Source organism: Rhinoraja longicauda, unplaced genomic scaffold, assembly GCF_053455715.1.
Source record: "Rhinoraja longicauda isolate Sanriku21f unplaced genomic scaffold, sRhiLon1.1 Scf000398, whole genome shotgun sequence".
In the NCBI taxonomy this organism is placed as follows: Eukaryota; Metazoa; Chordata; class Chondrichthyes; order Rajiformes; family Arhynchobatidae; genus Rhinoraja; species Rhinoraja longicauda.
This window is the reverse complement of record NW_027601615.1, coordinates 1-72,089: the sequence shown is the minus strand read 5'-3', so window position 1 is coordinate 72,089 and position 72,089 is coordinate 1. Positions and strand designations below refer to the sequence as shown.

General features: G+C 46.1%; 1 protein-coding gene across 1 annotated transcript; it reads left to right on the top strand.

Moving 5' to 3' along the window:
• Window positions 1-50,712: 50,712 nt before the first annotated feature.
• On the top strand, window positions 50,713-70,679 carry LOC144590911 (uncharacterized). Its single transcript, XM_078395275.1, has 3 exons — window positions 50,713-51,196; window positions 62,166-62,390; window positions 70,642-70,679. The coding sequence occupies exons 1-3, from the start codon at window positions 50,965-50,967 to the stop codon at window positions 70,677-70,679; spliced, it is 495 nt and encodes a 164-aa protein (XP_078251401.1). The 5' UTR covers window positions 50,713-50,964.
• Window positions 70,680-72,089: the final 1,410 nt, after the last annotated feature.

Here is a 72,089-nt window from a genome sequence, read left to right as displayed (position 1 = left end):
GGCACAAGTCACAGAAAATGTTAATGGTGGTCACGGGAGGAATGTGTCACAATACACAGTGCATCACACCCTGCTGCGTATGGGGCTGCACACAGAGGACCAACCGCATATTAGGCAGGTGGTCATAATGTTTTGGCTCATCGGGTCATAATGTTTTGGCTGATCGGTGTAAATGTGCAGGTTGACTGAATTCTCAATGATTTGCCGAGTCTAGTCATGGCATTTTAAAACTTTTTATTTGTGCCCAGCAGTTAAACGACATCAATGAAAGACACAAAATGCTGGAGTAACTCAGCGGGACAGGTAGGAACTATGGAGAGAAGGAATGGGTGACGTTTCGGGTCGAGACCCTTCTTCAGGCAGACTGAAGACTGAACATGACGAGAGACAAAAGACACTCAACTAACACGTACAAAACTGATGCTGCTGTTAAACAAGCTTCCTTATCTGATGCCCTTTAAATAGGATGAGAGAGCCCCAGGGGTTAAATAGCTGTGCAGCCAGCTAACACCTGATTGTTCTCAGCTACCACAGAAATGTACTTTGGACTAGACTTCACTGACTTCACTGAGGCACAGCATTCACAGCAACCTCTCCAAGACTCCAATCATAGTCAACTTCAATCCATCCTCTGCAAGACCCTAATTCCTTCAATAATGTGCAAGCTCGCACAGAACGCATAGTTACAGTCATACAGCATGAAAACTGGTCCGTGTCGACCAAGATGCCCCATCTACACTTGTCCCACCTGCGTTTGGCCCAGATGCCTCTAAAGCTTTTCTATCCATGCACCTGTCCAAATGTATTTTAAATGTTGTTACACTCCCTGCCTCAACTCCCTCCTCAAGCAGCTTGTGCAGGAAAATAACTGCAGATGCTGGTACAAATCGAAGGTATCACAGAATGCTGGAGTAACTCAGCAGGTCAGGCAGCATCTCTGGAGAGAAGGGTCTGAGGAAGGGTCTCGACCCGAAACATCATCCATTCCTTCTCTCCAAAGATGCTGCCTGACCTGCTGAGTTACTCCAGCACTTTGTAATACCGACAATGATAGTGCAATAATAACACTAATACTGTAGTCTATGTAATTCAGAGCTTATTGGAGGTTGTAGTGTTCATCACCGATCCCTGTGGTACGCCATGTTTACTTCCATGAAGGCAATTTTCTATCCAGTCGGCTAGCTCTCCCTCTCCCTTTTTGGACAGCTACATGGACAGGACAGGTTTGGAGGGTTATGGACCAAACGCAGGCAAGTGGGAATAGGGGAGTTCGGACATTGTTGGCCGGTGTGGGGGAGTTGGGCCGAAGGGCCTGTTTCCACACTGTATCACTCTATGACTCTATGAAGGGCCTGTTTCCACACTGTATCACTCTCTGACTCTATGAAGGGCCTGTTTCCACACTGTATCACTCTATGACTCTTATGACTATGTCATAGACAACAGAGATTTATTGTGAATGCTTGTTTGTTGGGCAGGCAGATGCTGCCAAATGTTGGCATTCACCAGAAATATTCATTACTGCCATTTTTTTCTCCGATATTACTTACCTCAGCTGGGAAGTGCAATTTCCTAATTTGTCTCAACTTGGAGGTACAATTTCCACATTTGCAGATGATACTAAACCTGACAGAGGATATAAAAGCAGGGCAGCCTTGTTGAAAGCTGATAAATCAACTTCACTTGAGGGAATGTGTTCAGTTCTGGTGTCATCATCATTGTGAGAGATGTGGAGGGTCCCGAGAGATGCACAATTTGCACATTACTTTGCATAGTTATTTTTGGCTCTTTAATCAATAGATCGTATCCTGCAAGAATCAGGTTGAGATCTGGCCAAAAGAGTTCCTTCCATAAATGTATTGTTGGCCTTATTGTATGCTTTTCACTTAACCATATACTGAATAAGTGGCGGCAACAGAATTAACAGAACTCTCCCCGACTCTCAGTCTGAAGAAGGGTCTCAACCTGAAACATCACTCATTCCTTCTGCCCAGAGATGCTGCCTGTCCCACTGAGTTACTCCAGCATTTTGTGTCTATCTGTTTAGTTTATTGTCACGTGTACCGAGGTACAGTGAACCATTCTTTATTAGCCAAGTATGTTTTGTAACATACGAAGAATTTGATTTGCCGTACAGTCATACCAATAAAAAGCAACTGGACACACAAAATACATTTTAACATGAACATCCACCACAGTGACTCCTCCACATTCCTCACTGTGATGGAAGGCGACAAAAAGTTCAATCTCTTCCCTTCTTTGTTCTCCCGCGGTCGGGGGCCTCGAGCCTTCCGTTGACGGGACGATCTTAGCTCCGTAGCCGGCGGTCGGGACTTCCGCATCGGGGCGATCAAGCTCCTGTATCGGGGGTGAATCTCAGCTCCCCCACGACCGGGCGATCTACTCCGGGTCAGGGCTGGTCGAACCTTCTGCGATTTGGAGCTTCCCAACATCGGTCTCTACCTGAGATTGCGAGCTCCTCAATGATGAAATCCGCAGGCGCAGTTGGAGTGTCGATCCCAGGCAAGGGATCCTATGCTCAGATGGTAAGTCGACAGCCCCGCGGTGGGTCTCAAAGTCTGTCCCAGGCAAGGCCGCCAGCTCCACGATGTTAGGCCGCAGAGCGACCGGAGATACGATCCGCAAAACAATCGCACCTCCAGCAAGGTAAGAGATTGAAATAAAGTTCCCCCCGACCGCCTCCCCCACTCCCCACATAAAATAAACCAGAGAACATTTATATAGACTTTTAAAACACACAAAAAATAACAAAAAGACAAAAAGACAAACAGACTGTTGGCGAGGCTGCCATCGCTGGCGGCTGCCTGTCCCACCGAGTTACTCCAGCATTTTGTGTCTATTTGTATCAGAGGATGCTTCCCAATTGCAATCACTGGAGAGGGAACATCTGTCTTTTTACCACTTTCCTCCCATCATTCAGAGAACCGAACTGATTATCCAGAGAAATAACCAATCTAGAATATTGCATTAAATATTCACAATGTGTCTCCTTTGCACAAGAGAAACCAGTAGCAGATTGGGTGCTGTTTTACAGAGCACTGACATTTAGTCTGGAGGGGTGACCCTGAGATTCCAGTTGCCTGCCAATACAAACAAGGAATTCAGTCAGTCAATAAACTCAACTGGGCGGTCACGGTGGCGCGGCGGTAGAGTTGCTGCCTTACAGCGAATGCAGCGCCGGAGAACCGGGTTCAATCCTGACTACGGGTGCTGTCTGTACGGAGTTTGTACGTTCTCCCCGTGACCTGCTTCGGCTTCCTCCCACACTCCAAAGACGTGCAGGTTTGTAGGTTAATTGGCTTGGTAAATGTAAAAATTGTCCCTAGTGTGTGTAGGATAGTGTTAATGTGCGGGGATCGCTGGTCGGCGCGGACCCGGTGGGCCGAAGGGCCTGTTTCCGCGCTGTATCTCTAAACTAAACTAAACTGACTGTCTGAGTTCCTTGTTTGTAACAGGATTGGCCAGTTCTAGTTTAAGTTGTAAATTCTAGTTGAGGTTGTAATATTAGGTCAGTTTATTCATTCTCCCCTCACTAGGCCTGCCTGCTTGACCTTTTTTGCAGCTCCGCATTTCACAGCCTTTAATTCCATTGTGATATCTCTCCCTCTCACTGATATCCCGAATTAAAAATCAACCGGATAATTGCACGAACCTTATCCCCATGGCAACCCTGCCCTTTAACTGTCAGAAGTATTCCTTTTGTTCCCATTCCCACACTGACCTCTCTGTCCTGGGCCTCCTCCACTGTCAGAGTGAAGCTCAGCGCAAAGTGGAGGAACAGCACCTCATATTTCTCTTGGGCACCTTACACCCCAGCGTTATGAACATTGACTTCTCTAACTTCAAGTAACCTTTGTATCCCCACTTTCCTCATCCCTCCCTCACCCCATTTTCCGACCAGTTTCACTGTCCTCCTGATTAATTTCACTGATTGTATGCCTCATTGCCACCATCCCCATAGCTAACAATGATCCTTGATCTACTTTTCCTTTATCATCACCTGCTATGATCAGTCATTTTCACACCTTACGCTTCCATGTCTCTAGGCTCCCTCTCCCCTGACTCTCAGTCTGAAGAAGGGTCTCAGCCTGAAACGTCACCCATTCCTTCTCTCCAGAGATGCTGCCCGTCCCGCTGAGTTACTCCAGCGTTTTATGTCTATCTTACGTTGTTTCCTATCCTTCCCTTTCCAGCCTGTCTGCAACTTCAAACTAACTTTCTTTCCCCGTTCTAACAATGTGGTCTTTGACCTGGAACAGTAAATCTGTTTGTCTTTCCATAGATTCTACATGACCTGCTTAGTGTTCCCATTATTTTCTGCTTTCATTTCTAAATTTCAGCACCAAAGTGTTATTTATTTATTTGTTTGTTTATTTGCTTCATTGTCCCAGGAATTCCTTGTTGCTTGTGTACAAAGTGGAATGAATAGAATTGTAAAACTGTGAGTTTGGCTACGTGTCCGGACTAAGGCATTAACAGTTTTATGTTTATCAGATGTTATCTATATACTAAAACTCTCGTTTGTTTGTTTGTTCCTGAACTACAGCCAAAACGGTACACAATAGCATGACAATTTTAGGCCCACCTTACTGACCGTCGCACTTTTTGTGCTAATGGAGGAAGTTTCATTGAAATCGGTGTTATATTTTTAAAGTTATTCACATTTTAAAGTTTAAATCTTTCTCCTCGGGAGGGAGGGTGGTGGAGGGAGTGGGGGGGAGGGAGGGGGAGAAGGGAGGATGAGGGGTGTTGAGGGGGATGGAGTGGGGGAGGAGAAGGGGGGAGGGGGAGGGGGGGAGAGGCGAGGCGGGGAGGAGAGGGTGCTGCTCCAATGCAGGAGAGGTTTGGGCCCAACTTGGACTCCACTTGGTCTATAAATAATTAAATCTCTGAAATATGATATAATTAGCACAGGTGTTGATTTCAGTCTTGATATCAGTACTTAGCTTTAAACCGAAGAGCATTCTATATTGAAGTAATCAAAATGCAAAAATTCAGAATAAGAACTTGAAAATATTATACATTCTCATTACATGTAGAGAGAAGGAGAATTCATTTTCAGATTAATAGCCTTCATCAGAACGAGTAACGAGGGAAAATTAGAAATTGAACCGGTGTAGGAAGGAACTGCAGATGCGGGTTTACACCAAAGGTAGACACAAAATGCTGGAGTAACTCAGTGGGTCAGACAGCATCTCCGGAGAGAAGGAATGGGTGACGTTTTGGGTCGAGACCCTTCATCAGAATTTGTTTCAGGTTTCAGAGCTGGAATACTGATGCACTCCATTACTAAAAGGTATATTCTGCACTCTGTGCTCAACCCATTATATTTGAGTTTGGCTTGATTGTATTTATGTCATAGAGTGCCACAGCATGGCAACAGGCCCTTCCAACCAACCCGTCCATGCAACCAAGATCCCCAGCCAACCTACGCTCATTTGTAGTCTGAAGAAGGGTCTCGACCCGAAACGTCACCCATTCCTTCTCTCCAGAGATGCTGCTTGACCCGCTGAGTTACTCCAGCATTTTTGTGTTGATCTTCCCTCTAAACCTTTCCTATGTACCTATCCAAGTGTCTTTTAAATGCTGATATCTACTTCCAATACCAACTTATAGCAGCTCATTCCAAATACCCACCACCATCTGAGTGAAAACGTTGCCCCTAAGGTTCGTATTAAATCTTGTCTCTCTCATCTTAAACTTACATTCTCTTGTTTTTGATGCCCCTACCCTGGGTAAAAGACTCAGCGCATTCATCCTATCCATTACCCGCATGATTTAATACACCTCTACAAGATCATCCTTCACCCTAGTGCACTGCAGGAATAAAGTCCTAATCTGCCCAAACCTTTCCCTTTAGCTCAGCCTCTCAAGTCTTGGCAACATCCTCATAAGATTTCTCTGCACACTTTCCAGCTTGATGGCATCCTTCCTATAGCAGGGTGGCCAGAACAGAACACATTACTCCAGTGTAGTATAAGAAAATAACTGCAGATGCTGGTACAAATCAAAGGTATTTATTCACAAAATGCTGGAGTAACTCAGCAGGTCAGGCAGCATCTCTGGAGAGAAGGAATGGGTGACGTTTCGGGTCGAGACCCTTCTTCAGACTGATGTCAGGGGGGCGGGACAAAGGAAGGATATAGGTGGAGACAGGAAGATAGAGGGAGAACTGGGAAGGGGGAGGGGAAGAGAGGGACAGAGGAACTATCTAAAGTTGGAGAAGTCAATGTTCATACCGCTGGGCTGCAAGCTGCCCAAGCGAAATATCAGGTGCTGTTCCTCCAATTTCCGGTGGGCCTCACTATGGCACTGGAGGAGGCCCATGACAGAAAGGTCAGACTGGGAATGGGAGGGGGAGTTGAAGTGCTAACTAATATATCAAGAAATATTTTGCCTTTTGTAAATAGAGACACACCGTTATCCCCGGACACTCTTCTGCACCTCACCTGTGTCTATCAATAAGACAAATATCTCTACTAGGGATCCTGCAATGTTTGCCCTCTATAGGCTGTTCTAGTGCACCAATGCTTTGGGCTGTTTAGTTTAGTTTAGAGATACAGCGTGGAAACAGGCCCTTTCGGCCCACCGGGTCCGCGCCGACCAGCGATCCCCGCACATTAACACTATCCTCTACCCACTAGGGACAATTTTTACATTTACCAAGACAATTAACCTACAAACCTGTATGTCTTTGGAGTGTAGGAGGAAACCGAAGATCTTGGAGAAAACCCACGCAGGTCACGGGGAGAACGTACAAACTCCGTACAGACAGCACCCATAGTCGGGATGGAACCCGGGTCTCCGGCGCTGCATTCGCTGTAAGGCGGCAACTCTACCGCTGCACCCGATTTGAATTGAAGTTTGTGGTGGCAAGCCCTTGTCAAAATTTATTTTTAGTGTATAGGTACATCAAACCTATTGGTTCAGTGTATTAATGATAAAGAATTTTAAAGTTTATTTTGAAGAGAGACACAAAATGCTGGAGCAACCCAGCGGGTCAGGCAGCATTTCTGGTGAGAAGGAATGGGTGACGTTTTGGGTCGACACCCTTCTTCAGACTTATTTTGTTTATTTTGTTATTGTGAATTATAATGATCATAGCTGCTAATTTCTTTGATTAGAAAAATGTGTAGTTTTAAGTTAAAATAAAGCCATTAACTCATTGTATTCCAAGGGTCTTGGCATATTTCTGTGAACTTGCTTAAAGACCAAAATGTTTATATTTATTTGCTTTTTATAGAAAATTATATTAATAGAGACATCAAAAACGTCATTATTCTCAGGCAGACAAAAAATGCTGGAGTAACTCAGCAGGTCAGGCAGCATCTCAGGAGAGAAGGAATGGGTGACGTTTCGGGTCGAGACCCTTCTTCAGACTGATGTCAGGGGAGGGGGCTGGACGAAGATAGAATGTAGTCGGAGACAGGAAGACTAGTGGGAGAACTGGGAAGGGGGAGGGGATAGAGAGGGAAAGCAGGGACTATCTGAAGTTAGAGAAGTCAATGTTCATATCGCTGGGGTGTAAACTGCCCAAGCGAAATATGAGGTGCTGTTCCTCCAATTTGCGCTGGGCCTCACTCTGACAATGGAGGAGGCCCAGGACAGAAAGGTCAGATTGGAAATGGGAGGGGTAGTTGAAGTGCTGAGCCACCGGGAGATCAGGTTGGTTAAGGCGGACTGAGCGGAGGAGTTCAGCGAAACGATCGCCGAGCCTGCGCTTGGTCTCGCCGATGTAGAGAAGTTGACACCTGGAACAGCGGATGCAATAGATAAGGTTGGAAGAGGTGCAGGTGAACCTCTGTCTCATCTGGAAAGACTGTTTGGGTCCTTGGATGGAGTCGAGGTGGGAGGTAAAGGGACAGGTGTTGCATCTCCTGCGGTTGCAGGGGAAAGTGCCCGGGGAGGGGGTGGTTTGGGTGGGAACGGACGAGTGGACCAGGGAGTTGCGGAGGGAACAGTCTCTGTGAAAAGCAGAAAGGGGAGGAGATGGGAAGATGTGGCCAGTGGTGGGGTCCCGTGGAGGTGGTGGAAATGTTGGAGGATTATATGTTGTATTCTCATTATTCTCAGTTCAGAGTCAGCAACATCGGTGGTACTGTAATAACATACAATAGTATTATGACTGGTACCAGTTGATTGTTTTGCAACAATTTGACAGTTTTGTGGATTTACTAACAATTTTTTTTGTAATTTCATGTTTTAAGAAGCGAGTTATTTTTGCATATGGCTGACACAGTGTTTTGTGATTGGTTGCAGCATAGTTTGTAATTAGGTGCCAACTATCTCACTCCCAAATACGGGACAAGGTGACGTCACCGCCCCGCGCCCCACGTGACCTCACCCAGCCAGCGGCCACGTGCTCCCACTCCACCAATGGTGGCCGCCCGGGCCGGGAGGCGGGTTGCTAGGCAACCTCTGTTAGGCGGCGCCCGGGCCTCCGGACTACACTGTCCGGGCCTACAGCGCCCCCCGGGCCTACAGCACCCTCCGGGCCTACAGCACCCCCCCCCCCCCGGGCCTACAGCACCCTCCGGGCCTACAGCACCCTCCGGGCCTACAGCACCCCCCCCCCCCCCCGGGCCTACAGCACCCTCCGGGCCTACAGCACCCTCCGGGCGTAATGTGGGTCGAGGGCAGTCCCGTACGGGACATACTAATTTATTCCAAGATACAGGATGTCCCGGCTAATGTGGAACAGTTGGCAACCCTATTTGTAATATAATTGGAAACCCTCACATCGCTGTACTGTTGAATTGCCCTGGCTGCTCCATGCACAATCCCGATTGACCCGACCCACTACCTCACTCTTCCACATTGCCCCAAACGTGAACTACCCCTCCCAGTCCCACATTGACCTTTATGTCCAGGGCCTCCTCCACTGTCAGATTGAGGCCCAACACAAATTGGAAGAACAACACCTGATATTTCGCTTGGGCAGCTTACAACACAATGGTATGCATTTTGATTTCTCTAACTTCAAGTAACTCTTGCTTTCTCTCTCTCTCCGTCCCTCCCCCACCCGAGATCTCCGACTAGTTTCTCTGTCCTCCTGATTAATTTCACTGTTTGTGTGTCATTGTCACCTTGGTCTCAGCCAACAATGAACCATTCTACATTTCCTTATCATCGTCTGCTTTGATCTGTCGTTTCATAGACAAATTGATAGATACATAGAAAATAGGTGCAGGAGGAGGCCATTCGGCCCTTTGAGCCAGCACCACCATTCATTGTGATCATGGCTGATCATCCACAATCAGTAACCCGTGCCTGCCTTCTCCCCATATCCCTTGATTCCACTAGCCCCTAGAGCTCTATCTAATTCTCTTTTGAATTCATCCAGTGAATCGGTCTCCACTGCCTTCTGTGGCAGAGAATTCCAAAAATTCACAATTCTGTATAAAAAATCTTTTCCTCATCTCAATTCTAAATGGCCTATCCCTTATTTTTAAATTGTGGCCCCTGGTTCTGGACTCCCCCAACATCCAGAACATGTTTCCTGCATCTAGCGTGTCCAATCCCTTAATAATTTTGTGTTTCTGTAAGATTCCCTCTCATCCTTCTAAATTCCAGTGAATACAAGCCCAGTCGCTCCATTCTTTCATCATATGACAGTCCCGCCATCCCGGGGATTAACCTCGTGAACCTACGTTGCACTGCCTCAATAGCAAGAATATCCTTCCTCAAATTTGGAGACCAAAACTGCACACAGTACTCCAGGTGTGGTCTCACTAGGGCCCTGTACAACTGCAGAAGGACCTCTTTGCTCCTATACTCAACTCCTCTCGTTATGAAGGCCAACATGCCATTAGATTTCTTCACTGCCTGCTGCACCTGCATGTTTACTTTCAGTGACTGATGTACAAGGACACCCAGGTCTCGTTGTACTTCCCTTTTTCTTAACCTGACACCATTCAGATAATAATCTGCCTTCCTGTTCTTGCCACCAAAGTGGATAACCTCACATTTATCCACATTTATCCACTGCACCTGCCATGCATCTGCCCACTCACACAACCTGTCCAAGTCACCCTGCATCCTCATAGCATCCTCCTCACAGTTCACACTACCACCCAGCTTTGTGTCATCTGCAAGTATGCTAATGGTACTTTTAATCCCTTCATCTAAATCATTAATGTATATTGTAAATAGCTGCGGTCCCAGCACCGAGCCTTGCGGTACCCCACTAGTCACTGCCTGCCATTCTGAAAGGGACCCATTAATCCCTACTCTTTGTTTCCTGTCTGCCAACCAATTTTCTATCCATGTCAATACCCTACCCCCTATACCATGTGCTCTAATCTTGCCAATTAATCTCCTGTGTGAGACCTTATCAAAGGCTTTCTGAAAGTCTAGGTACACCACATCCACTGGTCTTTCCCTTCCACATCTCCAGTTTGCCTCTCTCCTGACTCTCAGTCTGAAGAAGGGTCTTGAACAGGAACATCACCCCTTCCTTCTCTCCAGAGATGCCACCTGTCCCACTGAGATACTCCAGCATTTTGTGTCCGTATGTTGGATTGGGAATAGTAGAGATATTTTTATTATTGACAGTAACAGGTGAGTGTTGTGCCTCTATTTATAATCATAAAATCAGACCAAGTTTATCAGTCTAAATAGATTTGAAAATCAGAATGGCAATACTCTGACTTATTTTAGACATGAACACTACAATACCTGAATAAAATATATCTTTGAAATTAAAAAAGAGATGAAAGCTAGACTTTACACTAGAGTAGCTCAAAATAGTAACTGAAATAGATTATATTAACATTAGAGGAAAGAGGAACACAAGGTTAGAGATAACTGAAAACTTTGGAACAGATGTATCAGCTAAATGTTTCACCATTTTAATTTTTCAAATACTGAAGCTGGCATTCTTGGATGTGTTTGAAACGGCCTTATTCTGGAGAAGAATGTAACATACCAAATATAGTTGAAGTCTTTCAAGTGTGGTATCTGACACAAGGCTGCCAAGTAAAGGCAAAAATTTGAGATTGTTGAGACATTGAGCATCATCAAATTCGGGTTACTGTTTTTGCATAAATACTGGCCTAGTGACAGATCTATTGATCTTAATGACCAAGTCATTGGTGTTGACCTCTGTATTTATAGGCTTGGTTTAATAACACCAGGGTAATAAACTGTACTTCATTTCTAAAGCAGTGCAAAAGTTTATTATTTTGCTAAAGCACAATAAAATGACCAAATTGAACACAGGCCAGAGTAAGCAAGATGATTCATAGTTCTAAAGGGGTATAAAATGGGGACACAATGCCAATATTTATCTGCACATTGATCATTGTCTTTTTCTGCAATATAACTTAGGGTGGTCACGGTGGCGCAGCGGTAGAGTTACTGCCTTACAGCGAATGCAGCGCCGGAGACCTGGGTTCCATCCCGACTACAGGTGCTGTCTGTACGGAGTTTGTACGTTCTCCCCGTGACCTGCGTGGGTTTTCTCCGAGATCTTCGATTTCCTCCCACACTCCAAAGACCTACAGGTCTGTAGGTTAATTGGCTTGGTAAATGTAAAAATTGTCCCTAGTGGGTGTAGGATAGTGTTAATGAGCGGGGATCACTGGTGGGCCGAAAGGGCCTGTTTCCGCGCTATATCTCTAAACTAAATTAAACTAAACTAAACTAAACTTCATCCTTTAAATCAGTTCATGGAATAAATCTTCTAAGTTTGTGCAAAGCTGGATTGAAAGATCCAGCATGGAAGCCGGCCCTCTGGCCCACCATGCCCACACCCATTTTTATCATTTTTCCATTCCACTATTTTTGGCTATCAGCTGGCTAAAAAAATTACAGTATCTGGAAAGATATTTTCATCTAATTTTGCCACCCAACGCTTCCAGTATTGCAAGTGCAGAGTAACACAAGAACAGTGTCGACAGGAACTGCAGATGCTGGTTTAAACCAAAGATAGACACGAAAACCTGGAGTAACTCAGCGGGACAGGCAGCATCTGTGGAGAAAAGGAATAGGTGACGTTTGGGGTTGAGACCCTTCTTCAGACTGAGTGAGAGTCAGGGGAAAGGGAAATAAGAGATATAGACGGTGATGTAGAGAGATAGAGAGAGAACAAATGAATGAAAGATACGCAAAAATGTGATGCAATGAAGAATGAACAAAAACAGTATTGTCAGCAACCGACAGTGAACACAACAATGAACTGTTCTGTAATTTGCTCTTCAAGTATTTACAAGAAGTCTCCATTTACCATCCAGTGCTGAGTCAGAGATAAAGTTGCCAACTGTCCCGTATCAGCCGGGACATCCCGTATATTGGGCTAAAGTGGCTTGTCCCGTACGGGACCGCCCTTGTCCTGGGGGCCCGGACACTGTAGGCCCGGACACTGTAGGCCCTTGGGCCGCTGTAGGCCCAGACAGTGAAGGCTAGCGGAGTGTGTTCGGGGAGCGGGACCGAGTGTGTTCACCTAACGGAGGTTGGATAGCAACCCGCCTTCCGGCCCGGGCGGCCGCCATTGGTGGAGCGGGAGCACGTGGTCGCTGGCTGGGTGAGGTCACGTGGGGCGCGGGGCAGTGACGTCACCTTGTCCCGTATTTGCGAGTGAGAAAGTTGGCACCCCTAGTCAGAGACGTCACAGAATCTCTCAATTCAAAGACCTAACCATGCTTTATTTTCACAGGCAGGGGGCATGCAGGAAGAGTGAGCATCTGACTTTACTAGAATTGCAAATGTCTCCAAATTCAAAGCAAGTTTGCATGATGTCTACTGTGGAACTAAAATGGATTCCATTTCTTCAACTTCTGGCTGCTGTCCACACCTAGGCAGCAAGCCAAGCAAGTGTGCTAGAAGCAACTATAATGCCTCCCATTTTGCAGCAATCTGCTTTGCTAAAGGCTGGCTGTTTGGCAACAGACAACACATGCTACTGACATGGCTGGCATGACAACACATGCTGCTGACATGGCTGGCATGACAACACATGCTACCGACATGGCTGGCATGACAACACATGCTGCTGACATGGCTGGCATGACAACACACTGGTGCTGAGATGGCTGGCATGACAACACATGGTGCTGACATGGCTGATGTACAAACCACCCATGCAGGCGGCACGGTGGCGCAGCGGTAGAGTTGCTGCCTTACAGTGTCAGGGACCCGGGTTCCATCCCGACTACAGGTGCTGTCTGTACAGAGTTTGTACGTTCTCCCCGTGACCTGCGTGGGTTTTCTCCTGGAGCTCTGGTTTCTCCCCACACTCCAAAGACGTACAGGTTTGTCAGTTAATCGGCTTGGTATACATGTAAATAGTCCCTAGTGTGTGTAGGACAGTGTTAGCGCGCGGGGATCGCTGGTCAATGCGGAATCGGTGGGCCGAAGGGCCTGTTTCCGCGCTGTATCTCCAAACTAAACAACTAAACACAAGTGCAGCTCACATACAATGAGGCTTAGTGCTGGATGAAAAAGTAGATTATTAGTGTCAAAACCAAACGACTGTCTAAATGTTCTAAAGCAGCACTGATACAGTATACTTGGCAGAGTAGGTGTCAAAATGTGTGGTGGTTTGTTACATGTTGTATATCCTTGCCACCAGCAACATGACAGACAGCAGCATGAAAGGGGGCAAGGAGGTAAGAGATGGGAGGCAGCTTAAATATCCCATCCCTTTGGAAGAGGAAGGATGAGAACCCACAATCCTGTCTATATCAAGGATGGTGGAGAGAGTCAAATACTTCACATGCCTGGGCGTGCATATTTCCGAAGATCTTCCCTGGACCCAGCACACTGATGCAATTATTAATAAAGCACATCAACGCCTCTACTTCCTGAGAGGATTACGGAGATTCAGTATGTCAGAGAGGATTCTCTTGAATGTCTACAGGTGTACAGTAGAGAGCATATTGACTGGTTGCATCACGGCCTGGTTCAGCAACTTGAACGTCCAGGAGCGGAAAAGACTGCAATAAGTGGTGATCACTGCCCAGTCCATCACCGGCTCTGACCTCCCCACCATCGAAGGGATTTACCAGAGTCACTGCCTCAAAAAGGCAGCCAGCATCATCAGAGACCCACACCACCCTGGCCACACTCTCATTACACCCCTGCCATCGGGGAGAAGGTACAGGAGCCTGAAAACTGTAACGTCCAGGTTCAGGAACAGCTTCTTCCCCACAGCCATCAGGCTATTAAACACCACAACCTCAAATAAGCTCTGAACCACATGGATTATTATTATTATTATTATTATTATTATTATTATTATTATTATTATTATTATTATTATTATTATTATTATTATTATTATTATTATTATTATTATTATTATTATTATTATTATTATTATTATTATTATTATTATTATTATTATTATTATTATTATTATTATTATTATTATACTTTTGTTTGTTTTTTGAGTATGTGCGTATGTATATGTACGTATAAAACAATGCAGAAAATATGATATTTCTTCACTGAGTTGGTAGTGGGTGTTGCATTTGTCCGTACACATTTAGTGCTTTGGTGCAGACAAAAGACAAACACTGTGTTGCAAACTAAATACCAGAGGTGATGGACTGGGCAGTGATACCAGAACCAATTGCGTGGAAACCAAAAAAACAATCCCATCTATCTATATACTAAAACTCATGTTTGTTTGTTTGTTTGTTCCTGAACTACAGCCAAAACGGTACATGATAGCGCGACAATTTTAGGCCCACCTTAATTATCGTCGTCCCTTTGGTGCTAATGGAAGAAGTTTCATTGAAATCGGTTATATTTTTAAAGTTATTCACATTTTAAAGCTGAAATCTATCTCCTAGGGAAGGAGGGGGAGGGGGAGGAGGGAGAATAAGGGGGTTGAGGGGGATGGAGTGGGGGGGGAGAGGGAGGAGGGAGGGGAGGGGAAGGGGGGTGAGAAGGGAGGGAGGGGAGGGGGAGGGGGTGGAGGGAGGGGGAGGGGGAAGCAACGGGGAGGGAAGGTAGGGGAGGGGGAGGGGAGGGTGGGGAGGAGGGGAGTGAGGGGGGGAGAGGGGAGGTGGAGTGGGGGAGGAGGGGGTGCTGCACCAATGCAGGAGAGCTTTGGGCCCAACGGGTCCACTTGGTCTAGTATATAATTAAAACTCTCATCTTGTATGTATGTATGCATGTATGCGTGTTCCCGGAGTACAGCCAAAATGGTAGACGATAGCGCAACAATTTTAGGCCCACCTTACTCACCATTCGCCTGTGGTATGCATTGATCAAGTTTTGTTACATTTTAAAAGTAATTAACTTAATAAACTTTAATAAATGTGCTCCCCCCCCCCGCGCAGCAGAGCCGGGAGGACCGGGCCCATCCCAGCGTGCCCCGCGCCTGGCCTTCCTCCCATGGTGCAGCGCGGTGCAGAGGGTCAAAGAAGATGGCCGCCGGCAGGACGAACATGTGGCAGCGCCTTGTTGCCGCTATCCTGCTGCTGGCCGCCGCGATGGCCGCCCGGGGTCTGGGTGAGTGGCTCCCTCTCCCCGTTCCTCTCCCCCTCGCCCACCCCCGGCCCCGGGGGAGACTCTCCGGCCAGCAACGGGTCCATGGGTGGTCAGTTGGGGGTGGGTTGCCGGGCCCTGTATCCGCAAGTTGCTGGATGTCATATTGCACACATAACTAATGGCCACTGAAATTAGTAGGTAGGAACTGCAGATGCTGGTTTAAATTGAAGATAGACACAAGAAGCTGGAGTAACTCAGCGGGTCAGGCAGCATCTCTGGAGAGAAGGAATGGGTGACGTTTCAGGTCGAGACCCTTCTTCAGACTGAGAAGACGGGAGTCTAAAGAAGGGTCTTGTCCTGAAATGTCAACTTTCCACCTATTCCTTCTCTCCAGAGATGCTGTCTGACCTGCTGAGTTACTCCAGCTTTTTGCGTCTGTCCTCCGCAATTATGCGGAGTAGCTGAATCACAATATCCTTTGGTTCCTGTCTACCATTTCCTGCCGACGTTGTACTTCCTCAGTTGGGGAAGTGGTGGGGGCTGGATAGACCTGCCACTGACAACCTGTAATTCTGGCACATTATCACTTTTACCGTTAGAGACAATTGCCAGGTTTGCAACTTGAACCATCAACTCTATTTCTCTTTAAACGATTGCTGCTTAACCTGCTGAGTATTTTCTTTCTTATTCCATTTGCAGTTTTCTTGCTGTTCAAATACTAAGTATTAAAAGTCTCTGTTGGTAATCCACATGGTACAAAACTTGAGTTCCTAATTTATGTTGTTTCCTTTGGGGCTGACTAATTTAAACTGATCCGGTCTCGACCTGAAACGTCACCTATTCCTTTTCTCCAGAGATCTTGGTTGACCCACTGAGTTAAAGGTAGACACAAAATGCTGGAGTCTGAAGAAGGGTCTCGACCCGAAACGTCACCCATTCCTTCTCTCCAGAGATGCTGCCTGACCCGCTGAGTTACTCCAGCATTTTGTGTCTACCTTCGATTTAAACCAGCATCTGCAGTTTTTTTCCTACACCTTTTGATCCGCTGAGTTACTCTTTTTGTGTCTGTCTTCACAATTAGAAGGTTCAACTCAAAATCTGAAACCATTGTAATGCTTGGTTGCAAAATGGCAGACACTTGTAGCAGACTCTTTACACATCCCTTGGGAGATGAAAAGTGAATGTCGCATCGGACAAATGTTGCAAAGAATAGGTAGTTATTAATAAATGAGGGTACATTATACCTTTAAAATTAAATATTCTCCAAAACTGTTTAATTGGCATATATGCGCTATTTTCATCATAGTTTCATGCAAAATGGTATGGTATGGTATGGTATGGTATGGTATGGTATGGTATGGTATGGTATGGTATGGTATGGTACGTTATTTGTCACAGTGGACATTCATTTTTGTTTAAGGTAGACACAAAATGCTGGAGTAACTCAGTGGGACAGGCAGCATCGCGGGAGAGAAGGAATGGGTGACGTTTTGGGTCCAGACCCTTCAGGATGTAGTGATTTGGCTACTCCACATAATTTCAGAGAACAGACACAAAAAGCTGGAATAACTCAGCGGGCCAGACAGCATTTCTGGAGAAAAGGAATAGGTGGAAAGTTGACGTTTCAAGTCTGAAGAAGGGTCTCGACCCGAAACATCACCCATTCCTTCTCTCCAGAGATGCTGCCTGACCCACTGAGTTACTCCTGCATTTTGTGTCTACCTTCGATTTAAACCAGCATCTGCAGTTTTTTTTCTATTCATTTTTGTTTAGTTCAGTACAAGGATCACTGCACATCAGCATTTAGATACGTTTTAGATAAGCATCTCAGACATGGTACGTGTCTAGCAGCTGTACACTGCTATGGTAGCAGTAGTACACTGAGACAGTATAGTCACCAGTTTGGCACCATTTTCCAGTCCCAGTTGGTGTAAGTGCAGGGATCTTGACCTGACTGTGAAGGTACGTGGTCCTGGCGATGTTGGCCTGGCCAAGCGTAGCCGTGATGTCCTCCACCGCTGTAGGCCGTGTGCGGTCCACGCGCTCGGCCTCGGAGCGGCCCCCGATCCAGCCGAGCCCCAGGCTGCTGCAGGGCCTCCAGCGGCCCACTCCCCCGTCCAGGTCATGCGCTCCCTCCCGCAGCCAATCTGCCCACCGGCCTCCCGTCCCACTCCCTCCACTCTGGGCGACGAGCTGGGCCTCCTGGTGGGCCCTCGATCCACAGGGGCGAGCTGGGCCTCCTGGTGGACCCTCGATCCACAGGGGCGAGCTGGGCCTCCTGGTGGACCCTCGATCCGCAGGGGCGAGCTGGGCCTCCTGGTGGGCCCTCGATCCGCAGGGGCGAGCTGGGCCTCCTGGTGGGCCCTCGATCCGCAGGGGCGAGCTGGGCCTCCTGGTGGACCCTCGATCCGCAGGGGCGAGCTGGGCCTCCTGGTGGGCCCTCGATCCGCAGGGGCGAGCTGGGCCTCCTGGTGGGCCCTCGATCCGCAGGGGCGAGCTGGGCCTCCTGGTGGACCCTCGATCCGCAGGGGCGAGCTGGGCCTCCTGGTGGGCCCTCGATCCACAGGGGCGAGCTGGGCCTCCTGGTGGGCCCTCGATCCACAGGGGCGAGCTGGGCCTCCTGGTGGACCCTCGATCCGCAGGGGCGAGCTGGGCCTCCTGGTGGGCCCTCGATCCACAGGGGCGAGCTGGGCCTCCTGGTGGACCCTCGATCCGCAGGGGCGAGCTGGGCCTCCTGGTGGACCCTCGATCCACAGGGGCGAGCTGGGCCTCCTGGTGGACCCTCGATCCGCAGGGGCGAGCTTGGCCTCCTGGTGGGCCCTCGATCCGCAGGGGCGAGCTGGGCCTCCAGGTGGGCCCTCGATCCACGGCGGAAGAGCTGGGCCTCCTGGTGGGTCCTAGATCCACGGCAGGCAAGCTGGGCTTCCAGGTGGGCCCTCGATCCGCGACGGACAAGCTGGGCCTCCTGGACGGGTTCCTGTCTGTGACACGGGTCCTCCGTCCACGGTGGGTAAGTCGAGCCGTTGGGGTGGGTCCCCAGTCCACAGCGGGGGGTCCCCAGTCTCCAGCAGGCGGGCTGGGCTCTCTGGACGGGTCCTCGGTCTTGTGTTCGCGGCGGACAGTCAGTCTGGGCCTGACATTGCCACACTGGTGGGTAAGGCTAAGCAGCGCCTTTACCACCTTAGACAGCTGAGTAAATTCAGAGTGTCTCTGAGGATCCTTCATTGCTTCTACTCTGGTGTTGTAGAGAGCATCCTGTCCGGCAACATTACAGTCTGGTTTGGGAACAGCTCTGCCCAGGACAGGATGGCCCTGCAGAGAGTAGTGCGTTCGGCAGAACGCACCATGGGAACTACACTCGTCCCCCTGCAGGACCTATACATCAGGAGGTGCAGATCCAGAGCAAGCAAGATCATGAGGGACCCCTGCCACCCCAGTAACGGACTGTTCCAGCTACTACGGTCAGGCAAACGCCTCCACTGTCACGCTGTGAAAACGGAGAGGATGAGACGGAGTTTCTTCCCAGAGGCCATCAGGACTGTTAACTATTATAACTCCAGGGACTAAATTTTGTCTTCTCTATATTAACTTTATTTATATGCTGTAACTGTAATTCTTTTTTGTGCACAATCCGCAGGCATTGCCACTTTCATTTCACTGCACATCGTGTATGTGTATGTGACAAATAAACTTGACTTGACTTGACTTGACTTGACATGACTTGCTGGGTCTGGGTGCTGCGATACCTGGTGAAAAATATGGTACTTTCAATTGGAATGACATGAACTATCTTCGGTTTAAACCAACATCTATCTGCAGTTCCCTCGTACACGTGCCTATTTCTTCCCCCTCACCCCTGTGGAAGTTTCACTTCAAAAAGTTTTAACAAATTTGTGTCAATGGCTCAGGGTTTTCTCTGTGTGTGTGCTTCCGTGGATCATTGTGCATTCTCTGTTCCCAGGAGTACACAGCTTGGGCACATGGTATTGGGGGTAGGGTGTTGACATGGATAGAAAATTGGTTGGCAGACAGGAAACAAAGAGTAAACGGGTCCTTTTCAGAATGGCAGGCAGTGGCGAGTGGAATGCCGCAAGGCTCGGTGTTGGGGCCGCAACTGTTTACCATATATATTAATGATTTGGAAGAGGTAATTAGAAGCAACACTAGCAAGTTTGCGGATGACACAAAGCTGGGTGGCAGTGTGAACTGCGAAGAGGATGTTAGGAGGTTTCAGGGTGACCCGGACAGGTTGAGTGAGTGGGCAGATGCATGGCAGATGCAGTATAATGTAGATAAATGTGAGGTTATCCACATTGGCGGCAAAAACAAGGAGGCAGATTATTATCTCAATGGTGTCATCCACTTTTTCATCCAGACAGTTGTGAATTTGTGTAATTCTCTACCACAGAAGGCAGTGGAGGCCAATTCACTGGATGGATTTAAGAGTGAGTTAGATAGAGCTCTAGGGGCTAGTGGAATCAAGTGATATGGGGAGAAGGCAGGCATGGGTTATTGATTGTGAATGAATGGCGGTGCTGGCTCGAAGGTCCAAATGGCCTCCTCCTGCACCTATTTTCTGTTTTATGTTTCTATGAGTACATAAGGCACCAATTAGAGGAGTAACAGAGACAGTTAGAGATTTTTCAGCTGCAGCTACTGCAAGAACAGGCTCTGCTTCTGGTAAATAGTGCTGGCTGAAAACGCGCAACCCCTTCATATCTCATCCTCCCCCCCCCCCCCCCCCAAGCTGTCTACTCCTATCCTTCCAATCATTTTCACAGGAGTAACCAGGGTGTTTTCCTTTCTGATATCTTCCCCTCCTTCCTTCACTCTGTTCTGCTGAGAACACCCCTCTCTCCCCCGATCCCACCACCCCCCCCCCCCCCCCACCCCAACCCCCTTAAAAGTTACTAAAATGTTTTAAAGCTAAAAGTGGCAGCGCGGTGGCGCAGCGGTGGAGTTGCTGCCTCACAGCGCCAGTTGCCCGGGTTTGATCCTGACTGCGGGTGCTGTCTGTACGGAGTTTGTACGTTCTCCCCATGATTGTGTGAGTTTTCTCCGGGTGCTCCGGTTTCCTCCCACACTCCAAAGATGTGCAGGTTTGTAGGTTAATTGGCTTTGGTAAAATTATAAATTATTCCCAGTGTGTAGGATAGTGTTAATGTGCAGGGATCGCTGGTCGGTGCGGACTCAATGGGCCGAAGGGCCTGTTTCTGCTCTGTGTCTCTAAACTAAACTAAACTGAACTAAACATTTTTAAATGATACACTTTATGTCAATGGTTTGGCAACTAGTTGGGGGTTAGACCAGATTATGTCCCATGTGAATACCTCAGTTTCTGGTGGTGCTGAATTACCATGCTGTAATGTTTAGGACAAGGTCCAATTTTTGATATGAAAGGTCATTTTGAGCTGTTTATATTTTATTAGTTGTACCACTTTGATCCACAACTGTTAACACATCACCATGGAAAATAGCAAACAGTTGTGAGCACAGCACATTCTATATATGGAAACAATTTGAAGAGGTGAAGTTCTAATAATAGAGCTTAGATAGAGCTCTAGGGGCTAGTGGAATCAAGGGAAATGGGGAGAAGGCAGGCACGGGGTATTGATTGGGGACGATCAGCCATGATCACAATGAATGGCGGTGCTGGCTCGAAGGGCCGAATGGCCTCCTCCTGCACCTATTTTCTATGTTTCTATGTTTCTATGTTTCTAATATATTTTCTGAAAGTACGCAGACAAGGCAATCACAGGCAGTTCATGTAATTGCCAGTAATTCCAGTCTACTGCTGTCTGATTAAATAGTTTTTTTTTCTTTGGACTGGCAAAGCTCCCTTGAATTGAAGCCAGATACGTTTTCTCCTCACGTACTGCATGCCTTTCATTCCACCATTTGGGCTGTGTCACACATTTTGAATCGTACTTTTTTCATGAGAAAGATCAGCATTTTCACCCCGTATGGAGAAAAGGAACCCTGTAAACTGCATTCTGCTTGTCATATGAATTATTGCAAAGTAACAGAATGATTCAGGAGAATACTAAACATCTGGAGGAGAGACAAAGTAAGCAATGTGGACCTGTGGAATAGAACAAGCCAGGATCCCATTGATTTACAAATCCGAAGGAGAAAATGGAGTTGGATTGGACACACCCTCAGAAAACCTGCCACAAACATCACCCGGCAAGCCCTGAAATGGAACCCCCAAGGAAAAAGGAAAAGAGGTTTCCCCAGGAACAGCTGGAGAAGAGGTGTCCAGGTAGAAATCTCTGAGAGTGGGCTCAACTGGGGAGATCTTGAAAGAACCGCCAACAACCGAGTGAGGTGGAGGACATTTGTCAATGGCCTATGCTCCCTAGAGGAGCCAAGGGCTTAAGAAGAAGGACAGAATGATCCATCTCAACACTATTAAAGATGTTACAGGAAATGCTCATAGATTTGCATGCCAGCATTCCACTGAGGCCATTCTGCCCACAGTCATCATTCTGGGACTGCATTAGAGGAATCCAAACCCAAACCTCATTTCCGGAGATTCTATGCATTGCCCTGTGTTTCCCTGTGATTGGACTATTTGAGGAATTTGAAAAGCTCACCAATAAATTAAAGTATTTTAAGATAGACACAAAATGCTGGAGTAACTCAGTCGGTCAGGCAGCACCTCTGGATAGAAGGAATGGCCACAGTTTAAGAATAAGGGGTAGGCCATTTAGAACGGAGATGAGGAAAAACTTTTTCAGTCAGAGAGTGGTGAAGGTGTGGAATTCTCTGCCTCAGAAGGCAGTGGAGGCCAATTCTCTGAATGCATTCAAGAGAGAGTGAGATAGAGCTCTTAAGGATAGCGGAGTCAGGGGTATGGGGAGAAGGGGTACTGATTGAGAATGATCAGCCATGATCACATTGAATGGTGGTGCTGGCTCGAAGGGCTAAATGGCCTACTCCTGCACCTATTGTCTATTGTCTTTTGTCTATTTTGTGTTGAGACTCTAACCCACAGTCTCGGGTTGAGACCGAGGTCAGGAGCTCCAAATCGCAGAAGATTTTCCATCAGTTCCAACCCGGGGTAGATCGCCCGGCACGGGGGAGCTGAGATTCCCCCCCCGATGCAGGAGCTTGATCGCCCCGACGAGGAAGGCCCACCACTGGCTACGGAAGGTTAGAGGCCCCCGACCGTGGAATGTGGAGGAGTCACTGTGGTGAATGTTCATGTTAAAATGTATTTTGTGTGTCCTGTTGCTTTTTATCGGTATGACTGTACGGCAAATGAAATTCCTCGCATGTTGCAAAATATACTTGGCTAATAAAGTATGATTATGATTATGATTATTCTTCATACTGCCTGAAGGGTCTCAACCCGAAATGTCACCCATTCCTTCTCTCCTGAGATGCTGCCTGACCCACTGAGTTACTCCAGCGTGTTGTGTCTATCTTCAGTGTAAACCAGCATCTGCAGTTCCTCACTACACAAGGAAAGTTTTACGTTGGTTTAGTTTTTAGTTTAGAGACACATCATGGAAACAAACCCTTAGCTCACCAAATCCATGCTGACCAAAAGGACTTGGGAGTGCTGGTGCAAAATTCCCAAAAAGTTAATCTGCAAGTCGAATCGGTAGTAAAGAAAGCAAACTCAATACTAGCATTTATTTCAAGAGGGATTGTATATAAAAACAGGGATGTAATGCTGAGGCTCTATAAGGTGCTGGTCAGGCCGCATTTGGAATATTGTGAGCTGTTTTGGGCCCCATATCTGAGGAAGGATGTGCTGGCTCTGGAGAGGGCCCAGAAGAGGTTTCCAAGAATGATCCCAGGAATGAGTGGGTTAACTTATGATGAGCGTTTGTCGGCACTGGGCCTGTACTCGCTGGAGTTTAGAAGAATGAGGGGGGACCTCATTGAAACATACAGAATAGTGAAAGGCTTGGATAGAATGGATGTGGAGAGGATGTTTCCACTAGTGGGAGAGTCTAGGACCAGAGGGCACAGCCTCAGAATTAAAGGACATTCTTTTAGGCATGAGATGAGGAGCAATTTCTTTAGTCAGAGGTTGGTGAATCTGTGGAATTCTTTGCCACAAAAGGCTGTAGAGGCAGTCAATGGATATATTTAAGGCAGAGATAGATAGATCTTTGATTAGTATAGGTGTCAGAGGTTATGGGGTGAAGGCAGGAGAATGGGGTTGGGAGAGATACAGTGTGGATCAGCCATGATTAAATGGCGGACTAGACTTGATGGGCCGAATGGCCTAATTCTACTCCTATCACTTATGACCTTATGATCCCACATTTTCATCTACTCCTTACACTTTCGGGCAGTTTTTCTAGAAGCCCTACAAACCCGCATGTCTTTGGATGTGGGAGGAACTGGAGCCCCTGGAAGAAATCTACATGGTCACAGACAAAATGTGCAAACTCTATGCAGACAGCTACCAAGGTCAGGACCAAACTCAAGCCCCATGCTCTGTGAGGCAGCAGATCTACCAGCTGTGCCAGTGCGCCACACTTGAAGGATTTAAACGAAAAATAAACTGGAAAAAAATACATACATCAAAATAGTCTTTTGTTTTATTGTCAATATAGGATGTTAAGAGTTGGTTATTCATGGATTTTAATCACAGAAATATAAGCAGTCTGTGTTTAAAACAGAAACACATGACAAACGAAGAACAGAAGAGATTTTCCTCTTCTCATATCAGTGTGTCACATTAGAGCAAATATGGTCTCAACCCGAAACATCACCCATTTCTTCTCTCCAGAGATGCTGCCTGTCCCGCTGAGTTTCTCCAGCTTTTTGTGTCTATCTTCAGAGAAAATAGGCCAGTGCATCTGTGTGGAGAAAGCAAGCCAAGACCTTGCTGACCATTATTTTCCAATGGGTACTGCATTTATTGAGGAAGCAGGATGGTCATCCTGACAGAGGTCGGAGTGGTGGTGCCTCTCAGTGCCAAAGACCCAGCTCCAGTGTTGATCTCAGGAGCAGTCTGTGTGGAGTTGCATGTTCTGGAATTTAGAAGGATGAGAGGGGATCTTATTGAAACATATAAGATTATTAAGGCAAATTCCTTGGATGTTTTCAAGAGAGAGCTAGATAGAGCTCTTAAGGATAGCGGAGTCAAGGGATATGGGGAGAGGGCAGGAACAGGTACTGATTGAGAATGATCAGCCATGATCACATTGAATGGAGGTGCTGGCTCGAAGGGCTGAATGGCCTACTCCTGCACCTATTGTCTATTGTCTATTGTCTATTTCTTGCAAGCCCTTCGAAACTGAAGAAGAGTCATTAGCTGAGGCCTGGGCACTGCCTAACGGAGGTTACGTAGCAACCCGCCACCCAGCCCAGGCCGCCATCATTGGTGGAGCGGGAGCATGTGGCCGCTGGCTGGGTGAGGTCACGTGGGGCGCGAGGCAGTGATGTCATCTTTTGTCCCTTATTTGGGAGTGAGATAGTTGGCAACCCTACTCACATCCCGCAAGACAAGTGGGTGGGTCGATTAATGAGCCATGGTAAGTTGCCCCCAGTGTGTGGGCGAGGGATGGAATCTGGGGAGGCTGATCTGGGAATGTGAGAAAAATAAGAAAACATAATTAATGTAGGATTAGTGTAAATGGAGAAGATAATGGAGGACCTGGTGTGTGGGGAAGGGGGCTGCCGTGAGGGACAATGGAGGACTTGGTCTGGGGGGCTGCCGTGAAGAACAATGGGGACTTGGTCTGAAGGGATCGCCGTGAGGAACAATGGAGGACCCGGCGTGGGGGGGTAACGCCATGAGGGACGGTGGGAGAACAAAGGGGATGAGGTGGGCACTCTTGTTTTAGAGTCCTCAGCCCAAGGGATAAGTGTGCGTTTGTTCGTCCGTCCAAGGCACAAGGCAGCCAGCTAACAGTCGCTTGACTTTTTCTTTTTTTTTCACTTTGAATTTAATTTTGAATTTCAAGTTTGCGTGCACCTTGTTGTGTGTTGTGACTGTTGGCAGGCCAAGTTCCCTCCGGGGACGAATAAAGTTCTATCGTATCGCATCGTAATGGGTGATTGATGATCAGCGTGGACTCAGTGGGTCCAACCTGTATTTCTAAAAATTCACGTTAGATCTTTGAGTTATATAAGTGTGGGTGTGTTATCAGCATAATGACTATTTCATTGCAATTGATCTGACAAAGTTCCAAGAAAAATGTCTTCCTGATCTTCCTGGAAGTGTAGGTTTTTTTCTACTATAATTTCCTATTAACACATTTTTTGTAGATTTATCATGTTATTTGCATTTCAGATTTTTTTCCCTTTCAGTGAGATTTTCATGGGTTATCATTTGTGAGACTTGTATTTCAATTTGCAGCAACCTTGGCTGACAGGAATAGTATTAGTTTTGGAATTCCACTAATTTCATGAAGCTTGAGGACTAGCAGGAGCTCACGAGGAATGTTAGCTCCCAAAGTAGCCTGCGTGCTCGTGAGATGGATTGTACCGATCTACGAAGTTATACGTTTATACGTTACTAGACCAAGTGGGCCCAAACCTCTCCTGCATTGGTGCAGCACTCTGTCCTCCCCCACTCCTCTCTCTCCTCAACGCCCCCCTCGCCCTCCCTTCTCCCCCACTCCCCCCTTACCCCCTCCCTCCCCCCTCCCTCCTCCCCTCCCCTCCTTTTAAACTTTAAAATGTGAATAACTTTAAAAATATAAGACCGATTTCAATGAAACTACTTGCATTATCACTAAAGTGAAAATGGTGAGTAAGGTGAGCCTAAAATTCTGGCGCTATCGTTTACCATTTTGGCTGAGGTCCAGTCACAAACAAGATAACAAACGAGAGTTTCAGTATATAGATAAGTTACAAGCTTGAAAGGGTTCAGAAAAGATTTACGAGGATGTTGCCAGGACTAGAGGGTGTGAGCTATAGGGAGAGGTTGAGTTAGGCTGGGTGTTTATTCCATGGAGCTTAGGAGGATGAGGGGTGATCTTATGGAGGTGTACAAAATCATGAGAGGATTAGATTGGGTAGATGCACAAAGGCTTTTGCCCAGAGTATGGGAGTCGAGGACCAGAGGACATAGGTTCAAGGTGAAGGGGAAAAGATTTAATAGGAATCCGAGGGGTAACTTTTTCACACAGAGGGTGGTGGGTGTATGGAACGAGCTGCCAGAGGAGGTAGTTGAGGCTGGGACTGTCCCATCGTTTAAGAAACAGTTGGACAGGTACATGGATAGGACAGGTTTGGAGGGGGGGGGGGGGGGGTTATGGACCAAGCGCAGGCAAGTGGGACTAGGGTAGCTGGGACATTGTTTGCCAGTGTGGGTAAGTTGGGCCGAAGGGCCTGTTTCCACACGGTAGCAATCTATGACTCTATCTATGACTCTAGTAGGCGCTCTTAGATCTTGCCATGGCAATCTGAGGACATGATTTAAGTTGTACCCTCATTAGCTGACCAAGGAAATGGTCAGTTCTACTTTGAAGGTCAGGGAGCATCTGAAGAATGAGAAACAGGTTCATAACCTTAAATCAGATCAGGAAAAGGTTGTCATGTTACAGGACAAGGACAAAGGGAAAGAGCAAAGAAAGAATGAAATGATAGTGGTGTATAGTTGGAGACATAAATTTTATTTATTTGGCGTGAAACCACATTTTCTTTCACCTTGTAACTTAATTCCCTTCTCTGATTGAATTGCTCCTGCTTAGCACTCTGTCATTGACCTTCAATGGTGTTCCTCCACAATCACTCACTCCCAACTCTCTTCCCCATCCCACCTCCCACACAAAACCAAACACATACACTCCTCTCCCTGCTGGCGAATTTGTATTTTCTGTGTTGGAAGGAACTGCAGATGCTGATGGACACAAAATGCTGGAATAACTCAGTGGGATAGGTAGCATCTCTGGAGAGAAGGAATGGATGATGTTTCGAGTTGAGACCCTTCTTCATCTAACTAATGAAAGATTATTGACCAGAAGTAATAAACCCTGTTTCTCTCTTGATAAAATAATTTCCTGACCTGCTAACTTTTTTTTTCGAAGGTAGACACAAAATTCTGGAGTAACTCAGCAGGTCTGGCAGCATCTCTGGAGAGAAGGAATGGGTGGAGTTTCGGGAGGAATGGGAGACCCTTCTTCAGACCTGAAATGTCAACTTTCCACCTATTCCTTTTCTCCAGAAATGCTGTCTGACCTGCTGAGTTACTCCAGCTTTTTGTGTCTGTTCTCTGAAATTATGTGGAGTAGCCAAATCACTACATCCTGAAGAAGGGTCTGGACCCAAAGCATCACCCATTCCTTCTCTCCCGCGATGCTGCCTGTCCCACTGAGTTACTCTAGCATTTTGTATCTACCTTAAACAAAAATGAATGTCACTGTGACAAATAACGTACCATACCATACCATACCATACCATACCATACCATACCATACCATACCATTTTGCATGAAACTATGATGAAAATAGCGCATATAAACAGTTTTGGAGAATATTTAATTTTAAAGGTATAATGTACCCTCATTTATTAATAACTACCTATTCTTTGCAACATTTGTCCGATGCGACATTCACTTTTCATCTCCCAAGGGATGCGTAAAGAGTCTGCTACAAGTGTCTGCCATTTTGCAACCAAGCATTACAATGGTTTCAGATTTAGAGTTGAACCTTCTAATTGTGAAGACAGACACAAAAAGAGTAACTCAGCGGATCAAAAGGTGTAGGAAAAAAACTGCAGATGCTGGTTTAAATCGAAGGTAGACACAAAATGCTGGAGTAACTCAGCGGGTCAGGCAGCGTCTCTGGAGAGAAGTAATGGGTGAAGTTTCGGGTCGAGTCCCTTCTTCAGTCTGATCACAAAAAGCTGGAGTAACTCAGCGGGTCAGACAGCATCTCGGGAGAGACGGAATGGGTGGAAAGTTGATGTTTCAGGTCTGAAGAAGGGTCTCGACCTGAAACGTCACCCATTCCTTCTGTCCCGAGATGCTGCCTGACACGTTGAGTTACTCCAGCATTTTGTGTCTACCTTCGATTTTAACCAGCATCTGCAGTTTCTTCCTATAACTTTTTTTTTCCAATATTTTGAGTTTTTATTTCATTTTTACAGAATTTGCAGCATTTTCCTTTTGCTTTGCTCCATTCCCTAGATTAAATGTTGCTGAACCCCCCCTGTGAATGGCAATGTGTTTAACACAGAGTGCAGGCCAGCAATGACCAGAATGTGCAGCTGAACCCCCCCTGTGAATGGCAATGTGTTTAACACAGAGTGCAGGCCAGCAATGACCAGAATGTGCAGCTGGACCCCCCCTGTGAATGGCAATGTGTTTAACACAGAGTGCAGGCCAGCAATGACCAGAATGTGCAGCTGAACCTGCAGGGCTGTGGTTTAATGCTTCGTTGTATATTGATCCACCGGGGTAGTGCTGTCCTTTTGATCGCATGCTTTCATGTACCACCAGAGAGACCTGCTTCTCCCATCACTCAGGTCACCTGATCCCTGTTGAGTTGTTAGTTTTCATGAGGGAGTGTCAGGTTTTCCTGATTTGTGTCCACATTCTTTCCATCCATTCTATGAATAACTTATCTGAAATAAGATCTACACAGCATAGAGCAGTGAAAAGAAAGGCTGCGGTGGCTGGGCCATGTCCACCGCATGGAGGATGGCCGTATTCCACAAGACATCCTCTATGGAGAGCTGACATCTGGGAGGAGAACCATCGGCCGCCCCCAGCTACGTTACAAGGATGTCTGCAAGAGAGATATGAAGGCGCTCGACATCGATGTGGAGTCCTGGGAGAGCCTTGCAGCTGACCGTACCAGGTGGAGAGGTACCCTGAACCAACATCTCAAAACGGGGGAAGGGAAACTGATGAACGCAGCGGCAGACAAGCGGGCACGCAGAAAGGAGCGCAGCAACTTCAACAGACCAGAGACCACACACAAATGTGACCTTTGCCACAGAGACTGTCACTCCCGCATTGGTCTCTTCAGCCACAAGCGACGCTGCTCTAGCCGAGGTGTGGAGCAAGCAGCCAACTAGGATGCATCACCCATGGTCAGCCATGGGGGCTTAACAAGAAGATGAAGAACTGTAAGATTCTCCATTTTGATCCATAACAAAATGCTTTGGGGAATGGGGAATCTTATAGCTACACACTATTACAAGTACAGCGTTCATTTTGACCATGGCTACTTTACACATCTCAGGCAAAATTAGATCATGGGGAGCTTCAACTTTTCAAATACAGTCTGGGTAATCAATAACACCAGAGCTAAAAGGCAAGGTGTTTCTGAAGTGTTTTCAGGAGAGATTTGTTAATCTGTAGGAAGGAACTGCAGATGCTGGTTTACATTGAAGATAGACACAAAATGCTGGAGTAACTTAACGAGACAGGCAGCATCTCTGGAGAGAAGGAATGGGTGACGTTTCAGGTTGGGATCTGTATGTTTCTGGTCCACAGAAGAAGTTGGTATTGCTAGACTTGGTTCTGGGCAATGGACCAAATGAACAAGTGTCAATGTTCATAATATCATTAGGTTGAGAACAGCAACGGAGAAAGACACAGGCCACTGAAATAAAGGGAGGTCACGGTGGTGCAGCGGTAGAGTTGCTGCCTTACAGCAAATGCAGTGCCGGAGACCCGGGTTCCATCGCGACTACGGGTGCTGTCTGTACGGAGTTTGTACGTTCTCCCCGTGACCTGCGTGGGTTTTCTCCGAGATATTTGGCTTCCTCCCACACTCCAAAGACGTACAGGTTTGTAGGTTAATTGGCTTGGTAAATGTAAAAATTGTCCCTAGTGGGTGTAGGATAGTGTTAATGCGCGGGGATCGCTGGTCGGCGCTGACCCGGTGGGCCGAAGGGCCTGTTTCCGCGCTATATCTCTAAAACTAAAAACTAAAACTAAAGGTGTATTACAGAAGGACTAGTATTTACCGGGCGAGAACTGCTTTGGTCTAGGTACATTAGAAACAAGGCTTGGCAGTTAGAGGTTTTTAAAGCGGGGATGATACTGGTCAAATATGTTCACCTCAAGGGAAAGTGCTGGGAAATTAAAGCCAGGACTTTGTGAGTGATGAAAAAGAGAAAATAAAGGACAGAGGAAGAGGGGGGATGGTGAGGGTTGAGCGCATATAACAGATGGAATGGTAGGCTGTTAACACAAGTGATAATCAGGCTGGCTACAGAAAAGTCAGAGAGGAGATTAAAAAAAAGGAATTAAGGGAAGCAAAGAGAGAGGGGGAAAGATTGACAACAACCGGGGAAATTATTCCACAAATAGTCCATTGATATCGGAAAAGGTTCATATGGTGAGAAATGCACTGATGCAAACTTCAGTGACTGAGAAAGAAACGTGCGCCTGCAGCAAAGGCCAAGACAGACGTATTACGTGAGCACTTTACATCATTCTTCACCGTGACACATTGTGCTGCTGGAAACTCAGCGAAGGAAGGTGTCATTGAAATTCTTGAGGCACTAAAAATGGGTAAAAAGGAGATATTTGAAGCGCTAGCTACATTTAAAAGGGAGACGATACCTGCTATAGATGGAATGCATCCTGGGTCACCGTGGGAGTAAGGGGAAATCTTACAGAGGCCCTGATCATAATCTCCCAGATATTTATAAATTCCGGTCTGAAAAACTGAGAACATCGAAAATTGCACCTGAAAGAAGGAATATTTTGATGAAAGCTGAAGTACATCCATTCAAGAAGGGTCTCAAAGTCTGATGAAGGGTCTCGTCCCAAAATATCACCCATTCCTTTTATCCAGAGATGCTGTCTGGCCTTCAGACAGTTACTTCAGCATGTTACTTCAGCATTTTGTGTCTCTCTTCAAAGCAACTAATTGTTTTATTGTTAAGTGTCAGAGAAGGATCCAAGAGGGAAATGTATCTACTGTGTTGTGTGGACCTCCTAATGCATTTGATGAGGTGCCACATATACAAGAACGAAAGTCACATAATAAAAGGAGCTACAGCACATAACCACACAATTGGCCATATAAATGGAAACAGCAAGGATTGTTGAATTGGGAGCTAGTGTTCAATTGAAACAGAGAAACATAGAAACATAGAAAATAGGTGCAGGAGGAGGCCATTTGGCCCTTTGAGCCAGCACCTCCATTCATTGTGATCATAGCTGATCATCCACAATCAGCAACCCGTGCCTGCCTTCTCCCCATATCCCTTGATTCCGCTAGCCCCTAGAGCTCTATCTAACTCTCTTTTAAATTCATCCAGTGAATTGGTCTCCACTGCCCTCTGTGGCAGAGAATTCCACAAATTCACAACTCTGGGTGAAAAAGTTTCTTCTCACCTCAGTTTTAAATGGCCTCCCCTTTATTCTTAGACTGTGGCCCCTGGTTCTGGACTCCCCCAACATTGGGATCATTTTTCCTGCATTTTTACCACTGAACTCCCACACTCATTAGTAAGGTTTCTGATTTTCTTAATATTTACTAATGATATAGAAGATAGACACAAAAAGCTGGAGTAACTTAGCGGGACAGGCAGCATCTCTCTCCACATCACCGTCTACATCCCTCGTTTCCCTTATCCCTAACCAGTCTGAGAAGGGTCTCGACCCGAAACGTCACCCAGACGTTCATTCTCTCCAGAGATGCTGCTTGTCCCACTGAGTTACTCCAGCTTTTTGTGTCTATCGTCGGTTTAAACTACATCTGCAGTTCCTTTCTACACTAATGATATAGATTCGTAGGTTTGGATATATTGCTCTTACATAGACTGTTCATCTTCGCCATCTGAATGGCATCTGTTTATGGTTTGAACGTTCTTTGATTCCAAGAAAGATGCACTCAGTGAATCATGGCAACTTTAGTAAATGCTTTAATTCATTGTAGGTGTATTGAGTATAGAAGTTGGGAGGTCATGGTGCAGCCATGTAAGATGTTGGTGGGGCCATGTTTAGAGTATTGTGTTCAGTTCTGGGCACCGTGTTATAGGAAAGATGTTGTCAAGCTGGAAACAGTACAGAGATGATTTATGAGGATGTTGCCAGGACTAGAGGGTGTGAGCTGTAGGGAGAGGTTGAGTAGGCTGGGACTCTATTCCATGGAGTGCAGGAGGATGAGGGGCGAACTTATAGAGGTGCATAAGATCATGAGAGCAATAGATCGGGTAGATGCACAGAGTCTCTTGCCCAGAGTAGGGGAATCGAGGACCAGAGGACATAGGTTTAAGGTGAAGGGGAAAAGATTTACATAGAACCATAGAAACATAGAAAATAGGTGCAGGAGGAGGCTATTCGGCCCTTCAAACCAACCCCGCCATTCATTGTGATCACGGCTGATCATCCACAATCAGTAACCTGTGCCCAACTTCTCCCCATATCCCTTGATTCCACTAGCCCCCAGAGCTCCATCTAACTCTCTCTTAAATTCATCTAGATTTGGCCTCCACTGCCCTCTGTGGCAGAGAATTCCACAAATTCACAACTCTCTGGGTGAAAAAGTTCTTTCTCACCTCAGTTTTAAATGGCCTCCCCTTTACTCTAAGACTGTGGCCCCTGGTTCATTTTTCTTACATCTAGCTTGTCAAGTCCTTTTATAATTTTATATGTCTCTATAAGATCCCCTCTCATCCTTCTAAACTCCAGTGAATACAAGCCTAGTCTTTTCAATCTTTCCTCATATGACAGTCCCACCATCCCAGGGACCAATCTCGTGAACCTACGCTGCACTGCCTCAATTACAAGGATGTTCTTCCTCAAATTAGGAGACCAAAACTGTACACAATACTCCAGATGTGGTCTTACCAGGGCCCTATACAACTGCAGAAGAACCTCTTTACTCCTATACTGAAATCCGCTCGTTATGAAGGCCAACATTCCATTAGCTTTCTTCACTGCCTGCTCGCTAACATTTTAAGGTAGGTACAGTGGTGATTTAAGAGATGGGAATGGAGTGCAGAGAGCAGAGTTATTTGTAGATGAGATGTACAGATGTACTCACTGACCTTGACTATGCATTTGAAGTCGTTAAACTATTTCTGAGACTGCTGTAAATTCTTGGGACATCACTGCTGCCAGCAGTTTTCCTCAGATCCTTCCTCCTCTCCCACTGCAATTCTGTTCTAGGGGTCTCTTTGTACCATTGTGCATGGGAAGACCTTCTTCTTACCTCATTAACTAACAAGTCAAGTGCTGAATTGGAGTAGAATAAGGAGAGCATCTGGAGAGACTGAGCAGAGCAGACAGCACCTGTGCAGGGAAATGGGCAGTCATCATTTTAGGCAAGATCCCTCATTGAGACTGGTCTGACCGGATCAGGAGCCCTGAGACACTATTCAAGCCTTTTACATAGCTGCCACATGGTAAAAAGAAACCAAATAGCAAAATATTATTCATTTAAACTGGTATATGGAGAAAATCTGGTGGCACGGTGGTATAGTAGAAGAGCTACTGCCTTACAAAGCCAGAGACCCGGGTTCCATTCCGACTACGGGTGCTGTCTGTACGGAGTTTGTACAGTGGTTTATGTATGCACGACACCCAGATGATAAAAGGCTGAGCAGACGTTTCTTGCTCAGTCCATGCAGGATTCCCAAAAGGTTCATTTGCAAGTCGAATCGGAAGTAAGGAAGACAAACACAATGCTTGCATTCATTTTGAGAGGAATAGAATACAGAAAAGGGAAGTAGTGCTGAGGCTTTATTAGGGGCGGGTCAGTCTGCATTTGGGGTATTGTGAGCAGTTTTGGGCCCCATATCTGAGGAAGAATGTGCTGGCGCTGGAGAGGGCCCAGAGGATGTTTATGAGAATGAACCCAGGAATGAGTGGGTTAACATGTAATGAGCGTTTGATGGCACTGGGCCTGAACTCGCTGGGGTTTAGAATAATGAGAGGGGACTTCATTGCAACTTACCGAATAGTGAAAGGCTTGGATAGAGTGGATGTGGAGAGGATGTTTCCACTGGTGGTAGAGTTTAGGACCGCAGGTCACAGCCTCAGAATTAAAGGATGTTCCTTTAGGAAGTTGATGAGGAATTTCTATAGTCAGAGGGTGGTGAATCTGTGGAATTCATTGCCACAGAAGGCTGTGGAGGCCAAGTCAATGGATATTTTTAAGGCAGAGATAGATTCTTGATTAGTACGGGTGTCAGGGGTTATGGGGAGAAGGCAGGAGAATGGGGTTAAGAGGGAGAGTTAGATCAGCCATGATTGAATGGTGGAGTAGACTTGATGGGCCGAATGGCCTAATGCTGCACCAATCACTTATGAGCTTAATAAATATGCTTCATTGCTTTACATGATCCTTGTTGAGTCAAGCTGAGGGGAGATGAGAGGAGATCTTATAGAGGTGTACAAAATCATGAGTGGAATAGATCGGGTAGATGCACAGAGTCTTTTACCCTGAGTAGGGGAATCGAGGACCAGAGGACATAGGTTCAAGTTGAAGGGGAAAAGATTTAATAGGAATCCGAGGGGTAACCTTTTCACACAGAGGGTGGTGGGTGTATGGAACAAGCTGCCAGAGGAGGTAGTTGAGGCTGGGACTATCCCATCGTTTAAGAAACAGTTGGACAGGTGAACACAGCTTACTCCATCACACTCATCACTTCTTTCCATCCAGTCCATCTCAATGGTGTGTTGCATTAGGATGGCTGCAAGTATCATCAAGGATGCCGACCACCCTGACTTTTCTCACCCATTCCCTTTTCTCTTTCTACTTTCTGGGCACTTGTCCAGACTTCACCGTGGCTATCAGAATCCTGAACCAACCATATATTTCACACCTGCTGCTACTCTGAACTCCACATCACTCAGTTCTTCTGTTATTGTACTTCACTATTTATTTTTGTTTTGCACTGCTAAAAGGGTTCACAACTTTAGCAGTCTTCTTCGCCCCTGGGCATTCAAGTTAAACCAGGCCGTGATGCAACCAGTCAACATGCTCTCTTCTGTACACCTGTAGAAGCTCAAGAGAATCCTCTCTGACATACCGAATCTCCGTAATCCTCTCAGGCGCTGATGTGCTTTATTTATAATTGCATCAGTGTGCTGGGTCCAGGAAAGATCTTCGGAAATATGCACGCCCAGGAATGTGAAGCTTTGGACTCTCTCCACCATCATCCCGTTGATATAGACAGGTTTGTGGGTCCTCATCCTTCCTCTTCCAAAGTCCACAATCAGTTCCTTGGTCTTACTGACATTGAGAGCCAGGTTGTTGTTGTGTCGTTATCCCACTTCCACATCAACTTCCTACATACTTGAGGAAATTTACAGAGGCCAATTCACCTCCAGTCCTGCAATGTTTTATGGATGTAACCTGAGCATCCGGAAGAAACCCATGCGGTCACTTGCAAACTCCACACAGACAGCCCCAGAGTTCCAGATCGACCGTACGTCACCAGCGCTGTGAAGCAGCAGCTCTACCAGCTGCACCACAGTGTCAGTCTTTAAGGGAAGAGGTAAAAGGACAGGTTTAGTTGAGTTGAGTTTATTGTTTTGTGTGAGCCACAGGGTGTTGTGTGTGTCCAGTGCCCTGGTATAAATCCAGATGCCGCTCACTAGCAATGTTTGTGATAAAGGGAGCCTAGTCCGCGAGCCTCCCCTTGCCAGTACACAACCTCTGCATCATCAAGACTCTCGCAGTGCCTCCTCGTGGCAACACATGGTAACTGCGGCCACCTTCAGTCCCAGGCTAAACTGCACGGGGATCTGGAAGGAACTCTGGCCCCAGAGATGTGACGTGCCGGACCACCGGCGTGTGGACACGTCCTGACGCCCATCAACCAGGTCCCGACTATGGGTTAAATAGCGCCCGGCCGCTGCCTTGTGGGTAAGGCTCAGGAGAGCCAAAGGCACTGGAGCTGGAGTCCCTAGAGACGGTCGGCTGATCCCTCGTGCGCCCGCCTTCCGGCAACTCCTGCAACCCAGTAGCCCCAGACGTAGCAGCCACGCCGCTCCTCTGGAATCAGCCTAGCAGGTGGAGAGGGGAATGCAGATGCTGGGCAAGTTTGTATTCCCATTTACCTGACCAGGCTCAGCGGCCAAATCAAATGGAGAGGACACTTCATCCTTGCTGGGCACAGTGAGATGTAACCACAGATGAACTATCCCCGTCTCCAAGCAGGACAGGAAGAGGGCATGTTTCAGGATGAGGAAATATTTCAGAGGCATGCTCTGGAAAGCCTCATTATCAGAGTAAATATGGTGGAAACAAAGGAATTGAAATAATGAATGAAGTTGAAACAGGCTGCAGAATATGAGGAAGTGCAGTTGAGATAGCTGTGGGCTCGTAATGGATGTTTGTGGCAGCATTTCTCTTGAGAAGGAGACAGAAATCCAGAAATATCTGAGAAGGACCAAGTGAAGGTGAGAGCATGGTGGAAATTGGCAGTGAAAGCTCTGTGTCAGCAGAGGAAGCAGCACCAATTTACTTGTTGAGGTACAGGAAAAAGAGTTGAGGGGTGGGCCCATGAAGGACTAGAATAAAGATTGTTCCACATATCAAACAAAAAGACTGATGTATTTGAGCCTGAGTCCATGGCTATACATTTGGTCTGGAAAAAGAGAATGGAATTTAGGGAGAAGTTGTTCAATGTTAGATCATGTTCTTCCAAGTAAAATGAGGGCTTTGATTGAGGATAACTGGTTGGGATTCTTTCGAGGAGACCGAGACTCCAGAGGTGCCGCTGCAGCAGACGCCTTCTGGAGGTGCCGCTGAAAGCCCGATGCCGAAGCCTCGCGGCCCGGGCCTCATGGGCCGGCAGTGGAGCCTCACGGCCCGGAACATTGCGGGTCAGGGGAGCCTCACGGGCCGGAGCATCGCGGGTCAGGGGTAGAGCCTCACGGGCCGGAGCATCGCGGGTCAGGGGTAGAGCCTCGCGGGCCAGAACATCACAGGTCAGGGGTAGACTACCCGCTGAAGAGCTTTCCTCTCCACCTCCGTGCAGCTGAGATACCACACAGAGATGCCATACGTTAGGATGCTCTGTGGTACAGCGGTAGAAGGTCGTCAGCAGCTGTTAGGGCAGACCAGACTTTTTCAGTGTTCTCATGTTAGAACAAGAAATATAAGAAAATAACTGCAGATGCTGGTACAAATCAAAGGTATTTATTCTCAAAATGCTGGAGTAACTCAGCAGGTCAGGCAGCATCTCGGGAGAGAAGGAATGGGTGAAGTTTCGGGTCGACATTGCTGTGCCTTCTTGACCAGCGCAGCAGTGTTAGTGGACCATGTGAGGTCCTCCGAAATGTGAGTGCCCAGAAACTTGAAGCTGGACACTCTCTCCACACTGTCCCCGTTGATAAAGATCGGGGCATATTCCCCATTGTGTGACCTATGGAAGTTGATGATCGGCTCCTTGGTCATGGTGGTATTTAGGGACAGGTTGTTATCAGAGCACCAGTCCGCCAGGTTCTGCACCTCCGCTCTGTATTGTGTTTCATCACCGTTGGTGATCAGCCCGATCACCGTTGTGTCGTCTGCAAACTTGACAATAGTGTTGGTGTCGAATGCAGGAACACAGTCGTGTGTGAAGAGGGAGTAGAGCATGGGGCTCAGAACACAGCCCTGTGGTGTGCCGGTACTCAGGGTGATCCAAAAATCCAAAACAATTATGCCCAAAATAATGTGGCTTGATTGACTTGGTAGTTTACTCAAAATCAGCTTAAAATATGCCAAGCATCTCAAAAAAGCTCAATACAAATGCACAACAGCTGAAACAAGTCCAACAATGCAAAGATTATTTTTGGAAGTTAGAATGTATCAGCAGGTAATGTCAGGAACCACTTAAGCAAGTTGACATTGAGAATAGGAACACAAATGTCCAGTAGAGAACTGCACCCAAGTGGTTAACAAGAAAATTACACATTCCTGATGAAAGGAAGACTATATTTGGGTTCTTGATTAAAGGAAAGTCCGCATACAGCAAAGTTTATTAAAGATATGTGTAAGAAGGAACTGCTGATGCTAGTTTAAACCGAAGATAGACACAAATCTGGAATTTTTTGAGGATGTGACAAGTAAAATGGATGAAGGAGAGCCAGTGGATGTGGTGTATCTAGACCTTCAAAAAGCCATGATAAGGTGCCATACGGGAGTTTAGTGAGCAAAATTAGAGCACATGGTATTGAGGATAGGGTATTGACATGGATAGAGAATTGGTTGGCAGACAGGAAGCAAAGGGTAGGAATAAACAGGTCCTTTTCAGAATGGCAGGCAGTGGTGAGTGGAGTGCCGCAAGGCTCGGTGTTGGGACCTCAACTATTTACAATATATATTAATGATTTGGATGATGGAATTAGAAGTAACACTAGCAAGTTTGCGGATGACACAAAGCTGGGTGGCAGTGTGAACTGCGAAGAGGATGTTAGGAGGTTGCAGGGTGACCTGGACAGGTTGAGTGAGTGGGCAGATGCATGGCAGATGCAATATAATGTAGATAAATGTGAGGTTATCCACATTGGCGGCAAAAACAAGGAGGCAGATTATTATCTCAATGGTGTCAGATTAGGTAAAGGGGAAGTGCAACGAGACCTGGGCGTCCTTGTGCATCAGTCACTGAAAGTAAATGTGCAGGTACAGCAGGCAGGGAAGAAAGCTAATGGCATGTCGGCCTTCATAACGAGATGATTTGAGTACAGGAGCAAAGAAGTCCTTCTGCAGTTGTATAGGGCCCTGGTGAGATCACATCTGGAATATTGTGTGCAGTTTTGGTCTCCTAATTTGAGAAAGGACGTCCTTGCTATTGAGGCAGTGCAGCGTAAATTCACGAGTTTAATCCCTGGGATGGAGGGTCTGTCATATAAGGAAAGATTGGAAAGACTGGGCTTGTATTCACTGGAGTTTAGAAGGATGAGAGGGGATCATATAGAGACGTATAAAGTTATAAAAGGACTAGACAAGCTAGATGCAGGAAAAATGTTCCCAATGTTGCGGATGTCCAGAACCAGAGGCCACAGTCTAAGAATAAAGGGGAGGCCATTTAAAACTGAGGTGCGAAGAAACCTTTTCACCCAGAGAGTTGTGAATTTGTGAAATTCTCTGCCACTGAAGGCAGTAGAGGCCAAATCACTGGATGAACTAAAAGAGAGTTAGATAGAGCTCTAGGGGCTAGCGGAATCAAGGGATATAGGAAGGCAGGCACAGGTTACTGATTGTAGATGATCAGCCATAATCACAATGAAAGGCGGTGCTGGCTCGAAAGGCCAAATGGCCTCCTCCTGCACCTATTTTCTATGTTTCTGTGTTTCTAAGTTAAAAGCTGGAGTAACTCAGCGGGACAGGCAGCATCACTGGAGAGAAGGAATGGGTGACGTTTCGGGTTGAGACCCTTCTTCAGACTGGTTAGGGATAAGGGAAACAAGAGAAATAGACGGTGATGTGGAGAGATAAAGCTGTTTGTAGGGTGAAAATGAGAAGCTAGTGCGACTTGGGTGGGGGAGGGATAGAGAGAGAGGGAATGCCGGGCCTACCTGAAGTGAGAGAAATCAATATTCATACCACTGGGCTATAAGCTGTCCGAGCGAAATATGAGATGCTGTTTCTCCAATTTGCATTTAGCCTCACTCTGACAATGGAGGAGACCAAAGACAGAAAGGTCAGTGTAGGAATGGGAAGGAGAATTAAAGTGTCCAGCAACCGGGAGATCAGGTTGGTTCACGCGGGCTGAGTGAAGGTGTTCCACAAACCGATCGCCCAGTCTGTGTTTGGTCTCGCTGATGTATCGGAGTCCACATCTTGAACAACGGCTACAGTAGATGTGATTGGAGGACATGACCAATCTCAAATGCTCAAGTATGACAACCCATTAAGAACTAATTTCTAAAAAGGCCAAATAACGTGGAGCTGAGGAAAGAGATTTGGAGATTGGAGATCCAGGTCCTGTAAGTCTTAATGGAAAGATCTGCTTTGAAAGATCTCAACCAATTTCCCATGGCTTGATCTATCAAGCCTTGCCGTCTGGCACATCAATCACTTAGAATTTTAACTCTACTCACTTGCGGATGTTAAAATTACTTTCAACTCTGCCCTTTTCTAAAGCACAATTCATGTGTTAAAAAAGCAAACAATGAAGAATGAGCAAACACATTTGTGAATATTAAATGGTTAGAAAATCATATGAAGTCCACACATAATTTTTTTAAATATATGTCCAGCAAAGGGGAACACAAACACAAACTCAAAACATTACATTGCTGTTGCTCTTCTAATGTTTTACCTCTCCTGCTTTCCTTTGGGAAATGTTAACATACTTGAATTCACTTGTGTTTCTATAGTTGTTTATTAACAATTAATAACAGGACAGCCTCCTCTGTTGGGAGTATTAGCGTAACAGCAAAAATGCCCAGAAATTGCATTATGTGACCGTGCATTTGAGAATTATGCGGTTTAATTTCAATGTGTTATTCAATATAAACCGATTCTGCACAAATTGTGCGGGTTTCAGAATTCAACCCACCACTTATCAGATGTTTGGCAAGATGTTCATTGAATTATATCCGAGGACATTGTGGGAAACCAGAGAGGAAATTGGGGGAACCCTGGTTGAAATTTACGAATCGTCTTTAAATACAGGAGAGGTGCAAGAAGACTGGAGGGTGGCAAATGTTGTGCCTCTATTCAAGAAGGGCTGCAGGGAAAATGCTGGGAACTATTGGCCAGTGAGCTTAACATCTATAGTCAGAAAATTACTAGAGAGAATTCTGAGGGATAGGATATACAGGTACTTAAACGGGCAAGGGCTGAATAGGGATAATCAGCATGGTTTTGTACGTGGCAGGTTGTGTCTCACAAATCCGATTGGGTTTTTTGAAGACGTGACCAAAATGGTCGATGAGGGGAAAGCTGGATATATTCTATATATGGACTTCAGCAAAGCATTCAACAAGGTGGATGAGTTTATAGCGCAATTAGAAATTGGTAGGTACGATGTTGTGGGCATCATGGACATGTGGCTGAAAGAGGATTGGAGCTGGGAGCTGAATATCCAAGGATACACATCCTATCAAAAAGACGTGCAGAGGGGGTGGGGTGACCTTGCTGGTAAGGAGTGAAATTCAATCCTTAGCAAGGAAGGTCAGGTGTAGAATCCTTACGTGTTGAGTTAAGAAACTGCAATGGTAAAGTGGAAGTCCCGATGAGGTCAAGATTGGCTACCTTGCCCAGCCTAGGTGTCACATTTTCGGGGAGACTTCCAGGGCGCTGGGGAATTTCTCGTGGAACCCCTAGCGACCTCTAGCGGAACCCTAGTGTTCATTACAAGTCTATATATCGTTTATTTTCTTTTTTTTCCAGATCCATTTTCTCCGTTGGTAAACGCTATTTTGGCAAAGTGAAAAAACGTGGCAATCATGCAAAAACCGCGAAAATGGATTTTAAATACACGAAAATCCGCGGACACGTGGAAAATTCACATGCCTGCTGGGACAACAAGAAGACCCACATCATCCCCAGACACCTGCAGCTGGCCGTCTGCAACGACGAGGAGCACAACAAGCTGCTGGGAGGGGTGACCATCGCTCAGGGCGGCGTGCTGCCTAATATCCAGGCCGTGCTGTTGCCCAAGAAAACCAACGCAACCTCTGGCACTAAGAGCAAGTAGATCAGCGAAACGGCAATCTAACGACCCCAAAGGGCACGAGTTTCTGTGAGTAATTTAGAAGGTGCAGGATCTTTTCATCCCAAAGAGGAAGAAAGATTCTAAGCGGAGAATGAGGTGACTGCAGTTGACAAATGAAGTCAAAGAGAGCATTAAATTGAAAGAGAAGGCAGATAATATTGCAAAGATTAGTGGGAAGCTGGAGGATTGGTAAATTTATGTAAAACACCAGAAGGTAACTAAAAAGGCAGTAAGGAGAACAAAATGGATTATGAAGGTATGGAGTAGAGGAGAGGACTGAGCACACAGCCCTGTGGTATGCCTGTGTTGAGGATCAGTGAGGAAAAGGTGTGGCTGCCAATTCTCACCACCTGGGGCCTGCCCATCAGGAAATCGAATATCCATCCGCAGATGGAGGTCTCCAGTCCAAGATCAAGGAGCTTGGGGACGAGTTTTGAGGGAATAATAGTGTTGAATGCCGAGCTGTAGTCAATAAAGAGCATTCTCACATATGTATTTCCTTGGTCCAGGTGGGTGAGCACAGTATGTATTGCCATGGCGATGGCATCGTCCGTGGCCCTGTTTGGTCTATAGGCAAACTGAAGAGGGTTCAAGGTGACAGGGAGAGAGGAGCAGAGGTGAGTTTTGACTAGTCGCTCGAAGCACTTCATGATGACTGATGTCAGTGCGACAGGACGGTAGTCATTTAAACAGGAGGTTACTGGTTTCTTTGGAACAGGAACGATGATGGATGCTTTGAAGGAGGTGGGAACCACAGACTGACTCAGAGAGAGGTTGAAGATGTTGGTAAACACCTCTGCCAGTTGATCAGCACACGCTCTGAGGGCCCGCCCTGGACTACCATCCGGCCCTGGAGCTTTGCGGTCGTTGACCTTTTTGAAGGACCGCCTCACATCTGCCGTTTGTAAGGACAGTGTGGTAGTCCCCCTGCACACCTGTGGACTCATGGTGGGCGCTGTGTTGTCTGCATCGAACCGGGCGTAAAAGGTGTTAAGCTCGTCCGAGAGCGATGCGGTACTCTGAACAGTGCTCCTGTTTTTCCCTTTGTAGTCTGTGACGCAGCATAGTCCACTCCACATGCGTCTGGAGTCCGAGCTGTAGTAGCTAGATTCCACTTTGTTTCTGTAGTCTTTCTCGGCTTTCCTTATGGACTTCCGGAGGTCATATCTGGCTACCTTGTAGGCGTTGAGGTCGCCTGAGTTGAAGGCAGTAGTCCGTGCTTTAAGTTTAGAACAGATTTCCCGCCCGACCCAGGGTTTCTGATTTCGGTAATTTCGTGTCTCACATCAGACCCCCTCGCCCAGGCGACCCAGCCGGGAGTGATCAGGGTCCGACTTGGGTCCCAGCAGCAACTGCCCACGGATCAGCCCTCTTCATCCAAAGCCATCTAGTGGCTTTCTCTGCGGCTTCGCTTGCGGATTGAATGGCCCTCTTCTTTGCCAGCCCCGTAATGCCCAACTGGTTGAGGACTTTGCAGAATGAGTGACCTGCAAAGCCTCTACCGCCCACCTCTATGGCTTCATAGTGTGTCTTCCAGCCTCTGTGCCGGCACATCTCCACCAGCTCCTGGTACTTTGCGCGTTTTCTCTCATTTGCTTCTTCCATACCCTCTTCCCAGGGCACAGCTCCAGAATGATCAGCTGTTTTGTCACTTCGGAGGTGATGATCATGTCTGGCCAGAGTGGCATCAGGACTGATCCCAGAGGACTGGAAATTTGTAAATTTTACTCCAATGTTCAAGAAGGGAGCAAGGCAAAAGAGGAAAACTCTGACGTCAATGGTTGATGAGTCCATTATTAAGGATGAAGTTTCTGAATAGCACATGATAGAAGTCAGCATGGGGGATTGGAGGAAATTGGAGGAATAGCATCTCATATTTCGTTTGGGCAGCTTACAAACCAGCGACATGAATATTAATTTCTCTAACCAAGTAACCCTTGCTTTCCCACTCTCTCCAGCCCTCCCCCACCCTAGGTGTGAAAATAACCGATCAAGGATCATTGTTAGCTATGGGGATGGTGGCAATGAGGCATACAATCAGTGAAATTAATCAGGAGGACAGTGAAACTGGTCGGAGAAATGGGGCGAGGGAGGGATGGGGAAAAAGGGGATACAAAGGTTACTTGAAGTTAGAGAAGTCAAAGTTCATACCGCTGGGGTGTAAGGTGCCCAAGTGAAATATGAGGTGGTCCAATTTGCCTTGGTCCTCACTGTGGCAGTGGAGGAGGCCCAGGACAGAGAGGGCAGTGTGACAGTGGAGGGAGGAGGCCCAGGACAGAGAGGTCGGTGTGAAGTTGAGCACCAGGAAGATGTGTTTATGTTAATAGACTGAGCCTCTTTACAATCACCATAAAGTTGAGCACCAGGGAGATGTGTTTATGTTAATAGACTGAATTAATGACCTTGGACAATGGCCAGTAATAGTGGGATCCTATCCTCTTGCATGACCACCCGTGTGGGGTGTCTGGTTCTGTTATTACTTCTAAAAACCTATTGTATTTGGTGTATAAAAATGCTGCTGAAACACTCTGTGGGTGAGTGGGGCCCTCAAGTGACTGTAGTATGCAAGCACACTAGTTGCAGCTCTCCCACCCCCGCTGGCGTAATAAAGACTCTAATGTTTTACCACTTTATGGTATTGTTGTCTATCTATAGAATCGAACTTTAACAATTGGCGTAGTCGGCAGGATGTCGACGGAACCATCACCAAAGACTGAGTCAGTGGCTGTGGTCTGACCGGGACCTTGAAGGGAGTAAGGTGCACTATCGGATCCATTGAGTCTGAACTTCCGAGTAAAGTTCCCGGGAACACCGTGGTCCCTCGTCTGAGGTCGATCTGGTTCCCACCGAGATCTATATAGAAGACAACATACGGTAAGAGAGTCTGGGTAATGAATTGACTAGCAGACTACGGGTCTGGGTAACGAATGACCAGCAGACTACGGGTCTGGTACGTTAAGAACAAGAGTTATTAAATTGGACACGACAGACTACCTAACTGGCTTTGGGAAAGGGTCCATGAAGGCCAGAGTCTGTGACTATCGTGCATATATATTAGGAGGGCTAACGATGGGGATAAAAGTGATGGATAAAAGTCTGAAGAAGGGTCTCGACCCGAAACATCACCCATTCCTTCTCTGCTGAGATGCTGCCTGACCTGCTGAGTTACTCCAGCATTTTGTGGATACAAGTGATGGTGGTGCACCAGTGCAACATATGTGCTATATAGATCCGCGTAAACGGACAGATTATAGACAATTGTCGGCATCATTGACGAAGAGGCTGGGAAACGAAGCCTGGCCTGTTGGGGGATCATGGAATGTAGAAACAATTAAACAGGCAGAGCAATTGATATGGGAAAGAGAAGCGGGAAAGAAATGGAAAAAAAGAATTAAGGAATAGAAGAGGAACAAAAGAGGTGGGATGAATCACGCCATAAGAGTTGGCTAGCTAATGCAAGTTGCAGAGGGACAGAGGTACGTGCAGACGGGGGTGCGCTGAAGGGATGGGACTCTGGCTCACCCCTCTTGGACAGGTTTGTGTACCTGATGTGTTTTTGCCTGTTCTCTTAACCTATATACACTCCCTTACTCATGCAGGTAAGGAGGGAATGGTAAGGTTGGCAAAGGAAACTTGGTGGCACCCCAAAATTCACCGAGAGGCCTTAAAACAAGCCTCAGAATGTGCAATTTGCAAAAGAAATAACCCTGGCAAGGCGGTAAAATGCCCAAAAGGGGTTACACCAATGCCACACCGACCCTTTGAGTGTATACAGGTTGATTTTATTGAGTTACCACGGGCACAGTGTTATAAATATTGTTTAGTAGTTATAGATCTGTTCAGTCGGTGGATTGAAGCCTTGCCAACTACTAATGCCACGGCTGAAACCACAGTAACGCTTTTGTTGAAAGAAATTGTACCTCGCTTTGGATTGCCCACCGTTATTAGTTCGGACAATGGGCCCCATTTTATTGCTAAAATTAACAAGGAAATGTGCCGACATTTTAACATTAGGCAACAATTCCACTGTGTCCATCATCCGCAGGCTGCGGGAGTGGTTGAAAGAGCAAACGGGGCCCTCAAAACAAAGCAAGCCAAACTTGCAGAAGAGACTGGGCAAAGCTGGATCAAGGTTTTACCCCTGGCCCTCTTTGAAATGAGGGTCACCCCACACGAGGCTACCAAATTGACCCCTGCTGAAGTAGTATACGGCCGTCCCCATGGGGGGCGGAAAAAAAGCGTGGAGGTCAATTTTGATCTACATGCTCTCAGTGATGAACTGATTACATACACACAGCAACTAACAAATGCCTTGTCAGTGTTGCATTCACAGGTACGGGAAGCACAGAAACTGTTGGTGATGGAGTGTGAAAACGAGTCCATACAGCCAGGGGATTGCGTGCTCATAAGAAACTGGGACCGGAATAAACTCGGACCACGGTGGAAGGGGCCACACCAAGTACTTCTGACCACCCCCACTGCGGTCAAGGTTGAGGATCATCCACGCTGGATACACCTGACTGATTGCAAACGCATTGGACAATTTAAAGATAAAAATGGGACTGGTAATCCTTCTTGGCGTCCTGGGGCTGGCCTGGACGGGCTGGACCAGAGGAAATAATGTTTTCTGTCCATGAGTTATGATTTTGCTCTCCACAGCAATATAAGTGCATGCTGGGTATGTACTCAAGTCCCCCATACCAGTGGAGGAGGGATACCGCTCTTACCCATACCCTTTAATATAACGGAGGTCCTGGCTGCATACTGCTTTCATAATGACATCCGAGGCAGCGGCTGCTTAAGGACAAGCCAATACCAAAAGGTCCCAACAATACAAGAGTATATGTCCCTGGACCAATAGAGGGGAATAACTCTATCTTTGCTGGATGGTATATACCCCCCCATTTGGACCAGGCTGGATGGTGAATGAGACTAGAGTATGGAAAATACCACGGCTCAAATTGGCCATTCACCCCAACCAAACTGTCAATGCCACTTGCTATTGTCACACAGAGGGTAGCGGAGTGTTTCTGGGAAACAGCACTTGCACCACGACCTGGCACACAGGGCCATCTCGGCCATTGAATGGTACTTATTACGTATGTGGGTCACGGGCATACCCTTGGTTACCTGGGATGCCACCTAGGGATGATCAGAGATGGGAAAGGTTGAAGGGCCCCACTCATTGGAGGGGGTGCTGCTATCTGGCGTATATAGTCCCGCACATGAGAACCATACAACATCTGGCTGACATATTTACCCCCCCCCCCCCCCCCCCGAGGTCCAAGGGGGGTATCTCGGAATCTGAATGATAGCTTTCCCCTTGTACGGTACAGCCCGTCTTTCACGGGAACTGATTAACATGGCCTTAGTCATGGAAAGATTGGCAAATGCCACGGCTGAGGTGTTCACAGACACTCAGAAAGCCCTCACCTCTTTGATAGCCGAAGTGGTGGCACTCCGTACCGTGGCACTGCAGAACCGTATGGCATTAGATTATATTCTGGTTGAAAAAGGTGGGACCTGTGCTTTAGTGGGAAAAGAATGTTGCACTTACATTCCCGACGAATCCTCCAACATCACCAATCTAGCTGCTCACATATCGCAAGAAGTAACTAAGATCAAGCAGGTTGGGGAAGAAATTAACCATTACCATGACAAGACTGCCCTCTAGGCCGCATGGCCGTTCAGCATTTTCGGAAACCTCTGGGGAACTGTCGTACACTGTGGTTTGATTGTGCTGCACAGTTGCATCATTGTACATGGTTAAATGTATCTGATTATTATGTGCCTCACGGAGAATATAAGTTATCATGTTATGATAAAAGGAGGGAATGTAAAGGAGAAAGGGGATTTAAGGGTTAAGGTGTATGTGACCAAATGCTACATGAAGATGAACTGTCACTAAATTAGATTGCATACATCAGACGCCTGCAAGTCTATCTCTGTGTAAATGCCGACTTGAGATTACAAAAGGGGTGTTGTAATCTTACAAAGGACAGGAACCGGATACAAAGGAAGAGCACAGAGTAGAATGAGCCTCTTAACAATCACCATAAAGTTGAACACCAGGAAGATGTGTTTATGTTAATAGACTGAATTAATGACCTCGGACAATGGCCAGTGATAGTGGGTGATGATTCATTGAACTCCTATCCTCTTGCATGACCACCCGTGTGGGGTGTCTGGTTCTGTTATCACTTCTAAAAACCTATTGTATTTGGTGTATAAAAATGCTGCTGAAATACTCTGTGAGTGAGTGGGGCCCTCGAGTGACTGTAGTATGCAAGCACACTCGTTGCAGCTCTCCCACTCCTGCTGGCGTAATAAAGACTTTTTTAATGTTTTACCACTTAATGGTATTGTTTTCTATCTATAGAATCGAACTTTAACAGGTGTGACAGTGGAGGGAGGAGGCCCAGGATGGAGAGGGCGGTGTGACAGTGGAGGCCCAGGACAGAGAGGGCAGTGTGACAGTGGAGGAGGCCCAGGACAGAGAGGGCGGTGTGACAGTGGAGGACAGAGAGGGCGGTGTGACAGTGGAGGGAGGAGTCCCAGGACAGAGAGGGCGGTGTGACAGTGGAGGGAGGAGGCCCAGGACAGAGGGCGGTGTGACAGTGGAGGCCCAGGACAGAGAGGGCAGTGTGACAGTGGAGGAGGCCCAGGACAGAGAGGGCGGTGTGACAGTGGAGGACAGAGAGGGCGGTGTGACAGTGGAGGGAGGAGTCCCAGGACAGAGAGGGCGGTGTGACAGTGGAGGGAGGAGGCCCAGGACAGAGGGCGGTGTGACAGTGGAGGCCCAGGACAGAGAGGACAGTGTGACAGTGGAGGCCCAGGACAGAGAGGGCGGTGTGACAGTGGAAGCCCAGGACAGAGAGGGCAGTGTGACAGAGGAGGCCCAGGACAGAGAGGGCAGTGTGACAGTGGAGGCGCAGGACAGAGAGGGCAGTGTGACAGTGGAGGCCCAGGACAGAGAGGGCAGTGTGACAGTGGAGGAGGCCCAGGACAGAGAGGGCGGTGTGACAGTGGAGGACAGAGAGGGCGGTGTGACAGTGGAGGGAGGAGGCCCAGGACAGAGAGGGCGGTGTGACAGTGGAGGGAGGAGGCCCAGGACAGAGGGCGGTGTGACAGTGGAGGCCCAGGACAGAGAGGGCGGTGTGACAGTGGAGGGAGGAGGCCCAGGACAGAGAGGGCGGTGTGACAGTGGAGGCCCAGGACAGAGAGGGCGGTGTGACAGTGGAGGCCCAGGACAGAGAGGGCAGTGTGACAGTCGAGGGAGGAGGCCCAGGACAGAGAGGGCAGTGTGACAGTGGAGGCCCAGGACAGAGAGGGCGGTGTGACAGTGGAGGCCCAGGACAGAGAGGGCAGTGTGACAGTCGAGGGAGGAGGCCCAGGACAGAGAGGGCAGTGTGACAGTGGAGGCGCAGGACAGAGAGGGCAGTGTGACAGTGGAGGCCCAGGACAGAGAGGGCAGTGTGACAGTGGAGGAGGCCCAGGACAGAGAGGGCGGTGTGACAGTGGAGGACAGAGAGGGCGGTGTGACAGTGGAGGGAGGAGGCCCAGGACAGAGAGGGCGGTGTGACAGTGGAGGGAGGAGGCCCAGGACAGAGGGCGGTGTGACAGTGGAGGCCCAGGACAGAGAGGGCGGTGTGACAGTGGAGGGAGGAGGCCCAGGACAGAGAGGGCGGTGTGACAGTGGAGGCCCAGGACAGAGAGGGCGGTGTGACAGTGGAGGCCCAGGACAGAGAGGGCAGTGTGACAGTCGAGGGAGGAGGCCCAGGACAGAGAGGGCAGTGTGACAGTGGAGGCCCAGGACAGAGAGGGCGGTGTGACAGTGGAGGCCCAGGACAGAGAGGGCAGTGTGACAGTCGAGGGAGGAGGCCCAGGACAGAGAGGGCAGTGTGACAGTGGAGGCCCAGGACAGAGAGGGCAGTGTGACAGTGGAGGCACAGGACAGAGAGGGCAGTGTGACAGTGGAGGCCCAGGACAGAGAGGGCAGTGTGACAGTGGAGGAAGGAGGCCCAGGACAGAGAGGGCAGTGTGACAGTGGAGGCCCAGGACAGAGAGGGCGGTGTGACAGTGGAGGGAGGAGGCCCAGGACAGAGAGGGCGGTGTGACAGTGGAGGGAGGAGGTCGAGGACAGAGGGCGGTGTGACAGTGGAGGCCCAGGACAGAGAGGGCGGTGTGACAGTGGAGGCCCAGGACAGAGAGGGCAGTGTGACAGTGGAGGGAGGAGGCCCAGGACAGAGAGGGCAGTGTGACAGTGGAGGCCCAGGACAGAGAGGGCGGTGTGACAGTGGAGGAGGGAGCCCCAGGACAGAGAGGGCGGCCAGTGTGGGGACGCCAGCAGGTGGCACGTGACTGACGCCGTTGGCCGCGAGGCGGGCGGGCGGGGCAGTTGGTCTGTGGCGGGTGGGCCGGCGCGAGCGGAGCCGACTCCACCCGAGCCCAGTGGACCAGAGCCGAGTCCAGTCGAGTGGAGTGGAGCCGACTCGTCGAGCGGAGCCGAGCCGAGTGGAGTGGAGCCGACTCGTCGAGCGGAGCCGAGCCGAGTGGAGCCGACTCCAGTCGAGTGGAGCCGAGCCGAGTGGACCAGAGTCGACTCCACCCGAGTGGAGCAGAACCGACTCGAGCCGAGCGGAGCCGAGCCGAGCCGAGCGGAGCCGAGCCGAGCGGAGCCGACGCCACCCGAGCGGAGTGGAGCGGAGCCGACGCTATCCGAGTGGAGCAGAACCGACTCGTTGAGTGGAGCCGAGCCGAGCCGACTCCACCCGACTCAAAATGTGTCGGGTGGAAGGGCAGATGCTGGTTTAAACCGAAGTAATTCGACTGTCACTGGACGTGAATTGGTACATGTGACAATAAACTGTCCGGCTTGGCTGGGGAAGCTGGAATAGTGGGCTCCATCCCCGCCCCGCCCGGCCTGGCCTGGTCCGGTCCGGCCCGGCCATCGCCTGTACATGGCGGCTCGCCGGTGTCCCGGGGCGCCGGGCCCGAGTGCGGGAGAGCAGGTCCCGCCGCTGCCCGCCTCTGCTCAGCCTCAGCCCCAGCCCCAGCCCGACCCCGCCAGGGAGCTGTTCGAGGGCTGCCGCAGCGGCGACGTGGCCCGGGTGAAGAGGCTACTGAAGGCGGACAACGTGAACGCCAGAGACACGGCCGGCCGCAGGTCCACCCCGCTGCACTTTGCTGCAGGTAAAGACAACAAACCGCGGCCACCGCACCGTGGTCCGCTCCCTCCTCAACTCAGCCCCTTTCCCCTTCTCTTCCCCTTTCCCTTTCCTTTCCCTTCCCTTTCCCCTTTCCCCTTTCCCCTTCCCCCTCCCCGTGATTTCCTGCACGGAATTAACACCCTATATCAGTACTACTTAAACTATTTCAGTGTCATTCACCCTTGAGTCTTTATTACAACATTTAATTCACTCTCGACTAAATTTTCTTGTGTTTTAACTCGAGAACCCCTCCAGTTTCATTCACCCCAACATAATTTCATTCGCCCTTTGGTGAACCATTCACCAGTTTAAGAAGCACTGCCCGTTTGCACCGTTTCTGTACCTTCTCATGAACACTGCCAAGCCGATTTTAATGAACCGGATTGGCATTCGCTGTTGCTTGAGTGGAGATATGAGTGGAGATGTATGTTTGTCAAACTGAATGACAGTTGTAAAGACATTCCATGTTTTCAGAGAAGGAGAATAAGCAGAGATATAATTTCAGAGAAAGAGAAGGATAAGTACCAGTCACTCAGTACGGATTCGTGGGTTTCCATCAGGAGGCACAAATGTTATGATTGCAATATTGCAAAACGTAATATTACAAGAAAGGGCAGGGTCTTTGGAAGGATTGCTTGCACCTGCTGTACCACTATCCTCCCAACAGAATAAATATCGTGATGTGTTTGGGTTTAGTAGCACAGTTCAAAGGATCGGTTTAAAGGCTTTGTTTGAAAGGGGTTGTCATTTAGTGGGGCTGACTGTTCATCGAGATAATATGGTGAGCTCACTGCACCAATTTGCAGTCTTTGCAATATTGCCTGTGTGATATTTCGGGTAAGCTGGAATTAAAAGAAAGTATTGGATTGCCATCATTTTGTGACTGGTGGGCTGAAAAGTCGGCAGATTCACGAGGAACTGTGAGGACTTACCTTGGTGATTTTGAGTGGAAATCCTACGTGAAAATGTCCAATGTGAAATGTCAAAATTTTCACAAAGCTCAGAACTGCTGACAAGTCCAATGACCATTGGTGTTAATGTAAAGTTGTACATTAAACCAGGGAAATGTCTAGTTCACATACGCCAGGTACAGAAATATACCTGACACAAATATCAATCTCATTTGAGTGGAGATGTATGTTTGTCAAGCTGAATGACAGTTTATGTTTTTTTGGTCTGAGTTAATTGTAATCGTTTCCGTTGTTACTATTGAGTGTTTATTTTTTTTAAATTGTTGCTTTATGTGTAGTGTGAGACATTCATTGAAAGCTGCCCTCTTTGGCAGTCTCATAAAAAGTTGGGGTGGAGCTTCATCGCCTGAGGCTTTTGGGTATAAATATCTCTGACATTCAGAAATATTTTAAAGGCAATTACATTTGAAGTAAATTTTAACAACAAAGAAACCGACCGGTTCATCACCCATTTGCATTCACTATTATAGGATAGCTTTGCCAGAAATACTGAACCTTAGTATGGCCACGAATACCTGGACCACCAGTCTAAGAAACAAGCTACCTTGTGTCGGAAGGAACTACAGATGCTGGTTTAAATTGAAGATAAGACACAAAAAGCTGGAGTAACTCAGCGGGTCAGGCAGCATCTCTGGAGAAAAGAAATAGGTGAAGTTTTGGGTTGAGACCCTTCGTCAGTCTGAAGAAGGGTCTCGACCCGAACCGTCACCTATTTCGTTTCTCCAGAGATGCCGTCTGACCCGCTGAGTTACTTCAGCTTTTTGTGTCTATCAACGAGCTACTTTACTGAGTTCCATTTAATAACAATTCAAACCGCACAGTCCAAAGTGATTATGTAGTGTGATGAGGACATAGGTTTAAGGTGAAGGGGAAAAGATTTAATAGGAATTGGAGGGGTAACTTTTTCACACAAAGGGTGGTGGGTTTATGGAACAACTGCCAGAGAAGGTAGTTGAGGCAGGGACTATCCCAACATTTAAGAAACAGTTATACAAGTACATGTAAAGGACAGGTTTGGAGGGACATGGACCAAACGCAGGCATGTGGGACTAGTGTAACTGGGACATGTGGGTCTGTGTGGGCAAGTTGGGCCGAAGGGCCTGTTTCCACACTGTATCACTCTATTACTATGATGGCACACAGACATTGATTTTCCTATTTTATTTGGTTCGGATTCTTTAATTTCAACATCAAACTGTTACTCTTAGGATTTCTTACAGCATATTCCCAATCTCACCCAGCTCAGGTTTTGGTAGACACAAGATTAATTATAGAAACCAGGAACTGCAGATACAGTTTACAAAAATTACTGAAGGGTCCTGATCCGAAACGTCACCTAGCCATGTTCTCCAGGGATGCTGCCTGTCGCGCTGAGTTACTCCAACATTTTGTGACTCAATATTAATTCCTTTAAGGGCTGTGATTTCTTTATAAATGTCATATGGTATTTATGTCATTATGTATCAAGCCTGTACTGAAAATAAACAGGGAAATGTTGATAAAATCACAGAAGAGCAGAGTATGTCTCAAGAAGTTCAGTATGAAACAAAAATAATATTTCTAGCTTCTGCCTTAATTCAAACTTGTTAATTAGTACTAGTTCTTCAAAATCTTCCTCTTCAAGATATTCAGGTTGTTAGGTTAATTGGTTACTGTAAATTACGCCCAGTGTCCATGGCTGGTGGAAGAATATTGAGGTGATAATGGGCATGTGTATTGAATGTTACAGAGGAATGGGATTACACCAAGTATAGGCATATACTCGTGTATTTCCTCACAACACAGAAGCTGACCATAAGACAAAAGATCATAAGACATAGGAACAGCATTAGTCCATTTGGCCCATTGAGTCTGCTCTGTTATTCGATCATGGCTGATCTATGTTTTATTCTCAACCCCATTCTCCTGCTTTCTCCCCGTAGCCTTTGACACCCTTACTAACCAAGAACCTATCAATATCCACTTTAAAAATACCCTATGACTTGGCCTCCACCATCGTCAGTGGCAATGAATACCATAGATTCACCACCCACTGGATAAAGAAACTCCTCCTCATTTTCATTCTAAAGGTACTTCCTTTTATTCTGTGGCTATGTCCTTTGATCCTAGACTCTACCACTACTGGAAACATCCACTCTATCTAGACCTTTCATTAATTTGTAGTTGCAGTGAGGTCCTCTCATGTCTTTTTAAACTCTGGGGAACACAGGTCTAGAGCCATCAAACGCTCCACATACGTTAACCTGATCATTTCCGGGATCATTCTCGTAAACCTCCTCTGGACCCCCTCCGCATCCTTCTTCAGCTATGGGGCCCAAAACTGCTCTCAATATTCCAAATGTGGTCTAAACAGCACCTTATAAAGTCAGCATTAAGTTCTTACTTTTATATTCCAGTCCTTTCGAGATAAATGCTTTTGTCTTCCTTACTACCAACTCAACCTGAAAATTAATCTTTTGGGAGACCTGCACCAACACTCCCAAGTCTCATTGCACCTCAGAATTCTGAATTATCTTCCCATTTAGAAAATCATCTTCGCCATTATTCCTTCTACCAAAGTGCATGACTGCACACTTTGCTGTGCTGTATTCCATTTGCCACTTCTTTCCCCACACTCCAAACCTGTCCTTGTCCTTGTACAGACTAAGCAGAAGTCAGACTTGATATATCCCGCAGCTCCACTCTTGCTCCCCCTTCCTCCCCCCCCCCCTTTTGTCGCAACAGGAACAGAGTCCCCCATGTCCTCACCTTTCACACCAACAAGACTAAGGAGTTATTGGTGGACTTTAAGAGGAGAGGAACACCCCTGTCCCCATCAAGGGTGTGGATGTGCAGTTTATCACGGACTACGTGCCTTGGAGTTTACCTGGACAGTAAACTGGACTGGTCCAGGAATGTTGAGGTACTGTATAAGACGTGACGGAGCCGCCTGTACTTTCTGAGGAGGCTCTGCTCTTTTAATGTCTGCAGTAAGATGCTGCAGATGCTCTATCAATCGATGGTAGCCAGTGCAATCTCCTTCGCTGCCGTGTGCTGGGCCAACAGGACGAAGGCCACGGATGCCAACAGAATCAACAATCTCATCAGGAAGGCTGGCTCTGTCCTGGGAGTGGAGTTGGATTCACTAGATGTGAACTTGGAGGGGAGCATGCTCCTCAAACTGTGGAGCATCCTGGACAATACAGCTCACCCCCTCCATGACACACTGGTCAACCTGAGGAGTACCTTCGGCAACAGACTGGTTCCACCAAGATGCAGCCCAGAACGCCACAGGAGATAGTTTTTTCCCTGTGGCTATCAAACTGTACAACTCCTCCACCTACTGTCGTGGGGTAGAGTGACTCCCATTCCCCTGTCCCCAATCTTTGCACATCCCCAATCCTGGACTTTCCACTCGTCACATTAATTTCATGTTTCATGTATCTTTTTATGTTTTATGACTGTTTGCAGACCAATTTCCCTTCTGGGATAAATAAAGTTCTATCATATCGTAGCAACCATTGTATACAGCATTATCCTCCAACATTTTCACCACTTCCAACGGGATCCCACCACCTGCTACATCTTCCCATCTCCACCCCTTTCCCCAGAGACCGTTCCCTCCGCAACTCCCTGGTCAAACCACCCCCTCCCCAGGTACTTTCCCCTGCAACCGCAGGAGATGCAACACCTGTCCTTATACCTCCTCCCTCGACTCCATCCTAGGACTCCGACTGTCTTTTCAGGTGATGCAGAGGTTCACTTGCACCTCCTTGAATCTCATCTACAGTATCCACTGTTCCAGGTGTGGACTCCTATATATCGACGAGACCAAGTGCAGGCTCGGCAATCGTTCCGCTGAACACCTCTGCTCAGTCCACCCAAACCTACCTGATCTCCCAGTTGCTAAACACTTTAACTTCCCATACTGACCTTTCAGTCCTGGGCCTCCTCCACTGTCAGAATGAGACTCGCACAAATTGGAGGAACCACATTCATATTTCGCTTTGGCAGCTTATACCTCAGCGGTATGACTTCTGTAACTTTGTAAACCTTGCTTTCCCCCTCTCTCCAACTCTTCCAGTCTGACTGTCCCCCTGATTACATTTCATCTCAGTATGCTTTTTGTCACCTTCTAGCTAACAATGGTCTATACATTTTCCTTGAACTTCATCCCCTTTGATGTCTCATTTTCACACCTTACACTTCTTTGACTCTGTGTCTTCCTCTCCCCTGACTCAGTCTGAAGAAGGGTCTCGACTTGGAACGTCATCCATTCCTTCTCTCCAGAGATGCTGCCTGTCCCGCTGTTACTCTAGCATTTTGTGTCTATCTTCCTGATACAGACTCCCTGCTTCCTCATCACTACCTGCCCCTCCACTTTCCTCCCTATTATCCGCGCACCTGGCAGCAAAGCCATCAATTCCATCTGCTCATCGAGTCTACATGAATGAGCTGATGGAAAAGATCTTTCAGCTCATTAATGTGAAATTAGCTCTTGCATTCCGAGCAGCCCCTTTTCCCCACAGCTGCATTTAAGAATAATTTACTGTATCCAGAAAATAACTGGCAGGCAGCATTCATGTTTACGATCAAACCTGAAGTTGTCAGACAGCAACACTAACCGTGATCCCACTAGGTTGAGTGCCTTGTATGTCAAAAGGAAATATGAGGAATGAAGAAAATAAGAATAACGATTGATCGTCTTTTTGGCAGATCAGAGAACCAGCCTGGAAGTAGTTAGTTTATGCTTGAAAAGCCAGTTCTGCATTTTAAAAAAATGGTATAAGATCTCTAAGTCCTTAAGTTTTTTTTAAAAAGGCTAATAAATAACCATTTTGTGACAAACACAGCAAGTCGAGCCAGTGGAAAACGGGGTATGGACGTAAGGGAGATTATGAAGCAACATTTTAATCTCTGGTCCTTAAGGTTCTGTTTATCATCAAGTGAATGTACTATTTGCTTACCGAAAAGTATCAGGCGCACATTGAAATTGGTGTTTAAAAGTATTTGTTTACAAAGAATATGTTATAATCATTACATTCTGCACTGAAAAGGTTTAGCACTCTACAAAATGCACCATTATTTTAATACAAACATTTTAGTGAAGGAGAGCATAATAGACCTAACAGAATTATTTGATTCTTTTTAAAAAAATGTAACCTTATGCTCGAATGAATAGTCAACCACTTTAATCAGTAAACAGATAAATTTGCTTAACATCCAGGACGTCATTAAAATTACCAGGCAGTCACAACCTCTGTTAGAAGATAGACACAAAAAGCTGGAGTAACTCAGTGGAACAGGCTGCATATCTGGAGGGAAGGAATGGGGGGGGGGGGGGGGGTGATGTTTTGGGTCGAGATCCTTCTTCTGTAGAAGATTAGCTATGGATGGCTGAGTTAAACCAGAGCAGTATTGATAAGGGTAAGTTGATTAAAGTGTGCCTGGCTTATGTTTTAAGCCTATTCAGAGGATAATAATATCACTAGAGAATATGACAGAGACAGAAAGACGGACAAGGCAGTAGACTGTAATGAGCTGAGCCTAAGATTGTCCAAGAAGCAGTTGGGATAAGTTACAGAATTTATGCAAATTCTAAGGCCAATATAACATTTGCAGTTGAACCTTAGTCTCTCTTCGCTAGTGGAACTTTGAAATGATGGGGAAAAACTGATCACGGTGATCAGTTTGTTGTGGCATTTTAATGAAATGGCTCTTTCAGATTGGTGCTAGTTTAATCCATTAATAGCAAAATTATATGCAAGTTGCAAAAACTTTCATGGATTCAAAATGTGCTGGTTTATGAGAAATATTTTGATACAAGCATTAATTTGGACATTATCAGATTTGTCAGTTTTAAGCATTATATTTGAGAAAGTGTACCATTGTAAAGTAATTAATAGATTGATTTTGTTGTTTACAGATATTGGTCTCTAAAATCAGATTACAGAATCAGCCCCTTTACAATGTATCATTTAAATCATTTTTGTAGGACTCCTATATGTTTAAAGAATCATCAACCCAATTTGTTTCCATTATGTTTGAATAGAATATCTGAAGTATATTCATTCTGAAATGAAATGGCAAAACAATTGCTGTCATAAAAACAAGCAAATCGGTCAAATGAAAATCCATGACTTTAAACCAAATTTTGATTGCAGAGATTACTTGAGTAAAATGCACGGATTTATGCTTCAAAGGGGCAAACTTCATCTTTCTTCAGCCCAACTTGATTTAAACCTTTGGAAATAAATGGAAAATTGGCGAGATCTAGATGTAGGGTAATCTAGACAGATTTAGATTTGTGGCTGGTTGCCAAATTGGGAAGTGGTTAGATATTAGATTAAGGATTATATGGGGGGAAAAAATGGATACCAAGGGCACACTGGGATTACTCCAAAACCCACGATGTCTACATCAACCTCGGCCTGATCACCCTGACTGTGGAATGGGAAACATTAGCCAAGTGTCCCGCCCAATCTTCGCTGCTTGCCTGGAAATTGTACATTTAGCAAGTTGTGTGGATGTTTCCAAAATTACTTTGGCTGTGAACGTTTTAGGGGCTTTGAAGGAATAAGGGACTTGGGAACAAGTGAATGGAAAATAAGTAAAAATAGGTTTTGTATGAAACCTACAATGACCTGCAGATGCAGAGCTGGGATAAAGAGGAACACCAAAACAGATGTGTGGCAGGTCACATTCACATGATATTGCATGTTGAGGCCAGTTATTTCTAGTGAAAGAAGACTTCTAAACATGCTGCCTCCATGCCTGCAGCCATAGGATAGTTATTATGCAGCACTTGTTAGGGGTGCAATCATTGGCTCTTTCCCAGTTTTTCATTGCATGCAGAGCAGAACAATCTCTGATCAACATCCTACTTCTGATGTTTTAAAGAACAGATCGTATCAATGATCGCCTTGAAATGCCTTGAGGACCATATGCATTGATGTGTGGGAATAGAATGAATGTCCAACTGCCATAATATCTTTGTGCGGGATATGACTCCAGCCCACGCACTTTAGATTTTATTAAACCTCTGTCACACTACTTTGATGTCCAACGTAGTTGCGTTGCATCTCAGAAAGTCGGTGATTCTGTCCATGGCGCTTAAGAGCTGCAGATCCAGTGGTCCTGATGAAATGCAAGCTTCTGTGTTTCCATTCACATGGAAAGCCATTTTTGGACCACTGAAATGATACTGGCTCATGTTAATTTCCATTGTAATCTGTTCACTGAGATCATTAGTCGACTGGCTAATTGTTGACCAGTCTTTTCTCAGATTGGGTTTATCCTGTGTTTTGTGCACAACATGGACATAAGCAGCATTCCACGTTGGGTAGATGGCTGTGCTGTAGCCCCACAATACAATTTGGCTGATGTATGAAGTATTGTATGAGAGTAAAAACAATTCTGCTAATGGCTTATTAATTGTGCCGTTGCACCCAATGCAAGTCTATATAATGAAGCATGCTGTCAGTGCATGCTTATCTGAAAGTAATGCCTTCAGTTTAAACACAATTCCAAAAGTATGTAGGCCGAGTTAGCTAAGAGTGGTTTAGGAAAGAAGATTAAAAGGTGTCGTAGTACATCTGCAATGACAAACATTTTAAGAAACTATTTCATGATTCTCAACAAATGTATTCAATTGAAAAACTTTTTTTTAAACTGAGAAGGATGATGCATTCTTAATTAACCAAGAAAGATAAATGATGGTTTCAAATTGAAAGTGCATGGTGCTGCAAGGATTAGAAAAAAATTAGAATCCAATTAATGTGCCAGAAAATAGAGAAATATATTGGAGTTGAACTAGCAAGAAATAGATAAACAAATAGTAAGAGTTTCCCAAAGTAATAGAGAGGAAAGTAACTAACCAAAGTAAATATTAGTTCCTAGAGGATGCAACTGGCTAATCAATGAGAATTGTGTAAATGGCAGAGACTTTGAACACATTTTGTTTTTTACTTTAAATTGCTAAAAGCACTTAAGTAAAAGTAATTAAAATCGTTGAAAACATTAGCGAGGCAGTGGTGCTGGTTTCCCTCGGGCTCAGTGACAGACGCCCCACACATCTCTGTCCTCCACACAGCCGGCCAGCTCCTCTTTTGTCTCTACATCTGCGTCTTCCATCAACGTCTTCAGCATGGTCTTGTTTGGTGGTCCCGGGTTCCGTCTTCCATGGGTGGGTTCCCACAGCACAACCTTGTTTGCTGATATTTCTTGATGGCGGTGGCAATGACCAGCGAGCCTCATCCTTCTCCACCTGATCTTCTCGGTCAGAGGTGGAATCTCCCCGTAGAGCTGGGCGTTGGTGGTGTGGTCCCTTCAGCTGACATTTTGAACTTTTCTGAGCATTTGGGTGTAGATGCCATCGAGAGACCTGGACAGTGCTCGAGTGAGAGTCCATTCCTCACACGTACACCAAATAGTCATTATCTAGGAAATCTGGGGAAATTAATTTGGTTAAAAGCTTCCGGGTTCCCTGGACTGGATAGTCTTTACCCAAATCAGTTTATTCAAGTTCTACAAAGAGAGAGGTTGAAAGAGTGGGCAGAAACTTCTCGTGGAATATGGCTTTTCAAGAACTTTCACTAGGTGGTTGTCTCCTGAAGTAAAGGTGTTATCCAGTGGGGAAAGATCGGGAGGCTAGGGGTTTATATTCATAGGAGTTTAAATACAGAGGTTAAACAAAATATCTGTTGCTCTTGGCTTCTGGCGATGTTCCTGCTTATGGCAAAATCCCAGAATTTGAAACATTATTATTCAAATATGCTCATTTAAAATGGAGATGGAGGAATTGAAAACTTTGAATCTTTGGCATTCTCCACTATAGAGAGATACGGAAACAAAGTCATTGACTATATTTAAGAATGCTGGATTTTTAGGATTACTGAGAACATGCAGGAAACTGGAGCTGAGGGCTAAATCGGGTGACCTTAAACTAGGAGCAGGCTGCAGGGATTCTGTTGCTGATCCCTCCCCTTTTCTTTCCTGCATTCTATGCCACATGTTACATTCCTTCATGCATTCTTATGCTACACAACACCGAATGTGTTCCATAGCAGCGTACATATGCAGGAGGACGATTGATAAGGATGAGACCAATAATGTTTGTGCTGATTCACCCATTCCTTCTCTCCAGAGATACTGCCCAACCTGCTGAGTTACTCCAGCATTTTGTGTCTACCTTTGATTTAAACCAGCATCTGCAGTTTTTTTCCCCCTTCATTCATTACTACTTGGATACTGTATCTGACCAAAATATCATTCAAGGCTTGGTGACTGGCGGTGCTACCAAACCTCTCTTGTTTTCTTGTAGTCTCTACCCAACATCTATCAGCCTGCATGAATTTGATTAACTCCACATGATATTAAGAAACAGTTGTTACCCCTGATGTCAAACCAACATTTGACCTATCTATAAGAAAATAACTGCAGATGCTGGTACAAATCGATTTATTCACAAAATGCTGGAGTAACTCAGCAGGTCAGGCAGCATCTCGGGAGAGAAGGAATGGGTGACGTTTCGGGTCGAGACCCTTCTTCAGACCTATCTAGGTGAAAATGCCAAATTAGTTGGTGGTGTACCTCAGTCTAAGGGAGATAGATTTGGAGATGAATTATCTAAATTTGAGAATATCATTGCATTTGTTTCATGGAGCAGTGTCTTGAGCTGCTTAATCGCAAACCTTCCTTTCATCTGAAGGTGAGAAGTGGGGATGGATGGTGATAGTTCACTGATAACAGCACAATTTTTGTTGTGTCTTGCAACTTAAAATGAATCAATCCGTATTTGCATGCAGCCAGATGAAGACAATATTCTGGCTAATGTGAGAAGTAACATTTGTGCTTAATATGCTTTTAAGTAGAAATGTAGTTAAATGCATATTACAAAAGAAAATTAATCAAATGACTGAAGATGATACCATTAAATGATTATTCATGGGAATAACCTGTGTGTTTTCTGCAAAACTTATGGTTCTACATCCTTCCCTTTAGGCTTTGGACGGAAGGATGTAGTTGACTTTTTGCTTCAGAATGGTGCTAATGTCCACGCAAGAGACGATGGAGGCCTTATTCCTCTTCATAATGCCTGTTCATTTGGTCATGCAGAAGTTGTCAATATGCTGCTGAGTCATGGTGCTGATGCTAATGCTCGCGATAACTGGGACTACACGCCTCTCCATGAAGCTGCCATCAAAGGCAAAATTGACGTTTGCGTAGGTAGGCTTTTCTGTAATTCAGTTAAATGCTAATAGCTGCATTGTTTTTCCTCAAATCTCAACGTGTGTTCATTATCAACAATACAGAACAGTTGTAGTTATTTTGGACACTTTTTTTAACAATGCTATGATTTTGTAATTCACAATTACAGCATTTTTTAAAAACCTGTATTGTTGGAATCCAATATTAAATTCTATGTATTTGCTCAGCAGTCATCTCTAATTTCATAAATTAATTTTAATGTCATCTCTTTAGTATTCATCACCCATGGGTTTCGTTTAATATTGACGTAGTGTTTTTTGAATATGTATATATTTTAGCAATATGTAAAAGTGTGCTTAAAAAGATACTTTTTTAAATGATCTTAACTTGGAGATATCTATATAGTAATCTTCAATGAAAGATATCAGAATATTTTGAAGGCAGATATTGATTAGAAGCAAGTAAATTTAAGTTCAATGCTGGAATGCAAACATTTGAACGTCTGAGCTTGCAATGCATCTAACTTTTTCCAGGCTAACAAACTGAGGCGTAGCAGTTTTAAGAAAAAAAAGTGAAACTACTTCACATTTGGTGGAAGGGGGCTAGAAGTGGTAATTTTTCAGTGTGTAATGAGCTTATTGCACCAGATGTTTCAACTTAGAGTCAAAATTAAGCAGAGTAAATGTCGGTGGCCAATAACGACTTTGCCGTTATCAAACGTGTGGACCAAGATATACAGAATAGTTAAAGTGAATGGTCTCAATGTACTTGAGCTGCAGCAAAGGTATTACACAAAGGAGAGGGAAATAAATGGATGTTCGGGTAACATGAGTAATAGTTTGTGGGAACTTAACCGATTGAACAGATCACTTTGGTGGACGGCCTTCCTAAATTTCAGACTCCATCCTGTAATCCTGGACCAACAAAAATATTTACTCTTCACCCTATCAGTTTGGCTTGATATATTTCTGAAAACCTAGAGACACAGTCATACAGGCTATATATATTCTCTAAAATATGGGCCTCAACACCTCAAGTTGTCTAACCATGACCTTATTGTTGTAGCATCTATTCGATTGTACCCCAGTCAATAGACAATAGACAATAGACAATAGACAATAGGTGCAGGAGTAGGCCATTCAGCCCTTCGAGCCAGCACCGCCATTCAATGCGATCATGGCTGATCACTCTCAATCAGTACCCCGTTCCTGCCTTCTCCCCATACCCCCTCACTCCGCTATCCTTAAGAGCTCTATCCAGCTCTCTCTTGAAAGCATCCAACGAACTGGCCTCCACTGCCTTCTGAGGCAGAGAATTCCACACCTTCACCACCCTCTGACTGAAAAAGTTCTTCCTCATCTCCGTTCTAAATGGCCTACCCCTTATTCTCAAACTGTGGCCCCTTGTTCTGGACTCCCCCAACATTGGGAACATGTTATCTGCCTCTAATGTGTCCAATCCCCTAATTATCTTATATGTTTCAATAAGATCCCCCCTCATCCTTCTAAATTCCAGTGTATACAAGCCCAATCGCTCCAGCCTTTCAACATACGACAGTCCCGCCATTCCGGGAATTAACCTAGTGAACCTACGCTGCACGCCCTCCATAGCAAGAATATCCTTCCTCAAATTTGGAGACCAAAACTGCACACAGTACTCCAGGTGCGGTCTCACCAGGGCCCGGTACAACTGTAGAAGGACCTCTTTGCTCCTATACTCAACTCCTCTTGTTACGAAGGCCAACATTCCATTGGCTTTCTTCACTGCCTGCTGAACCTGCACGCTTCCTTTCATTGACTGATGCACTAGGACACCCAGATCTCGTTGAACTCCCCCTCCTCCTAACTTGACACCATTCAGATAATAATCTGCCTTTCTATTCTTACTTCCAAAGTGAATAACCTCACACTTACCTACATTAAACTGCATCTGCCATGTATCCGCCCACTCACACAACCTGTCCAAGTCACCCTGCAGCCTTATTGCATCTTCCTCACAATTCACACTACCCCCCAACTTAGTATCATCTGCAAATTTGCTAATGGTACTTTTAATCCCTTCGTCTAAGTCATTAATGTATATCGTAAATAGCTGGGGTCCCAGCACCGAACCTTGCGGTACCCCACTGGTCACTGCCTGCCATTCCGAAAGGGACCCATTTATCCCCACTCTTTGCTTTCTGTCTGTCAACCAATTTTCTATCCATGTCAGTACCCTACCCCCAATACCATGTGCCCTAATTTTGCCCACTAATCTCCTATGTGGGACCTTGTCGAAGGCTTTCTGAAAGTCGAGGTACACCACATCCACTGACTCTCCCTTGTCAATTTTCCTAGTTACATCCTCAAAAAATTCCAGTAGATTTGTCAAGCATGATTTCCCCTTCTTAAATCCATGCTGACTCGGAATGATCCCGTTACTGCTATCCAAATGCTCAGCAATTTCGTCTTTTATAATTGACTCCAGCATCTTCCCCACCACTGATGTCAGACTAACTGGTCTATAATTACCCGTTTTCTCTCTCCCTCCTTTCTTAAAAAGTGGGATAACATTTGCTATCCTCCAATCCACAGGAACTGATCCTGAATCTATAGAACATTGAAAAATGATCTCCAATGCTTCCACTATTTCTAGAGCCACCTCCTTAAGTACTCTGGGATGCAGACCATCAGGCCCTGGGGATTTATCAGCCTTCAGTCCCATCAGTCTACCCAAAACCATTTCCTGCCTAATGTGGATTTCCTTCAGTTCCTCCATCACCCTAGGTTCTCCGGCCCCTAGAACATTTGGGAGATTGTGTGTATCTTCCTCAGTGAAGACAGATCCAAAGTAACGGTTTAACTCGTCTGCCATTTCTTTGTTCCCCATAATAAATTCCCCTGCTTCTGTCTTCAAGGGACCCACATTTGCCTTGACTATTTTTTTCCTCTTCACGTACCTAAAAAAACTTTTGCTATCCTCCTTTATATTATTGGCTAGTTTACCCTCGTACCTCATCTTTTCTCCCCGTATTGCCTTTTTAGTTAACTTTTGTTGCTCTTTAAAAGAGTCCCAATCCTCTGTCTTCCCACTCTTCTTTGCTATGTTATACTTCCTCTCCTTAATTTTTATGCTGTCCCTGACTTCCCTCGTCAGCCACAGGTGTCTCTTACTCCCCTTAGAGTCTTTCCACCTCTTTGGAATAAATTGATCCTGCAACCTCTGCATTATTCCCAGAAATACCTGCCATTGCTGTTCTACCGTCTTCCCTGCTAGGGCCTCCTTCCAATCAATTTTGGCCAGCTCCTGCCTCATGCCTCTGTAATCCCCTTTGCTATACTGTAATACCGACACTTCCGATTTTCCCTTCTGCCTTTCCATTTGCAGAGTAAAACTTATCATGTTGTGATCACTGCCTCCAGTCTTTTAGATATTAAGACAAAATTGCATTGGCTCTTTTGATTATTTTCTGTAACTGTGGTTGACATCTTAATGATGTGGATATGTGGATCTTAGCCTTATTCTGCAAAGTCTGACCCAAGAACTGGATGCAATATACCCCATAGCACTGGTGTTCGTGCCTCCAATTTGCACTACAACTCGGTGCACCTAACCTGACGCATGAATTAGAGTCAGAGTGATACAGTGTGGAAATAGGCCCTTTAGCCAAACTCGCCCACACCGGCTAACAATGTCCCAGCTACACTAGTCCTACTTGCCTGCACTTGGTCCACATCCCTCCAAACCTGTTCTATCCATGTACCTGTTTAACTGTTTCTTAAACGATGGCAGCTTGTTCCATACACCCTCCACCCTTTGTGTGAAAAGGTTTCTCCTTGGATTCCTATTAAATCTTTTCCCCTTCACCTTGAACCTATGTCCTCTGATCCTCGATTCCCCTATTCTGGGCAAGAGACTCTGTGCATCTACCCGATCTATTCCTCTCATGATTTTGTAAGATCTCCCCTCATCCTCCTGCATTCCATGGAATAGAGACCAAGCCTACTCAACCTCTCCCTATAGCTCCCAGCAACATCCTCATAAATCTTTTCTGAACCCTTTCAAGCTTGACAATATCTTTCCTATAACATGGTGCCCAAAACTGAACACAATATTCTAAATGCAGTCTCACCAACGTCTTGTACAACTGCAACATGACCTCTCAACTTCTATACTCAATACTCTTTGGCTGATGAAGGCCAAAGTGCCAAAAGCCTTTTTGACCATCTTATCTACCTGTGACTCGACCTTCAAGGAACCATGCACCTGCACTCCTAGATCCCATTGCTCTACAACACTACCCAGAGCCCTACCATTTACTGTGTAGGTCCTGCCCTTGTTCGACATCCCAAAATGCAACACCTCACACTTCTCTATTAAATTCCATCAAACATTTCTCCGCCCACCTGGCCAATCGATCCAGATCCTGCTGCAATCATTCACAGCCATCTTCACCATCTGCAAAACCACTAACATTTGTATCATCAGCAAACTTGCTCATCTTGCCCTGCCTGCTCTCATCCAAATCATTGATGTAGATGACAAACAGTAACGGGCCCAGCACCGAACCCTGAGGCACACCACTAGTCACTGGCATGCAGTCTGAGAAGCAACCTTCCACCGTTACCCTCTGCTTCCTTCCATGGAGCCCATTTGCTATCCATTCAGCTATCTCTCCTTGGATCCCATGAGATCTAACCTTCCAGAGCAGCCTATCATGCAGAACCTTGTTAAATGCCTCACTGAAGTCCATGTACACAACATCTACAGCTCTGCCCACATCAACCTTTTTGGTCACTTCTTCAAAAAAATCAATCAGATTTGTGAGACACGACCTCCCACGTACAAAACCATGCTGACTGTCCCCAATCAGCCCTTGCCCATCCAAATGCCTGTACATCCTATCCCTCAGAATACTCTTCAGTAACTTACCAACTACAGATGTTAAGCTCACCGGACTATAGTTCCTAGCTTTTTCTCTGCAGCCCTTCTTGAAAAGAGGCACAACATTTGCCCCCCTCCAATCTTCCGGCACCTCTCCTGTATTTAAGGACGACTTGTAAATTTCAACCAGGGCTCCAGGCAATTTCCTCTCCAGTTTCCCACAATGTCCTCGGATATATCAAATCAGGCCCTGGAGATTTGTCTACCTTCAAACACGATAGCACCTTCAGTACTTCTTGCAGAGTAACCCTGACTGCTCTCAAGAGACTTCCAGTGACTGCTCCAATTTCTTCCGTCCCACTGCAGAGGAGAAATACTCATTGAGGACCTTGCCCATCTCCTGTGGCTCAACACATAGGTGACCGCTTTGATTCCTGAGAGGTCCTACTCTCTCTCTAGTTACACTTCTCCCTTATGTGTGTATAGGCGCGCGCACGCGCACACGCACACGCACACGCGTATACACACACACGTATACACCCCCCCCCTCCCCCACTTGCCTACCTACCTACTCCTACTGGTAGTGTTGCTGCAGTATGAACCTAGTGGCAGATTATTAACTGAATATCAATTCCACAGCTGCCAGGGTGAGATGTAAATTCAGTGGGATGATGGTGGAGGTTCCAGATTATCATTCTGGTAAACGAGCCGCTGAACCACCCGTTTAACTGTTGTGTAATCACTTTTAATACATAGAGCTTAAAAAGAGAAAATACACTTTGTAATATTGAGTGATTTTAAACACACAAGCAGTTTTGAGGAGTTGGCAGTGAGGCATTTGATCACCGTGCCAAAATACTGCTGGTTTATTTTGTTTTTGATACATGATGTAGGTGATATTTTCTCTGGTGCTTTTTGCAATTTTGTTGATTTCTTTAAATAAATATTCCTCAGAATTAAAATAGTTAAAACGATTATCTTTTGAAATGTTAATGTAATACGTAAATCAATAGTGAGAATATATCTAGGGCAGTCCATATGATCCATATGAAGGTACCTGCAGTAAGCGATATCGTGGACACTTTGGGTTCAGTATTATTGGGTTGTATCTTTTCCTGTGTTCCATATCAAATATAATGATTTAAAGGGCATAGTGATGAAGCAATACTGAAATTACCAAATCGGTAATCCAGAGACACAAACTCAAATCTCACAACAGAAACTGGATTTTGTATCCAACTAACAACCTGGGATTAATGGGAGGAGGTGGGAGTGGGGGAGCATTGCCCCAGAAACCCAACTACTTTGACTGTTATTGTTGACTTGTAATATCCTACTACATCAAAGTCTCTGGAGGAGATGGTGGTGGGGTTTGGCGTGTGTCCTGCTTGGAGAGGGGGATTTTTCATCTGTGTCCTCCATTTGATTTGGCCGCTGAGCCTGGTCAGGTAAATGGGAATACAGACTTGCCCAGCATCTGCATTCCCCTCTCCACCTGATAGGCTGAGTCCAGAGGAACGGCGTGGCTGCCACGTCTGGGGCTACTCGGTTGCAGGAGTTGCCGGAAGGCGGGCGCACGAGGGACCAGCCGACCGTCTCTAGGGACTCCAGCTCCAGTGCCTTTGGCTCTCCTGAGCCTTACCCACAAGGCAGTGGACGGGGTGCTATGTAACCCATAGTTGGGACCTGGGTGATGGACGTCAGGACGTGTCCACACGCCGGTGGGCCGGCACGTCACATCTCTGGGGCCAGAGTTCAAAGCAGCAAAAGGATAAAACTGTATGGATAACTGGGCATTAATTTAGGTGCCATATTCAGGCAGGGTAACTCCCACTGAATTTGGTTCATCTCTGGGACTGATCCTAAATGATGGTCTCACTCATTGAATTATTCTAGCAAAATGCCAGACTCCATTCTGTTCTTTCCACCTGACAATATCTAGTCTACCAGAGGTGGTGACACACAAGAAGTATACAGTAGCATACAGATAAAAGGGTTCTCAACGTGACTCTGCATCCCATGCCAAGGACATTTCCTCGTTACCACCTGAATCATGAAGAAGCACCACAAAATACTAACACATGGGCTGTCTCTGCATGGGGAATATCAATGTCCTTCACCAAGAATAGTTCGGTAGCACAGCGTCTCACATGGGTTCTGTTAGATTGATTTGTGGTAAGTAAAGAGTGAACCTAATGTAAGGGACATTTGCTGATAATTGCACAATACAACAATTAAAATAAAGTAGGTCATGCCTGCATGCACCAAGCACCTGCATATTTCAAACAAAAAATTAATTGTTCCATTCTCAGTATGTATGACAATTAAACACTCTTGACCAAGACCTAGTTAACATTCTGTCATGTATTGATAAACAACAAGTAACATTAGTGCCACAAATTTGCTGAATGACCTCTAAGTGAGAGTCCCAATTGTCTACCAATGTTGGCAGATGTTGGCATTAGTATCACAATGTTCTCGGTCAATAGTGTCAGCAGTTGGACCATAAATACTTTGATAACAAATGCAACTCTGAATTTCGGGGACTTTTTGTTAGTTACTGATGACTTAATACTCAAATGCTTTCTATCGTGGAGAAGGTGCATGTCAAGATTTGATACTGTATGTGCATTATCCTGGATGATAGCAGCTACGTCTATGCTGGCAAAACTGGGCATCATCCAGAGAAAAGCAGCCCAATAGCTTTTTTTCCAACATCTTACGTGCATGGTGCGTGCTATCTACAAGGAGCACTGCAGTTATTTGGACTACCTCCCTAACCCATTGCCTGCACCACCAGGTTTCCCTTCCAAGTAACACACCATCCTGACATTGAATTATATTGCTGATCCTTCATTGATGCTGAACTACTTTGACTTTTCACGCCATGCTTCAAAGCAGGGAGACTGTTGCAGTAATCACATCTACATAATTGTATGAGCAAATAAAGCAGATTTGATGAACAAGATTCCAATCAAGCTAGATGTAATGTACAGCCTTTCTTGTACATACAGGAGTGAAATCGGCAGAGTTGTGATGCAAATGAATCTCAACAGATGTACAACTGAAATTTTGATGCTTTGTCTTGTTACAATTGATGAAGTAATGCCTTCACTTGTCAGTAGATTCATCTAAAATTTCAAGGAATTAAACTTTTAACAGTAAAGTGCTTTGGAAATTGCAATCTGCAATAAAAAATAGTTTGTTTTCTAAAATAAAAAGTGCTGCCCATGAGTTCTCCAATTTTGATCTGCCTTTTTACCGTACACCATATTTTGGGATCTGTGATGTCCAGTCATGATGCAGTCAGCTCGAAGGCTGTACAGCCTAACAATGAAGAATTATCTCAAATCAGCAAACCAGGAAGTAAACCCCCACAAGTCATTAACTTTTTACTCTCTTACAGAAAGTGAAATAAAGATTGGGACATACACGTGGGATTAAGGTAAAGCTGAAATATAGGCAGACACTTTCAAAAATTAAACCTTGAATAGAAGTTTTAGCATAGAGGAGACGAATAACCGTCCACATTAACATAGAATAAAGAAAATAGGTGCAGGAGGAGGCAATTCGGCCCTTTGAGCCAGCACTGCCATTCATTGTGATCATGGCTGATCGTTCCCAATCAATAACCCGTGCCTGCCTTCTCTCCATATCCCTTGATTCCACTACCCCCTAGAGCTCTATCTAACTCTTAAATCTGTCCAGTGATTTGGCTTCCACTGCCCTCTGGCAGAGAATTCCACAAATTCACAACTCTCGGGATGTAAAAGTTCCTTCTCACCTCAGTTTTAAATGGCCTCCCCTTTATTCTAAGATTGTGGCCCCTGGTTCTGGACTTGCCCGACATTGGGAACATTTTTCCTGCATCTAGCTTGTCCAGTCCTTTTATAATTTTATATGGTTCTATAAGATCCCCTCTCATCCTTCTAAACTCCAGTGAATACAAGCCCAGTCTTTTCAATCTTTCCTCATATGACAGTCCCGCCATCCCAGGAATCAATCTCGTGAACCTACGCTGCACTGCCTCAATTACAAGGATGTCCTTCCTCAAATTAGGGGATCGAAACTGTACACAATGGCCAATTAAGGCCAATTAAGTTCAGTAGTAATTATGATGGATATCATTAAAATCTTGTTTCCATCTCATTCAGCAAGGTTTAGCATTTTCAGCAGTCTTTGCATTAGGAATAGGTTAAATATTCAGTATGTTCATTGATTTCTTATTGATTGCTTCTGTGTAAACAGCAGCAGAGGATCAACTTGTCACTGACAGCGGTCTTGAGATTTGCAATTCAACTATGCATATGCTGCTGCCAGATGTTGTCATTAGTTTTGCATAGTAAAGTTGAATACTGCTGTTTTTGCATTAAATACACCAGTAAATTCTGTGTGTAGGTAAATAATCATCAATTTTAGCTCGAGTTGCTTGAAGCCAAAACCAATCCAATTCATTACCACTTTAATTTCACAATTTTTATCAGTTATTCCATCTTGAAGCTTAAGTCAGATCCCAGTATTAGTCTGAAAAGGGGCCACATTCCCTAAAACGTCACTTTCCATTGTATCCGGAGATGCTACCTGGTCCGCTGAATTACTCCAGCACTTTGTCTCTTTTTCCCAGCATTATGCATAAGTAGCTCTAAACTCTTATGCGTCGGGTTATAGTTGAGAAGAAATTCATTCATTCTCTCTCTCTCTCTCTCTCTCTCTCTCTCTCTCTCTCTCTCTCTCTCTCTCTCTCTCTCTCTCTCTCTCTCTCTCTCTCTCTCTCTCTCTCTCTCTCTCTCTCTCTCTCTCTCTCTCTCTCTCTCTCTCTCCCTCTCCCTCTCCCTCTCCCTCTCTCTCTCTCTC

Bases quoted from the DNA above. Each gene is read 5' to 3' on its own strand.
- LOC144590911 (XM_078395275.1), top strand. From the start codon at position 50,965: ATGGCGGCTCGCCGGTGTCCCGGGGCGCCGGGCCCGAGTGCGGGAGAG. The intron at 51,197-62,165 runs GTAAAGACAACA...CCTTCCCTTTAG, and splicing joins CCCGCTGCACTTTGCTGCAG to GCTTTGGACGGAAGGATGTA. The intron at 62,391-70,641 runs GTAGGCTTTTCT...ACTCTCTTACAG, and splicing joins CAAAATTGACGTTTGCGTAG to AAAGTGAAATAAAGATTGGG.